The following is a 52,089-nucleotide window of genomic DNA, read 5'->3' on the forward strand; positions in this document are numbered from 1 at the left end:
AACACTGTTCCATTATGGTAATCACTGTGGAGTGTTAGCTCAGTGGTTAACGCCGGTGCCTTTTAATCATAAGGTCCCGAGTTCGAGTCACTCCAAGATTATTGTATGTCGTTCAATTATAGAGTTGTTGACAAATTGACAATTCATAATCATGGACGTTAACTATGAATCTTAGAGACTGACTTCGGTCAGCTTGCGGCTTTGGTAAGCCAATGATGGCTTCTTCGCGAGTTCCTGCTTGCAGAAGGATTTAAAATACATAGAATCATGACCGAATCTCCGAAGAGCTATACGGTGACCAGCAAAATATACAGATAGTCACGAAAATGAAAACTATTGATAGAATGACAAAGTAAATAACAAAATTTGTAATAAATAGATTATGTACATGATGCAAAAAACGGCAACTCAATCAAAAGTGATACCCTAAATAGGTCATGTTTAAACGGCAAATAATAAACTGTGTCGTGACCGAAAACCTACCTATCCAATTCTATTACAAAATTGTCCTGATAAATTCTCTTTCGATTTACGAAAACAAAAAATTGGTTACAAACAAACAATATCACATTACTGAAGAGACATACTTAATTTCAGAACGATAACGAATGGCTTATTTTGTCAGGCGACTAAATGACGCATAGGGCAGTTAGGGGGGGGGGGGGAATGGGCACGGGGGGGGACAAAAATCGGAAATGAAATTGAGTCTTGCGCTTGCGCGTTTGTCAAGACACACTATAGATTGTTTCAGTGTACCCTTCAAAAGATAGGCATTGATCTGATACAAACCTATTTGATTTAACCTAAGTGTTTGTAACGTGTGGGCACACGAGGGGCGTACCGACAAACTGATTTAATCATCGAAAGGGCAGGGAGGGGGAGGGGTAGCACCGAGTTTTCGTACGCACCCCAACATTTTTCGTAGGACGAGTGATCTCTCTTCGCTGCTGAGAACGTTGGCACTAACTGCGTCAAATGTCACAAAACAAGTTATTTATTGCACCATCTTGCATTTTTTAGAAAACTTTCAAGTTTATACAACAAAAGACCCCCCCCCCCCCCCTCTCAGTACAATGTTCAATGGCAAGTCGACTTCTTCAGTAAACCTGCACCATCCCATAAAAAATCGTACGTACAGGCCGGCAGATTAAAACGAAACATTGCGTGTTTATAGGTCAGGATACACGTATATTTCGGAGGTAGGGGACCAGAGTCGTTGCCTTCCAACCCCCCACCCCCACCCCTACTTGACCAAACGGCTGAGCTACTGTATACGTATATACGTTTTTGTATGATACAATGTCATACAATACATCATTACCCGATGTGTGTATTCGTTAGTGTACTTTCACTATACTGTTCCATCACTGCTAGATTCATTGATTAATGGGTAAACAATAGTATTAGTTTAATGTCAAATACAAATGGATGATGATAATAACCTGACAAACACAATGTGTACCAACATCTGTCATTATTTAAGTAGAAGAGGACTTTTTTTTGGCTTAAAATTTAAATTTTGTACAGGATGTATATCTATAAGTATTAAGCGTTTGTTACTGGGTGTATTAAACTCCATTTGAAATCGTCCTCATCTATACTCACCGTGCTAATATCCTATGAATGGTCCAATGCGATATTTGAAATAAAGTGTATAGGTCTATGCTAGACTTGTTGTACGAGTACTCAACGGTATGATTACGAGCAATATATATGTAGAATTCAAGTACACCGATGCTTGGATCAGTACAAGGCGATATAAGGGCGAATTTCGAGTACCCGGGCTTAATTTTGTACTATTAGCATGTTCTATAGCCAGATACGGGAACGGCTGCGAGTACACATCCATAAGTACAAATACAAGTATAAACGATGCCTCTAGTAGTCGAGTACGGACTCACTTCAAAATCTGGTCTATACTCACACATACGCATGCACACCCATACTAGCACGCACACACGTTGCTATATACACGTATACACACCCATTTAAAGGGAGTGAAGACTCGGGCACAAAGAAACGTCTGATGCCAGTAATCTGACCTAGTTTCGAATGAGGTGTAAGAGAAGTGTTAGACACCACCATCGATCCCAAATACACACACAGCTTGCTACCGTTCGGTTATTAGACACTAGTGTACAGTCAATACATGCAGCTACAGTCAATACCCACAACACATTGTACATAGCAGCGATGGATATCTCAGGTCTAGATAAAAGATAACAAGGTATCACGTTTCATTACTGTCTGCATTTTGTAGCGACAAGAAGAAAACTTCACTTGCAAGCAGCGGAAAGTTAACTTTTTCAGAGCTCGGCACGCGGTTTGGGGCGAGTCTTCAATGCCCTTTTAAAGGCACATATAGAATCGACGCGTATGTTATAGTATGTTGATAGTATATTGTATAAATATTTACTTTAATTTACAAAATAATGATGAAAAACAAGTGCTCGATCGTTTCGATCGAAACCAAATCTCTTTTACGTTTCTTATTACGTTGTTTTTTATGTCTCTTTTACGATATTCTCTCTGTTTTTATTTTTTATCTGCTTCTTTTGTTGTTAGTTCAAAATATAATTTAGGCCAGCGTGTACATAAAAGAAATTTTCCGTTGTTCCATAAATCATTCAGAATACGAGGAATACAAAATTAAGAAATTGACATGCATTGAATTGTAGAATATAAACTGTAGATTGGATCAAGCAATCCTCTTTTATTGAAATCATGAAGTAGCATCCACTGGAACTAAAGACTAAAATGTAACATAAGTTACTTCCGCCCGTTTCGCTTATCAACAATACGTGCCCCGAGCAAAATTGTTTTTCTGAAGTTTTGGATTTTTACATAAATTTTCATTAAACTATGTTATTTATTTGGAAATCATGCACTTAACGAATAAAAAATGTAGGTCTTTTACGTCCACAAATAATTTAATAAACTGGGGAAAAGAAACGTTTTTCATTATATATATATATATATATATTATCTGCACACAGAATTGTTTTCCGTTATAGGCCTACGGTTTAAAAAACAAGGTCAAAAACAAAACTAAATCTACATTTTTATATCAATTACATTAATAATAATAATAACAAAATAAAAAATTAATTCCTCCTTAAGGAGAAAATAAGATTACAAATATTTGGAGTAAAACCACCTGTTTCCTAATAGAATCGCTACATCATCCCAATAACTTTAAAATATAAAAGAACGACCCATTTTTTTGTATAATTTTTGTTCTTTCATAGAGCGATTAATTGATAATGAAGGTTACGATATGCCGAGATTCCAAGGTTAGTAATCTTAAAGGAGAAGGCTCGGTATGGATCAAGCGATAACGCAAGGAAGCACACACACAGCATTGGACAGTATGCTATTACAGTATAAACTTAAGTTTATTTTACCAAAAATAAAACAACGTTTTTTTCTGTGTATATACATATTTAGTTACGAAAATGACCTTTAAATGAATTTAAAACGCTAGATAACAATATTGGTTCTTACACTGGATTATACGCATAATGTCGAAATATGTGTCGTGTTCTAAGAAATGGGAATGGAATCCACATTCCTGCTCAGGGCTTCTTATCCACATTATTGAACAAAAATAATATCTTAACCAGCTTAATTGCTGGTGGTCCTTTGTTTGTTTATAACTATGTTGACTGTATTCGATAGATAAACACGGATGTATAGGGTGAGCCACCACAGATAGCCGGCAGGGGAGGGAGGGGGAGGAGGGGAGGGAGGAGTTTAATGGCAGATAACTTTAGAAAAAAATTTGGTCTATAGATATGTCATAGTCCAAGAAAAGAGAAAAAACATTGAGCGCAAGTAAACTGTCTATAGCTGTCACAGTTTTCAAGTAATTCACATTTTACGTACGCTAACCCTCTGGAACGCTCCTTTAAGGCTAACCCGATGATGACGTCATCTCCTCGGTGCACACAGGCCCAGATGTCTATGTAAATCCGTTGTACGGTTGTTTAAATAATTTCTTATAAATATGTTATTTGAAATCCACAGCAGAGTGCCTTAGCTTGGATGAAACTCACAATATATTATGTGGTTATAATCTGCATCTGCCATAATCATAATGTGGGTGCGTGGGTGTGTGTCATATAATTACAGTTTAAACTTCACTATTGGGCCTAGTCTATGCCAAAATCGTACAGACTAAGAATGCATCCGTTACGCATGCGAGAAACATTACTTACGGCTTTCAATCGGTCCCTTGTAAAATCTCTTTGAAACAAACTAATAACTTTTACCAGGTACGTAATATATTTCACTAAAAAAAATTAAAAAATGTAATTGTTAGCAAAACTAGTGTATGTGCTAAAAAAGCTACACAAGTGCCAGCATTTGGCATCTGAGCACCTTCAAATATCGGGAAATTTCACAAAGGGGAGGGGGACACCCCTCCCCTTTAGAACCCTCCCCAGGACGGTGATCAGTATACCCGGCACTCAGGAAATCCTGGGCACATTCCTGTATATATATATACTTCAAAACAAGCCCCCCCAAAATACTCTAGTGACCAACTATTCAGTGACTAGAATCAGTGACTACGACAGAGGGGGTGGGGAGGGGGGATACCCACACTCTCAAACAGTTCACTATTATCCATGCTGTGAGTAATAACACTTAGGAAGATAAGTGTAAGACCAGGGAGTTCCATAACAACTCCCTGGTAAGACAAGTTGACACTTCTGTATATAGAGCTTGGTACAAACTCGGAACTCAATCATGGACAATGAAACTCTATTCATGGGTACAAGGGATTGTTGTTAATTTTATGTTGAGTATTGACCAAAGTTGTCAAACGAAACTGACACTTTTTTTCCGCCAGGACGGTGCCTTATTTGGCCAACTGCGGCTTGTCGTTTCAAATCAATTCATTTATTTATCAAATCAGTGGTGCAGCACAAAATCACGTGATGGGAAAGCCAGAGTATATGAAATATAAATCCATACTATAATATATAGACAAAAATAAAATGAAAAAAGAAAAGAAGGAAATATAACTGATATGAAAGGCAACAATATAGAAGATTTCAGAGAAACTTATGCAAATTCTGACTATATCTTAAGAAAATCTCTTCCCTACAACAACAACAAAACACTAAGATGTAACATGCCTTACAGAAACAAAATATTATTATGATACCATATATAAAGTTAGCCTTGTATATATGCTTATATTTCAATAAACTGTTCAATTTGCTGGAAAATTGTTTTGTTTAAGTTTGTACTTAATCCGCTTTCGCATTTGGTGTAAACACAACCACCATTAACTCGTGTTTTGTATATGTTTGTTATTGTGATTGAAGTGGAAATTGCATGAAACAAGCGAACTATGTTAAGTAAAAAAATATACAATTTAACAATACGAAGTAAGCATAAAATAAATATGAAAAAAGGAACCGAAAGTAAGTTAATGAAACCAAAAATATTTTGTGGTTCCTAAACCTAATGAATTTGTTTAATCTCGTTTTTGCTTTGTTTAATAGTCGGTGACGTATATTTCCTTATAGCTGCTATAACTGGCATATGACAATCGAAATTCGAAATTGCAAGCTGAAAGCACTTACACGGCCTTTCATAGAAGAGATTCTTTTGTTGGATGACCGAAATGGCTCGTTGAACGCATTGTGTTTCACATTTGGTAAATCAACGAACCATATCGAAAATAGTTTTCAACCGAACTGTCGTACAAATTCTCTATTTAAAGTTAAGAGTAAGTTCATATTATGTTCATACCGACAGTTACAGCATGCATGCGCTATATTTAACCCGTTCACACGTTGAGAGTTGTCAGAACCAAACCCGGAGAAAACACCTGTTGGTGTGTAGAACAAACATTTCGAACTATAGCTGAAGTTTCATTTGGGTCATTTTCTTATGATTGGACGTCTTATGCTGGTGGGAAATTCGGACACTTCTCTGCAAGAACATTTTCGTGCCTTCTTTAGACGAAGCAGAAGCAGGGGCAAAAAGAGAGGTCAAAAAATGGTAAGTAGGCTTCCTCTTAGAAATAGGGGTGGGAAGGGGGGGTGGGTTGGGGGTGCTCATTTCTCCCAGGTTACGGTGAAGTTGGTAGACTAAATCTGTTGCTATACGGGTCAAGACTTATTATATTGCACATATTCAAAAATGATATTTATGATATTAATATCATATATATGAGAGGGCGTTGTGGTCAAGTGGAATTAACAAGCGAGCCCACCTTTAAGGCAGTGGACTTGTGATCTAAGGATTACAGGTTCGAGCCCTGGCCAGATCATTGCGTTGTGTCCTTGGGCAAGGCACTTTATCTCCATTGCCTCTCTTCACCCAGGTGTGTAAATGGGGACTTGCGAGGTGACTTGTATATATAGTTTCGTGCGCCGGTTTGTGGCTGCACCCTATGGGAAGTCCGCCGGGGGACACATGGATGTGGTGCACTGTGGTGCCGTAGGAGAGATTGTTTGAATTGTGCACACTTTGGTGTGTAGGTGTGACAAGTTACCAATGACCAGGCTTAAGTACAAGCGCAAGACTTTATTGTAAATTGCGCTATATAAGAACTGTTAATTATCAATTATTATTATATAAATATGATCATATTATAGTTTTAAAAAGGCTTTCTTGTTTAGATTTATAGTATATAGTATAAAAAAATATGGCATAGTATAAGGAAAATTGTTACTGTCAATAACCGACCGTGAAGTTAGTGGTTTTACTTCCTATAGTAACACCTGTAAGATAAAGCAGGCTATAAGAACAAAACACTGTGCAAGATATTGTAGAGGATGGGGAACTTCCGCACTTAAGCATGAATCATAAAATTTGTAATTGAATGGTTCTCTCTTACACATTTAGTGTCTTCACTTTACTATTCAGGTGTCCAGACACGTACATAGGGAGGGGCGGAAAGGTGGGGGGGTCGCACCATTGTTTGTCGATAGGTACCACGCACGCGTGAAAATCATGATGCCAAAATTCTGGTGATGCCGCTGTGCAGAGGTTTAATGTGATGAGTGCTTTGTTTGTATGTGTGTGTGTCATAATTAACAACAGCGTAAGCTACTCGCTCTTGAGATTTACCGGTACTTCATCAAATTTATATAACCATATAGGCTACCTTATCATAGGTCCAGGCCCACGTGACCCACTGTGACCCCGGTTCCGCGGCCGATGATGACGTAATCATGTTGGTTATTAGTTTGAATAAAAATTGTTATGCTATTAATGTCATGAATGAAAAACCACCTGGAATCATTTTTTTCTTCTTTTTTTTCTTTGAAAGTAATTTCGAAATGGAAGATCTTGTCAAGAAAAAAAGAGAAGGAACGAAAAAAAAACAAACAAACGAAACAACAAAAAACAACAAAACAATTCAAAACAAAACAAAACGTAATAGAAGGAACAAACACAGGAACTAAAACAGAAACTAAGAGGAGGGAAAAAAACAAAACCTGTTTACAAATTAACAGAACTTCCCAAGTTTTGACATATTATGCTTTATATTCATGTCAGAGGTACACTGCACTCAGGCTTGTAAAGAAAAACAAAGATTATAATTTAATGAACGATAGTTCAAACTTAAGTAAAAGCTTACAATATGTGGTGTTTTTTTTTAACACTGAAGTGTATATCTTCATGTATACAGACATATACAGAATTACATTGTTTGTTAGTTTGTTTTCTTGCTTGTTTACTTTATTGCTTGTTTGTTTGTGTGACATACTCTCGTAGATAATGTATATCAAGCCTAATAAAACAATGTCTATTACCTTTTAAAGAAACCATGATCAAATATTATAACTAAGGCCCATATTCCAATATAGTCTACCCTACTTTTTGTGTAGATCGATAAAGAAATCGGAGAGGAATTGGTTTATAATTTTGTTGTTATAACATATAGCTGGACCCGGGGAGTTGCTATAAGGCTAGTATATACTACAAATTCACTAGCTGAGTTGAAATATTCTGATCTGTACTTTGCCTTTTCCTATTTCGGCGGGGGTTGGAAGGGAGGGATATGAGGACTTCACAAAGGAATTTAGTGAACAGTAAATGTATTGTTCTTATAATAACAGTTGCTGAATAGTGCTGGAAAAGCGGAACTTGATTAAGCCGTTTTCTTTTCAGGCAACTCAACAATCTATACTTGAAAGTCGATCACAGGATTGTATTTCAGGGTCATATTTCAATTTAGCGGCACTCTTCTTGACTACTTATGAAAGAGAATGGAATCAAGCAAGCATTGAACAATGGGACAGTGCAGTAAGCGTATCAAAAACCAAAACAAAACGTCATTGTCTAAAAATAGAGCATTACGTCGGTATCAAAATAATTTATTTAAATAAAACTCGGCGGATACAGTAAGATCAAGGATCGAGACCACAGGCATGCACAGAGATTCGGGATTCAAAAGAAGAAATTAATTACTTACTGTCCACACAATATATATATATATATATATATATATATATATATATATATATATATATATATATATATATATATATATATATATATTGTTCAACACTCTATGAGATGTTTTCCTCTGAACCATGTTTTATTTCTGCAGGAACAGTATTTCACACTAACACTATCGTAGCCCATCGTCACTGTAAGATACAGCAGTAGAAAGTACCAGTAACAATTTCACTTGAAGACAATTTTGTTTGAATTAATAAGTTAAGTGTAAGAGAACAGTGGCTTGGTTTTCCACTGCCCCCAAAATTAATCTGCTTTGTAAGTGACCAAAATTACCGAATAACATAAATCGATACAATTTTGGCAAACCTCTTGATTCAGGAGCGTTGAAAACTCAATTAGTCGATTTTGTAATGAAGAGCTGTTTTATTGAAAAGAAGCTAGCAGCTCCTACGACAAGACCGAAATATGTATTTTCGTTTCTCTAGTAATTCTGTGAACCCTGTCGGTAACTGTACATTCAAATGTACATTATATGCCAGGAGCGAACTTGGAGAAATGGGGGGGGGGGGGGTAGGTGTAGGGAAGATATTCCACTCTGCTTACCCTCCAAACGCTCCCCCTCCCCTTCAAACACTTTACACTATATAGTACTTCTAAACATACGATTAACTTCAATAGTATACACCGAATATGAAGGTGACAATACACAAATAGTCAATTATATATTGCACAGTGGATATCAGTCTGATAGTATATCGGACAAATGGTGACACTTAAGTTTGATACCACCAAAGAAAAAAATGGTTAAAATCCATTGAAAAGTTTAACTTTGTACATACACAGACACAAAACATTACTGTTCACTATCGTGAAATTACATCTCACGCCATAGTACGATAATCGAGTCCGAATCTTATCATTAAAGGTGCACCATAAAGCTTGGAATTTCTCCATCGAATCCAGCTCGGGGGAGAAGCATTACTCTCATCTTAACATTATTATCATGATAAAAAAGTTGACGATTATGTTAAAAGACTAAACAACATTTACAGCTCTGGTTATTTACGCTAAGTGCATTCACATAATCTTGTCATATTTTCTCTTTATTATTACCTTTTAAAACATAAATTTATATTTCTTGAGCCTATAATTTACGCTCGGATGAGCAAATCACGTTAGGCCATTTTGAATATATTAAGATATTTTCCCATTACCTTTTCAGATCTTAATTGTATAAAGTAAAGTATCATTTTTATTGTCAGACCGGAAACCTGGGATTAGTTAACTATAGTAGGCCTACACACGCAATCCAGTAAAGCTAGTCCATTTTCATTAACGAAACGGCTGTTGTACAAGACTATTCAACTTAATACGAGATGTTCTCTTTTGGAAAATAAAGTTACACCTCAACGAAGAAAAGAACGTTCTAAGGTTAACTTCACAATTTCCGTTGAAATGTTATGTCTTAATGCATGGGAGTTAAAACTGGACCCGTGCAGGTTCTTTTCTCGAAAAAGATTCGAAGAATAAAAATACAGAGAGAATGATGTTGGGTATGAGCGTTGCTTATGTAAAGCTGAAAGAAACCTTGGACAAAACAAAGGGTGAAAAATTGAAACAACATTGTGTAAATTTTGAAAAATTAACTTTTAGTAAACAGTGGCATGTCAGGTTTTTTGAAGTTTGCTTCGCATTTGGAGTTTTCATAAATCGCTATTTGAGGCGATGTCAACATGTGGAGGGCAAACAAGTGCCACGTCATAATTGTGTTACTGTTACATAAACATTATAGTTTAAAAAGGGTTGGACCGTCAAGGTTACTATCGTTTTAGACGTGTTATGTATGAGTGCACACTGTACAATACAGATAATTCAAAACTTAAACAATGCTTGTTTTTTCCAAAGGGGAATGGGAACCGAAGCAAATGATTACACAAACAAATTCATTGATATATCTTGGTAGTTCATTGTTAACTTGTAAATAAAAGGTAAACATTGAATTATATAATTGTGTGCAAAATTTCCCCTTCTTAATACCGCAACCGCTATAAAGTAAGTTACCACTTATTTGCAAGTTTTTACACATGTGATTTGTAGTAATTAGTTGAACGATCCATTCAAGTGATTGGTCCTGTTACGACATGGTAAAAGGGGAAGGGGAAGACAGGGTAATGGGAGGGGTACAGGGTTAAAGGGGGAACAAACAGGGTAAAGTGGGTTGGAAGCGAGGGTGGGAAGCAATCTCGGTTAAGGGGGGAGGGGGTGGGGTAGGGGTAGACAACAGGGTTAAAGGGGAAGCAGGCAGGGTAAAAGGGGGAACAAACCGCCAACCATCAATATTGTCCTATACGTTATAGAGACTCTTGTGATGAACAACTTCCCGAAATAGCCGAGCTAATTTATTGAATTAAGAAGACATCGGGGGTGGGATGAGGGTGCGGATGGGGTCGGGGGGGGGGGTTAATGACAAGAATCGCGACTTAATCAAGTAACACAGTAAGGTTATGACGATGTTACGTCAAAATGTGTTTCACGGGTTTCCCGTTGAATGGGAGTATAGACACTACACATGACCTTAGCCGAGAGGCCAAAGTAGGGCTACAGTACACAATTATCTAACCACCAGCAGTGCGTGCATACGGTACTCTATAGGTTACTAAGTTAGAATGCGAGGCACAAGTAATAAGTAGGCCTACGAGGTTGACAATAGGAGTTATTATTATTGACTGACAATCCAAGTCAAAGAACCGTCGTATTAAATTGGGTAAACTCTGGATCCCTTCAACTGAAATACCTCTTGTATTGAGTACCGACCGTGCGTAAGGAGGGCTTCACTTTGCATTGAATACGTTCCACAACCAAAATGGTATCCATCAACGTTCTGTCTGTTTAGATGTCATGAATTCTCTCGGTTGCTGCTTTCTGAATCAAAACAAAAATACGGATGGAGGTAAGAATGGGTGTCGAGAGAGGGAGAGAGAGAGAGGTGGAGATGGGGGGTAGGTGAAAGGAGGGCGGGATATTTCAATGCTGCATCCACTGTCGGTGTACTTGTATGTTGAACCTATAGTTTTATAGAACCTATACCAAAACCTATAGTTCAACGTTCTTGTTTTGTTACATAATTTCAGCGGTTGCTATCTGACCAAAAATACAGAGAGTAAAGAATCCAGGCCTGGATGCAGAGGTGGCGAAAGATATAGCTGGGCTGAAACATTATTCGAACGGGAAGTAGTTCGTGTGATATGAGGGGATAGGGGACACAAAATAACTTCAAAACCGACAAACAAACTTTAATTTTCTCTTTGTTGACTTTGTTGACTATAGGGTCTAGCAGCTTTGTTGTGACTGTCAAAGAACAGGAAAAACTTGGTTGTATAGGCCTAGGCTACTTCGAAGAAAGGTCTGTTAAGGTTTCCGGATTGTTAAATGGAAAGGTTTCTATGCGGGAAAATACAATGACGTGAATGCTTTCCAGTGGCTTATGATTGTCAATTACGTAATGCGAGATAAAGTTATCTTGACGTCCTAATGCGAAGCTCTTCAACAACCGCTAGAGTCAGGGTAAACGTATGTCCCATTCTCCACAAGGTTGAACAGTAGCTGGGTTTCGTTTACCTATACATTTATTTTATTTTCGGACTGAAAACGTGTATTTTATTTTCGGACTGAAAACGTGTCGGACTGAAAACTCGTTTTTTCGGACTTAAAACGTGTATTTTATTTGCGGACTGAAAACGTGTATTTTATTTTCGGACTGAAAACGTGTCGGACTGAAAACTCGTTTTTTCGGACTAAAAACGTGTATTTTATTTGCGGACTGAAAACGTGTATTTTATTTTCAGACTGAAAACGTGTCGGACTGAGAACTCGTTTTTTCGGACTAAAAACGTGTATTTTATTTTCGGACTGAAAACGTGTAATTTATTTTCGGACTGAAAACGTGTCGGACTGAAAACTCGTTTTTTCGCACTAAAAACGTGTATTTTATTTTCGGACTGAAAACGTGTCGGACTGACAACGTGTACCCAAATTTATACTTCAAGGGCCAATCCCAAACCTAACGTTTGTAAAATGTCGTGTCCTTGCAGCTCGTAAGATCAAAGTAAACTCGTCGGTAAAGGTCTAGTACCACCATTACTTGCTCCCATTGACTTACACATTGAACTCGTCACTTTTTCAAGGCCGCTATATAGAACATAGAATGCTTTCAACTGACATTATCCTACCCCACTAAATGATACGGTACCGCAGTTGATGGATTGGGCTATCACAGCACATTCAACTTTTGCCACAGTGACCGTTTAGATTTTGAACAAGAAGAGCTCAAATTTGTATCATAGTGCTACCCATCCCATCTGTCAGCTGTTGCTGCGGAATCTTCTTGTTTCATCCAAGATTTTTCACCTTTAATCCTCTAGATTTTTAGACCATCAGTAGTTTATTTCATCCTCTTCAACATCCAAACATCAAAAAGTATGGTTATGACTCAGAAAATGCTAAAAAAATATCAATACAGTACTTTAGTACTGTATTGTATTTAGTACAGGTCACTTTAGGGCTATATTTTCCGGCAACGGTTAACCGCTCACAAGGGCGTAGGAACCGGGGGGCTGGGGGGCGCCAGCCCCCCCCATTGAAAAATATGGAGGGGCGGAAGTATCATTCCGCCCCCCCCCCCCGATTCGCAAGTCAGAAAACCCCTTTTTCATTTCCAAATGAGAACAAAATCACATTTGGAGCACCAAATTGCATCTAAGGCCAGGTGAAAATGCAAAATTATATACAAAATGGAGTGGGTGGGTTGAAGTGTGCTATATTGCACCAAATTGCATCTGAGGCCACCTGGAAAAAATTCCAAAGGGGAGGGGGACACCCCCTCCCCTTAGACCCCTCCCCCAGGCCAGCCATCAGTCTTCAGCCCCCCCCCCCCACTCAAAAGTACCTTCCTACGCCACTGACCGCTCAGGTGGACGTGCAATACTCTAATTGTGGTATGATACCCAAAACGCCATAGACACATGATAAACTACAACGGCAAATAAACCATGGCTATATAACAAATGTTTTCCATAGTAAACTTGAAATTGATAGTATTTCAGGTTGACCCAATGGTTTTCAAATACTCCATTAAAATGTAGTTAACTTTAGCTTTCAAATGCACCGACGGATAGCATATACTAAGACATTCATAGAATTGTGAGTATTACCTGAAATCTGCATGCCAATTTTCATTGTTGTTTCATTTTCATTGTTTATTTGCCTAATCCCTAGTCCCCCTCCCTACCAACCCTCCTCCCCCCCCCCCCCCCGCCCATCTCTCTGATGGTTGTCACTTCAGTAAGTTTATATAGTGTTAGCTCTCGTTATTGGATAAGCAAGTATATAATGGTCGGTGTGGTAGGCTTAGTATTTCAGCCGTTTGACTGATACATATAGACGATTAAAATGATTATCCCACACGTGTGAGAGAAAAATCCATCCATCCTATATAGCCTACTGTTTTCTATTAGCTTTTAATCTGCAGAAGTAATGGATCGAACTGTCTGTACCTTGGAGACAAACGTTCGTTTACACAAGCCATAGAAACTGCCAGTAACTCCCAACATAAATTTACGCCTTCATGATAAAATTAAAAAAATTAAAACAAGAATCATGTCAAATGCGCCTGCCTGGATTGATCAGTTATGTATGGCAAAGCACAAAAGTCATTATAAACAGCTAAAATGTAACCAAACTGAAAAGTGAGGTCGTAAATAGTTTTTAACCTTTAAGTTGAAGTTTAATTTCATTTTTAAATTAATAACATTTGCATCAACAATCACGACCCCTTTATGCTATAGTCACGTTTTCGTAATGCATTGTTGGAAGTTTTGAAAGCTGCACCAATTTAATTTAATTTCAAATGGGGTTTGGTTTATTGTAACATAGGTCTTACCGCAAAGTCTAGATGGATCAAATTTAAAAGAAGCTCGATCCATATACTATTTGAGTGGTTCAAAGTAACTGGGATCAAATCCTTATGATTAAGCTACACGGAACCGATCCTTAATGGATCAACTGTTATTTGGAAGAGTCATATTCATATAGTCACATGGATCAAGATCCTTTGATTAAATCAGGATGATATATTGTTCTATAATTTATCACAGACTATCATTACATGGATCAAAGACGATATATGAAAGCAGAGCATATATTATTATCACAAGAGTGTAAATTTATGGTAAAAGAGGATCAAATAAAATAAGCTATCTCTAAACGGGATCAACCATACATTTCCCTCAAAAAAGTCGTACAGATAAACAACCTATACAGTGATAGAAGTGATTTGAACGTTCTACGAAATATCAAAATGAAAAACAAACATATTAAAGTCATCTTTTTATGTTTCTTTTCTTAGGTGTGTATCACTCTAGCAATTAATTACCTATCCATGTGTTTACAACTTTTGAAGGTACTAAAAGGCTTCCGTATATACTTCTTTTCAGTCAATTTAAGTATCACAGTGACAAATAATGCGTACACCTGAGTCAATATTTGCAAAGATAGATCCGCAATAATTCTTGCGTAAACTCATTCCGTTTATTAATTTTTGTGTGTGTGCGTGTGCAACGCGTTGGTTCACACATACTTACAACACATGCATAGTTAACCGAAGATGTCGGGCAGGCAGAGATAAACCCTTTATGTGGACATAATATTCCGAATGCAAGTCCACATAAGTCCATGCATTATATTGGTGTACATAGATTCAAGTAGTAAATGTCAGTAGTATATGCTCGGTACATCATGGATGGGGGGTGGGGGGTGAGGGGTTGGGGTGGGGGGGCATGGTGGTAAAATGACTAAGGCAATAATTTGACTTGCAATCTAGGGATTGTATGTTCGAGGCCTGCAGGCCAAATCGATATAGTGTCCCCGATGGCCTCTCTTCACCAAGGTATTTCAATGGGGACATGGTGATGTAAAATTGAAAATATAGTTGGTTGGCTCGGGTTTTGGCTGCACCTGACGGGAAGTCCCCCCCCCCCCCTGCAGAGAGACTCGTATATGTAGCGCACTGTAGTGCCACACTGTTCAGATTGAGTGCGTGGGGTGTTAGATGTTACCAATGAAGAGGGGTTAACATTTGCAAAGTCGTGTGAAAGGCCTTGGCCTAGATAGAAGATTGTAAACTTTCAACAGTATTGGCGAGATGAGGAAGCGACAACAAAAAATCCTTGAAGCAGAACTTTGCTCCCAAGAGGAAAAGGGCTTAAATTGTAGTATATGTAAAAGGTGATTCACAAAATAAAATATTTGTAAGTATTAGTTTGTAAACTATAACGCGTTTGTCTGGAGATATCTTGGACAAACGTTACAAAACGATCGTAAATGCCATACAACTTTATAAAAAGCCACAAATCTACATGACATTTTTGACCTCCCTTCCCACTCCTAATTGCCAGCAAATTATAAAACAATTATTGTGAACCCATTTCATTGTTTCTTAAATTAAGCTACTACAGATATCATACCGTAACCCGATCCGCTGAATTTTAATACCGACCAGCCTGAGTTATTCGAGATTATAGTACCGATTAAAGAATAATTGATCTGCAAAACGTCTTGTCAACAGATGACATTAGAACTCTCCCACATCTATCTCGCCTTCCCTGCATCTCGTTATACAAATCAAAGTCAACATCTCTCCCCCCCCCCCCCTCAACTTGCAGCTTCAAAACAAGATAATTTACCCGTTAATATCATTTTACGAGGTATCAGCCCATACACAGAGCGCAGAGCGCAAGGCTTATATACGTCCTCGCACTGAAAGTAATATCAAAGTTCCGGCGGCTTTAGAAAGCTCATTTAAAATTGTTAACAGGTAAATCAGCAGACGATGAAAATGAGTTTTTGGAGTGACGAAAACGACAGGCTTTCTACATATTCTCGACGGACGATATATACGAAGAGAGGACACCGCGTGATTACATAGGCCACTCGTCCTGAAGCAAGTTGTAGGATAACGAGGCATCGAATAAGGTTTGCATGTAATATATAGTCGCTTATTAAACGATATTGGCTGGTAGTATATAAATCACTCGAAGACTTCATATACAGTCACTTCTGTCGCATTTGACGCAAGCCATTGCTCAGTTTGAAGTTGTCCAGTTAGTTGCATTTATGTTTACCGCTGCGGATTATTCTGTTATCTTGTCTTCTCGTCGATCAACATAGACAGTTGTTTTTATATTCAGGTAAGCATGACTATCATATAGACTTATGCAGCTATTTCCATTCTCGATGAAAAAAAAAAACAGTTCATAAATGTATATAATAGGCTATATCTAGTTCGTATGGAATATATAATAAGCTTATCCGTGATATAGATTTTTGATATGCCTTTATAGAATCATTTTAAGATTTGAATATTTGGCTGGACGGTTGCGTCCGCAAATCCTTATAGCCTTAGTCATAACCTTGAACCGTTTGTTGAAATACGCTGCTTTGCTTCAGATCATTTAAATTACAGGCCCAGAGTTGCGGTGGGTGGGTGGGTGGGTGGGTGGGTGGGTGGGGAGGGGGGGGGGTCTGTGGATCTATCACCACCCACTCACACCCACTCACTGTGTAACAATAAACATTTTGTAGAAGAAACATTTACCATGCTGTTAATTCTCAGTGTGCGCATTATAATCAATGTGGCATTATTAACACTGCTGACATATCAATTTGAAACATTCCTGACTAAACACTCCTGTACATGTCTCATGAAACCAATCATGGCACTCTCTATACACTGCCACCTGTCCTCCTCATCATCATCACCATCCTCATGAAACCCCTCTCAGTGGCCACAATATAGTTCCACTGCATGTGGTCAAATTGTTTCTGGTTTGTTTTGGGGGAAAGCATTTTTACTCTTAGCATTTTCTTTATAGCAGAATTCGTTATTTTTCTTTTCTGTTCCTTTTCATTCTGCTTCAGGAACTTCTGAACTTGTTTTTGTCTTTGATGTTCCTCATCTCTTTCCTGCCCCTTCCGCTCTCTGTCTACTTTTCCCGCTTTTTTGGCGGCAGCTTCTTCGTACTTTTCTTTTGTTATACTTGCTCTGCTTCCGATGTTGAGCACTTCATCAGCAGTAAGACACCTAGCGTGAGTAACCTCGGCACTTTTCTTTACCAACTTTTACAACTTCTTCACTATGGGCATCTTCAATCAGGGAGTTCAATGCAGCGGAGAACAAATTTCTGGAGGAATTCACAGTCAGTGGGGCTAACCCTTCAGTGCTGCAGCTTGGACAGGGGTCCATCATTCTGACCACTTGGATCGTCTGGTAATTGTTTAAAGGCATTGAAGACTCGCCCAAACCGCGTGCGGCCATCTGAAAAAGTTAACTTTCCGTTGCTTGCAAGTGACGTTTTGTTCGTGCAGGGAGTTGTTATGGTTCGTGTCGCTACAAAATGCAGACAGTACAGTAATGAAACATGATACCTTGTTATCTTTAGCTGGACCTGAGATGTCCGTCGCTGTACACTGTGCTGTGGGTATTGACCGCAGCTGTATGTACTGACTGTACACTAGTGTCTAATTACCGATGGTAGCAAACTGTGTGTGTGTTTTTTTCTGGGATCGATGGTGGTGTCTAACACTTCTGTTACACCTCATTCGAAACTAGGTCAGATTACCGGCATGAGACGTTTCTTTTTGCGCGATTCTTCTCACCCTTTAAAAGTACTTCTCCTCACTCTGCAGCTCAGCCATAACTGCTGCTGGAATAGTCACAGGCATAGTGCAGAGTGATCATATTTCCAACATCATTTCCTATGTTTACTTAGCTAGGCCTTTCATCAACAACGTTTTAGATCAGTCTCCACTGACGAAAACTGCATCTACTCAGCAATGAATATGCATGTCGGTTGTGAATGGATAAATGGCAGTGGGTTTGAATCCACTTACGATGTTGGACAGAGTAAATACTTTGTAATAAACATTAGAAAACGGCATACAGTATAGTCATACGGAGTAATAACGTTATTTGGGGTATTCCTTCGTGAATGTTTCACATCGTCGATTATAGGCCATCTTCAAGGATCTAAAGACTGACGTTTTCGCCGATATTGTTGCTCGAAAAAAATAGATTTTTTTCGAGTGAAAAACAGAGTTTTTGAAGGGGAAAAAACAGTTGTTTTTTCAAGTTGATAAACTGAGTTTATTAACCATGTATATCGAAAACTGTATTTATCGAAATACCTCGTTTTTGCTCGATAAACCGAGTTTTATCGTAAACCCCTTTTTTCGTCCGAGAAACGGTGTTTTTTAATCGACAGACTCGTGTTTCGCTCGATAAACTGAGTTTATCGAAAAACCCTGTTTTTCGCTCGATAAACTAGGTTCAAACTGAACTATTATCAGACATCAGGCGTTGTATAGTGTATATGCTAATACCATATATACAGTCAAGGAAAGGATTGTTCCATTGCGTTGTACGAGACAAGGATTTTTTCGTTTGTATATGATTCCATCAAGTATGTATTTACCTGCCTGTATAGTTTACATACATGCATGCATTGTGTCCAAGCACTAAACGTAATACCTCTCTCTATAAACCATTGACATTACCAAACAAACACTTTAAAACACTCTTCTCTTCAAATGATGGAGCAAGCAAATATTCAAAATTATTTTCTTAACGATGTAGTATCTGTAAGTGTCCTAAGTGACATACTCTGAACTATGACAGAAGTGCTTAAATTTACACTCAAATGCTGTTGACTGCCACGAACTGCATTTATATGGGCATACCTTTATATATATATACGAGCCTCAAGCCATTGCCATATACTGCCGCACACTAATAGCATGAGTCAACAACGTAACGGTCAGTAAAATACAATCATTAACAGAGGAATAGTATTAGGCAGACAAATGCAATAAACCGAATGATCATAAAAAAAAATTTTTTTTAAATGTTAAAGGAAATTTGACAGGATGCGTTCCAAATTCAGGAAAATGTATTTATTACCTTGAATTGAAATTTGTTAAATGGCGTATATTAATTGCACAAATTTTGAGATTGCCTATACATGTTTTATCCACTGTAATCGGTGTCATCATCATCCAACTGTCATCACAATGTGAACAAAAATTGATAAATGTCGTCAAAATAATACAAAATACAAATCGAGTTAAGTAACCATACTAAAGATATGGATATAGCGGGTGAGGGTAGTTAGAATGTGTTCGCGCGCGTGTGTGTGTGGGGGGGGGGGGGGAGGATTGCTGATATGGAATTATTCATGCATGAGTGAAGGCCATTTGTAGTTGTTTTATATAATTCCCTTACGTTCTTGTAATTGCTTGCCATCTTGTGGTGTCAGAAGTGGGATCTAGCGTATAGATATTGGTATACAGTGAAATGGTTTCAGAAAGTCATATTGAAACATCTCGCGAGCATTTTGAATATTATCGTGTACTGTTGTTATATCATCAAAGCATTCCAGTTACGACAGAAGAATATGTTTTGATTTTGCACGCTTGAGGTAACAACTCCAGTATAGATAAGATCTCGTAAATTTTTATGTAGATATTTGCTTTTCATCAGAGTAGCTTACAGCATCTTCAATATCGGTTAGTCACGGTTGTTTCTTTCGAAATTAGTTAATCTTGTAAATTATTTCTCTAAAGATATATACACTTTGTCGCCATCATTCTTTGTCACCATGGGAACGGTAGTATATACTATAGATTAAAATTTTTAATTTTGAAGTAACCATAAGTGTTAAGATTTGTGTTTCAATTTATTAAGGACATTTATATAATTCAAGCGAACTTAATAAGCGCCAATTTTCGCCCTGTCTTTTCCATTCAATTAAGCAAGATCAATTAACTGCTCTGATCTCAACTCATCCGGCGGTATTCCATCAAAATGTCAAACCGAACGACAACGAAAAGATTGCCTTACGTATACTTTGAGCGACATATCCATTTGCTTATTATTTAACGCTAGAGTGACAACTTTCACTCACACTACTATAGCTAATATAACAAAATACAACAGATAAGAATTTTAGCTTCAACTGCGAAGCAACTGGTCAGTATAATTGTCGCCATTAGTCCAGCAGCTGGTCAAATGATAGATAAATATATATATTTATCATTGATTGAAACAAATCAGAACTGCATGACAGAGCATGCACCGTTCGATCAAAATCACCACATTTTCCCGCGCATTTCTGTTTTTGGAGTTTTAGTGTCGTCTGTTCATTGATTACAATACTGTTAAACACAGCGATAACCTGTCTAATGTCGCATGCCACTAACTCCTGCAGTATTTGCATTCGCAAACAGTTACGACGAGCTGATTAATAGTAATCGCTCTATTATGTCTTCTGCGCTTGTAACAACTTGCCTCAGTTTTTTTAGAAACAACAAAACAACAATCATGATAAGAAATTCAAGGCAGTTGAAGTTTTGAAATACCTACAGAATACCTCCCACTTTTTCTTAAGTCAAAAACATGAGTGTGAATACATCTTGATCTCAGCGATCTTAAACCGAGGGAGAAATATATTTCTTAGTTAAGTTGACTATAGCCTAGCTACTTCAGCATAGTGCTACAGCAATATATGGCAGTTATAAGAGCTCTCCGATGGTGAGGAATGGCAAACAAGTAGCTGTTATTATTTCTATTATTTCCAGTTCTTGACTTATGACATGCACGCAGCCCCCCCCCCCTCCCCCCTCCCGAGAAGTAAATTGCAATGTATCCAAGTTTTAACATGTTTTGTTTCACAAAAGTGTAAAAATAGTGCACCAAGAGTGCTATACATGTGGGTTTTCATGTTTGAAAAATCTCCAGGCTCTGAGGGGGGGGGGGGGATGTTCCATCCTCAGAACCCCCTTACACCACGTACACGAGACATGTTGCGTTAACACGCGGAGGTACACATTCAAACATTCCCAAAGGAAATCATGCGTAACCCCATAGAGAAGAGTGTTCCAACAATCTCATTATAGTATGTATTCAATTTTGATAAGGAACATTAAAGGTCTCTTTGAGGAACTATGCCATCAGGATATCAGTACAAGAGATCTAAGAAAATTGGCAGTCGACCATATTGGGGGACAATGCAGAATAAATCGTTTTGCAATACAAGGTTTGGAAGCAGTCTACTTATTCTGGCTGGAGTTGCTTCTAGAGTGCAGTGTTTTGGCTCACCCCTGTGGTGTCGGAGTATAAGATCACACTGATAATAAAGAAATATATTCCTTATTGCCAAGTAACTTTGCACTCACATAAGGATATGATAAGGAAGATTATAAGAGTCTCTTTGAGGAACTATGCCATCAGGGTGTCAGTACAAGAGATCTAAGAAAATTGGCAGTAGACAATATTTGGGGCATAGTTTATGCAGAATATGTCGTATGCACAACAAGGTTTTGAAGCAGTCTACTTATTTTGGCTGGAGTTCCTTCTAGAGTGCTGTTTTTGGCTCACCCCTGTGGTGTCGGAGTATAAGATCACATTGATAACATGGAAATATCCCTTACTGCCAAGTAACTTTGAACTCACATGTTGGCTAGGATAGCTGACATTAAGGCCCAGCATGAACTGCCATGCACTTTCTAGTGACCAGAAATGAAAATATTTATCTTATGAAAATCAAAACAACATAACTTTTCTTTTACGTACGCCAGTGTTTTAATAAATACTCTGTCACATAACCTATACAAATCCGAGTCGCACATATAACATATAAATCTTGCCAGCCTAACTAGCTCTTTAAATTAGTCAATGTGCGCGCACGATTATTGTTTTCCATCGCATGTCCATTTACGACCGTTACTCTGTAGTGATCACTCCATCAATTTTAATAACACTGAGTCCATATTTTATGCCAAAAGATAATTTTTTGAAAGCTTTAACAAGCTCCAATCATAATCATCATAATTTCTCCGATGAAATACTCCCAACCTCTCCAATCTATATACACAAAGCAATATAATAGAAAATATTTTGAGTCATTGATGGTTTAAAACAACGAAATTGTATATTAATAATGGTTTATGTCGGAGATTGGGAACGGCAATTTAAAGCAAAAATTCGAAGTTGACACTGCTACAAGAATTACTCGTATACACAGAATGAGGAAAGTCTTGAACAATAATATATATATATATATATATATATATATATATATATATATATATATATATATATATATATATATATATACATGCATTTTTAACAAGCAGTGAATGATCCCAAATTGTTTTAACACATGGCAGAACCACACAATGTCTAAAAGTGTTAACATGACTTCATTTGCATTTGAGAAACCGGCTATTACATAGTGTACGTATACTGCATGTGGCATTTAAGCCTTTTAATTAAGCATTTCTCCGTTTTTGTAATTAAGGCATTTAAGACTTTTCCATGACACCTTTGAACTCGGTATATCATGATAAGTACCGTACGTTAGCAGTTTTATTACGTGCAAATATAAGAATATTATAATATATATCGTGTGGGTTATTCCTATTGCTATCTTATCGTTAAATGTTTGGAAAAAGTACTTTACTGCAGACAAATTCCTCGAATTATTCAACGACATTGAGAACTAGGTTAAAGTAGACCATTACTAATCTAAGCTATATAAGGAAAGATGCTTGGAAGTTGGCGGTCAAATGCACGTGGAAGTCTGAAAAAGGGTGACCTTCTAAGCATATTTCCGAGGTCAATATACCAATGACGTAATCTACAATTTTAAACGTGTTGACTACAGAAGAAGAAAAAAACTGGAAAACAATAAGAAAACTCATATTTCACTGACTGCTCGCTGAACTTTATATTGCCGATATATTTCGTTACTGAGGGGAACAGTTTGCATTATTGTGAGCTGTTATATGAAGGAACTCCATTTCACAGCGAGTGAGATGATATTAAGATGGCCTCAAAATATTGTAGCTTGTGAATTTAAGATATTGAACCCTCGGGCTTAAATGTTTAGTTACACCTTATGTTTAAACATTACCAATAATATGAACCTTCGTTGTATCCACGACTCGTACGTAGGCGTCGCTTAGGAAAGGGTATGTGTGTTGTAAGGTAAACAATTTCTTTGTACGTATATGTCATCAACGGGCAAAATGAATATTTGGACAAAATAAAAAAGATTTTAAAAACGGATGGAGAAAAGATATGGCAATATCCAAAGGAATTGAGAAACAATCAGGATTTACCTATTTTAATTTCGGTAACTTTTGACTAAAGTTTTTTATCGATGATACTAGGCATATCCAACAAAACTAAACAGAGTGGAATATATAAGGTCATTTCAATATTTTCAAATTTCTATTTCTTTCAAGATATATGTCCTTAAAATGACTTAAAATTCTATGTTATAGTTTTAAAGCATGTCAGGTTGCGATTCTAGCAATTTTACAAACATTTTTGGATTTTAATTCTCAAACAATGAGATTGCATTTGGGAAAACTGAAACACACTCATCAAAAAGATTTAGTAATTAATTACTTACCTAAACATTTTTTTTTCGAACAGAAAGTTTAAATCTGATGTCAGAATTATTCACCTGCTTTACACGTATGCAAATCTCAAGCTTGATTTTTTTTATCTATTTCTGCTTTATTTGAAAATAATGTAATTTAAATTTTACTTAGACTTAAGTACGCTGATAAACTGCACATAAGCGACTGCACATAAGCGATTTCTTTAATCAAAAATATTTTCGAATGATTGCTTTAAGATCACTTGAAAACCGTTTTTATGATGATGCTTAAAACGTGAAGTATATACTTCATCAGTTCTAATTACTAATGTATTGTTCTAGTCACTCAAGACAAATGTTTGTTCGATCTGTGACTTTACGTTTAAACTTGACAGACCAGCCACTTCATTAAACACCATCATTTTCTCCCAGTTTCTCCAAAAAGACTATACCAATAGGCTATAAAATACACTCCACTCTTTCACTTATAAAATATTTCTTTCCATTATCGTTTGCATATCAAAGGTTCAGAAGCTCTTTTATAGGTCTTCCTTGAAGCAAATTTCGTTGAAGTCAGATCTGGCGCTATTTTCTAGAAACATCATGAAAATATATGCATTGAGTTATAAAGCCCCCCCCCCCCCTCCAGGGTGTATATATAGTTTGATTAACCATTCAAATTATACACTATAATGGATACCCTATAGAGGCATAGTCGCCATTTTGTTTTACGCAGCAGGTGACGTAATTACTAATTACCCTTGTGTAACCATGACAATACCTACCGATTGTCCTCTTTGAGGAAGGTCAAGGTCATGAAAGGCCAAAAGACTTAAAACTATGCGATATTGTTGAATCATGATCGTGGGAGTTTATATCATCATTGTATAGTTTTATCATCATCTTAAGTTTTGATATCATCATCGTATTCGTTAGCATTATAATAGTATATATTTACATCATCATCTTATGTTACTATATCACCATCGTATACTACTTAAACATATTCAGTACGTGTTTGCATCATCACTTCATTTTATTACATCATCATCATATGTTTTGATATCATCATCGTATTTGTTTACATCATCATAGTATATATTTACATCATCATCTTATGTTACTATATCGCCATCGTATATACTACTTAAACATATTCAGTACGTGTTTGCATCATCACTTCATTTTATTACATCATCATCATATGTTTTGATATCATCATCGCATTTGTTTACATCATAATAGTATATATTTACACCATCATCTTATGTTACTATATCTCCATCGTATACTACTTAAACATATTCAGTACGTGTTTGCATCATCACTTCATTTTATTACATCATCACCATATGTTTTGATATCATCATCGCATTTGTTTACATCATAATAGTATATTTACATCATCATCTTATGTTTCTATATCACATTCGTATACTACTTTAACATATTCAGTATGTGTTTACATCATCACTTCATTTTTAAATCATCATCTTATGTTTGGATATCATCATCGCAAATTTTTGCATCAAAATCTTATATTTTTTTTAAACTGCACCCCTCCCTGCAATTTCAAAATATGCATATCTTTGCTATACCAAATGCTGTGAGGATGTGGTGTTGACCTAAATACGTAGAACTTTTCAGTAATTTAGCTAAGGCAATCAACATCGGCCAGCAGAAACTTCTCATAGGGATTGCTTGAAAACGTAATAAGCTCCCGAAGAGCAGTTAAAAACACGTACATTTTGCTTGGGACAATTTAGTATGAGGATCGATTACTTGTTGACGCTTTGTATTCTTTTGTCTTAGATTGATAACTTGATCAAACTAATGAGGCGTTAGCTTCATTAAGTTTTAATTAACACAAGAAACAAATGACATCTTCGACCTCCGCACTGGTGATTAAACAAAGCAAAGAGTAAAAAGGTAAAGGAAAATGGAAAAAAAATGGGAAAAAAATAGATACGGATTTTTTTATGGCCGATATTTCTTCCACAAAGCTTTGTATTTTTTTGTGTTAGAGTGATAACTTGATCAAACTAATGAGGCGTTAGCTTCATTAAGTTTTAATTAACCCAAGAAACAAATGACATCTTCGACCTTCTCACTCGTGATTAAAAAAAGCAAAGAGGAAAAGGGAAAAAGAAAAAAAATGTAAAAAAAAAATAGATAAGGATTTTTTATGGCCGATATTTCTTCCACAAAGTGTTATTAAAGTCTCAATACGTGTTTGCTGATGAATTTTGGAAAACAAACTTCCGAAGCAGATTTAATGTTTCTTATTCTAAATGCACTCTGACCAGGTGGCTTTAATGGAGAAAAGCTGTCGCAATCGAAAGAAAGAAATTTATTTTCTGTTTTCATTATGGTGCGAACGATTTACCGTAAAATCACCGCGACAGCCCATATCAGCATGTTCATTACACAAAATATAACATATATTTACTCGTATCGTCCACTCGGAAGTCCTATGCCTAACGGTCGCAAAAAACCCAGAGAGATTTGATTGGCGCATGATCTGCTGGGCGGGGCTTGCAAATTTTGAGTGAAGTTTGTAGAATTTACGGACTCGTTAAAAAATCTGACGAATTTTATTCAGCTTAAAATGTTTAACGAGAGATAACTCAACAAAAATAATGATTATTAAAATGGAAATTGCATAGAACTGTGTTACTTTTACTGAGCTTTCAGGGCAGTATAAACTGGAAAGGTCGAAGTTAACATTTGGCAAACACACATTGAGACTTTAAGGGTTTGATGATTTCCTGAAAGTATTGGCAGTATCATTAATCTTTACTGACAGAGATGTGTATATGATAAAGCTATGATAAAAAAATGTGTATCTAAACTTGAAGATATTAGCTCGTGTCAAATACATTACTTCATGTTATACTGGTATAGCGGCCCGACATGTTGCTTTAAGTATAGATGCTTGTGTTGGCCGGAGACAGCTTCTGGCAATCGTGTATACCAAATTTTGTCGGGCACCACTATGAAAATTAGATTAGCACTGTACAATTCTTGTAGTACGGGTAGAACTACTCGGGTAAAAGTGGAATTCCCCTTTGGTACGAGTACAGGACTATTAGGGGTTGACAGCGAATACCCTGAATATAGTACAGTCAACTATACCAGAAAACGAGTACAGGATATGTACCCCATACATGTTTGTTATTATACTGTACTCTACGAATGCAGATGGAACGAGGAGTCATTTTCCATTATGTACTAACGCTATGATAATATCGATTTACTTGTTGGGGGATATATATATATATATATATATATATATATATATATATATATATATATATATATATATATATATATTTATATATATATATATATATATATATATATATATATATATATATATATATATATATATATATATATATATACAAAAACAAAATCTGCCTCAACTAAAACCATAAACATCGGACAGACTAAGCCCGAAATTCTTGAACATAAAGTTACTTCAAGTTGCAAAATATAGCACCAGATTGCATCTAAGGACTCTTAATTAATCAAAAATTTCCCCTCCCCCAGGACGGCATCCACGAAGAAATACTGTGCCCCCCTAAATAAGTGATGTGCCCCGCGAGTACCCCCCAAGATTGAAATGTCTGGCGACGCCACTAGGCGTAGTACACCCTATACCTTCTACGTCAAATATACATTGACAACACTAGTAAAAATATCCATAGCAACTAGAATACAACTTCTTTAAAAAAAAAATACAAATAAGATAACTCAGAAATATGTAAAAGTATCCAAATAGTTTGCTATATATCAGTGCATGGTGAGTCAAAGTTTCAAATGTTGTACCTATGCAGAAAATTATTGCCAGTGTATGTATGGATATGATTATCCACACACAGTATGATGTACCTATAAATTATCTCTGCGTGTCGGCATCGATGTATAATTATGTAAATGAGTAATTTGATGCCTGGTGTTTAAACCGAGACTTGCATTATCCTGGTTGATGCAAAAAAAGTCGTTAATATCATCCCACATATATATATATAAACCTCACACGAACGGTTAAAAGCAGTTGCGTGTTATTGTATCATGATACTCCGTGACGACGGGACTGCACAAAATGAAAATTACGGAAGTCGTTATAGGCCTGTATCGTACTTCATTTACATAGAAAACGAATATATATATATATATATATATATATATTTATGATTAAATGCTCAGCATATCGTAATACACTTAATTGATGAAGGATGTACCTAGTTGTAAATTTAAAGGAACACTCTGGGTAGAAATATAGTTTTGACGTTTTGATACCGCGAATAGCAAAATGTGCTGATCTTCCTTTTTTCTCTCTCCCCCCCCCCCCCCCTCCTCCGCCCTTCTTCTCGAAAGTTTAAAGTAGAAACGAAAGGTCCGAATCGCGTTAAATAACATACTTATAACATAAGTAATTAACAGTAGATATTCTGTAATCCAAGGTAAAAATAAGTGTAAATTTTCAGAAAGTATAAGAGTTCTCTTTTCAGCTGTAATTTTAAGGGAAATGATATTTCTAAGAAGGTAAACACGAGTTTAATCCGGCGCAAGTGCTGTTTTGCTTGGAGCGATCTCACTTATGAAACCCCGGTGTCGAAATACGGTGATCAGATTATCTGGAACAACAGCTTAATCAAGATGAATAATAAAGTAGTTTGGTACAAGAAGTGTTTTAATTCAAATGTGCTGTATGTCAGGGATTTGTATGACATGTCTGGCAGGCCTCTGTCGTATACTGCTTTTATTGCTAAATTTAATTGTCCAATCTTTGCTTTTACAAAGCTGAATGGGATGATACATTCTATCCCACGTAAATGGGTACCATCCTAGGTATTCATTGCAGTTGCCTAGGCAACTGTCTAGTCAACAGACTATGTTAGCGCAATTGTCTCTTACTACTATAAGATTTGCTAATATGCTTATAATAAGGTTAACAGCCGTTGTATTGAGCAACCACGTGGTTGACAATGATTTTAAAGGCACCTCTTTAAACTGGAGAAGGATGTTTGTTTCTCGTAGCAAGATTAAAGATACTAAAATAAGAAACTTTCAGTACACAAGTTTATCCATCGTATCATTGCTACAAATAGTTTCCTTAGTAAAATTAACATTATTGATAACCCAAGTTGCACTTTACATGGCTAGTCTACTGAAACTTAAGACCACCATTTCTGGCGTTGTTATAACGCAGTTTGAGATATTTGGAATATAATACATCTTGAAATCTTTAATTCAAAAGTTGCGGTTGAGTACGAACATGTGTGGTTAGTTATGATTATGAGAACAATATGAAATGGTATAGCCTTACAATGTATTATGCCAAATATTATAGTTACCTTTTGTAGAATTAACAAAATCGTTCCAAGTTATGATATTTTCAAACATATAGCTTTCATTTTTCTTGAGTGTTGAAATTTATATATACTTACTAATAACCATAAAGCATAAAGAAATTGAAACTGCTAAAAGGTTCTTTGCACTATTGATAAAGGGAAAAAAAGGAAGTGTTTGGTGTCATGAAGCAAACTTTTCTTTCTTTTTAACATAATTATGTGCATGGAGCAGATGAGATGAATGAAAAGAGAGAATAAAAAAAGTTGCACATGCATATTGAATCAACGATATATCAACAGTATTCGGTAATATTTACAAGTATTGATAAATCACACTTACAATTCAGTATTGCCTATCATCGAATTGATGAAACGGGGTTTCAATATGATTAATGACGTCATTATATTACACCAACTATGTAGACTAGAACACTGGCATTGAGATACTTCATGTTGTTATGACCATGAATCATGAAAATGTGATAAATCTGGTTAATATACGCTCTATTTAGGCTTATATATAGCATTAGCTCAATATCTCCAACAATGGCGGCGGTCAATATACTTTCACGATAGTGTTGTATAGCAAGTCTTCCGTATATAAAACGTTAAGTAGAACTGCTGTGAAACCAGGCCACGTGAAACTTCTTGTTCAAACCGGATGTTTTTTTCTTCTTTAATTTTCAAACTATGACTTCTCCTAGACCAGTCGTATTTTACGGGAAACAGGAGTGGCAATAAAGGGTCGCCAAGCTCATTCCGTAGCCATTGATTTGGATCTTCCTCGCGTTGGCTGTTTCATAAACAAAAATCGACTCTTATTGAGTTGAGGTGTACAGAGGAGTCATAACTTTCAACAGTAGAAAATGCTAAAGCAATAAGGACAATTAGATATCTCTTACGGGTGATATAAGGCGATATGAGCGATCGATATTCAATTTAAGCTAGCTCGTTCAAACTAGATCAATCATGAGTCTGTTACCAGTTGATATTAATCGATATCTAATTTAGAGTTTTATGGTGATAAAGTCGTCTCGACAAATGACGTCATACCTCACGAAGCTTGGCTTATATTAGTTGCACTTTATCGGTGTTATGAATGAACAGGTGCAATGTATTGTTTTAGCCTGATTGTTCGGTAATGATAAAGAAGTGCAAGAGTAATAGTACGGTAATGTTATAGAATGGTACAGTAATGATCAGTGGCATTACAGTAATTATACAGTAATAATAACAGTGACATTATAGTAATGATACAATAATAATAGTAATATCCCAGTGATACAGTAATGATAACGGTAACATGACGGTAAATACACAGTAATAAGGACTGTAAATGATGCAGATATAATAGCATTAATATCACAGGAATAACACAGGAATAACACAGTAATAATAACAGCAATATTACAGTAAACGATACAGTAATGATACAGTAACATTAAAGTAATGATACAGTTATAATTTACAGTAACATTATAGAAATGGTACAGTAATGATACGTGACATTACAGTAATTGCATAGTAATAATAACAGTAACATTACAATAACGATACAGTAATAATACAGTAATATTATAGAAATGGTACAGTATCGATAAGTGACATTACAGTATTTGCACAGTAATAATAACAGTAACATTCCAGTAATAATAACAGTAACATTTCAGTAATAATAACAGTAACAATAAACGTAAAATTCAGTTATAACACAGTAGTGATACACTAATAATAGTAGTAATATGAACAGTAATGAAAACTTAATAATGACAGTAACACTACAGTAATGCTATACAGATATGGTAAAGTTATACTACGATAATGCTACGTTAGTTAGGCCTATATTACTATCATTCACAAAATAATACATAGAGTAATTACAATAACAGTACAGTAATAATACTGTTATAGTACAATTATTATGGTATGGAATACTGTCGTACAGTCCTACCACTATAGTATGACTAGTAAATTTACAGATAGGCATATTCTGTACTATGAACAGTTTCATAGTTACACAATAACAGGCCAATGCAGGTTTGCTATACATTAATAATACAGTTATAGTACAATTGTGGTATAGAGTAATACTGTCGTACGGTTCTACCACTTAGAGATACTCTGTAATATGAAACAGTTTTATAGTTACACAATAACAGGCTAATGTGGGTTTGCTATATACAGTAATAAAACAGTCTTCCTATACAGTACCATGTCATGCACGTCCAATGTCTCATGTATGCGTGCGCATGCGTGTCATTTAATCCTCCGCACTTAAATAATGTAAACTCATTTTAATTCTACGGGGCTTTACAAATTCTCATAAAGCTTGCTTCATCCATATTCATGTGTAGCAACCAAAAAAACCACCCATTATACTTGGAAAACACTGACACGTTTGTTTTTATTTTGAACGAATTACCATTACCCCTCGAAGAGACAATGACGCTTGATATGCATCCCCCCCCCTCCCTCATCCCCCTCTCCCCTCGCACCGCCCCCTCCTCATACGACCCCTACCCAGGCAATTTGATGTAATTTCGACTTACAATAAAAGCAGACAGACATACTGTAGGTCTAATTCTAGACGAATCGAACTGATATTCCAGGTAGTATCACAACAGCTATGTATACTGCAAAAGAAATAAACTGTTTATCTTAAAAGCTGCTCGTTTCACGGGAACCGTTTGACGAAAACTTGACTTTTGAAATGAAAAGCAACTGAAATAAACCTTACATGCACTTTAAGTTAATAATATTAGATACCCACGCCACTTACGAAAACACAGGACTCAGGTTGAAAACTATTGTAATAGTCAATGTGGTTTTATATGCGCATAGGTAAGAAAGAAAAGTGCATTGTTATGTGGGCTCGTGTCCTAAAATGTTATCGGATATGACAATTCGTTGCCATGGAAACGTTGAAAATTGAATGTTTATGACTGCTTGAGGGGAATTTGCATCGTGTTAAAACATTGCGTCTGTGATGAAATATGATATATTTGCACATACTTTGATAACGTTTCCCAACATTTGATCAAAACCATAATTTTTTCTTTGTTGGATCCTATCTTTAGAAAAGGAATTTTTACCAAAGTTTATTCCAACAAAGGCATTTTTTGTCTACGACAAATTTTACACAAAGTTGTGTTTTTTTTTATATATATCTGAAGAACACCATCTTTGTGCATTATCTCGGCCGCTTAAAATTAATGGTGGAATTAAGTGAAAAAGTATGTTTTAGAATTTCAATTTTTCTTTCTTCATAAAATGAGAAACTGATTTATCAACAGGTCGTGAGATATTCAACAAAACATACAGTTGTTGTTGATGCGAAATAACGTTGTTGCATAGAAATTGCACCAAAATGTATTTTATGCGTGTGAAACAGCGGAAGAATATGATTTAACTCATTTACATAATAATGAATATGCACTAGTTTAGCTGAATGTGAAATGTGCTCCATCAGTCTCATTATACAGGAAGTTGTCGTTTCTGAATTTTTAAATGCTCAGTAAAATCTGTATAATATGACCTATCAAGGTACATCTGCACAACATTCTTTGTGTGAAATAATTACCCTTTCCGCAATTCCCCCCCGCCCCCCAAAAAAAACACTCTCGTAACCACATAAAGTGTGACGTAATAAAAAGACAGCTACCGCCTTTAACACTTTCACGATAAGGTTGACTTTTTCAAACATCCATATTAATAACAGCGTAGGAGAATCAGTCCAAATTGGCGTCCTAACAGAGGTCTTCACATGTGCGCAAATTTCAACAACCATTTAAGTTTTGATCTCCAATGCATTTTTGGTGCCCCAAAAGGGAAAAACTATAGAATCACTCTTACTGACCTTGCAAAATTGTGAGGAGGACCGCGGATTGCAAGGCGGCAATGACTGTATCGCGGATCGCAATGTCGGTAATGACTATACTACGGTTAGATTCGTCCAACACTGCAGCATACACAGAAACGTTGTACTCAAAGCCGAAGCCAAAGTGAATTAATCAAGTCACACATCAGGAATCTATGCATGCTACATTAAGTACTACCTTTCAGGAAACATTTCATACTATACTTTTGATTCTTTTACAGAGACATTTCTCTATAATGTAACGCTGCTTTAAGTCTGTGAATATTTTGAAATTTCAAAAACGCCAGAATTCTTTTGAAATATTAGGTCAGTTGAAAATTTAAGGTCAAAACTGATGACTTTTGGTGTTCTGAATAAAGTACTCAAAAGATATCGTCTTGATGCCATAGAGCGAACACGCTAAGTCTCTTTGATAAGTTTTCAGGTTGACCGCATTTATAGAATTTATCAAATCAACCTTCTTTTTTTGGGGGTATTATGATTGATCAAGCTTATAACATGAAGGCATTGTTTACCCTCTTAATGATTTACGACAGAAACGTTGAAGAACAGTTTGCTAGTAAAATGACAATATGAAAATGGTCCAAATTTACCCTACTTGAGGTTCTTCTTAGTAGTATACAAGCGAATGATGAATTATGGAGTTGTATACATGGTAAAGCGTAACACTGTCCGTTTTCCGCGTGTTGAGTTACATTAACTTCTGTTTAATGAGCTAACATTCAACGTTTGATTGGTTCTCAATATATAAACATTGTATATGATCCATTATTCTTTCACCATTAATTTTTAAAGGGGTGTTCATTTCCAGACACCATTTTCAGCATATGGTCTATACTAATGGCTTTGATCTTTTAAACTAAAATTGCAAACTTGGCGCAATTGTCACTCAAACAATGTGGTCATTGTCGTATTTGTGGAGCTGGCCGTATTGTCTTGTTTTCTGTCGAGGTTAAAGGTCAATTTTTTGAAAATCTACTAAAAATCGAAGATGGTGGAAAAACTTCACACTTTGTTATGTGTATCCACCCGAGTACATGAACACTCCCCGCTGTGGATGTCAAAGGTCAAAATATAGGTCAGCTTTACTTTATATTGACTGGGCTTATATTACTCGGTATTTTAGTTTGGTAAAACTTCCTATCAAAATCAGAAATCTGATTTCAAAAGATGGAGTAAGGTTTTAACTCTTCTTCTGATTATTATTATTTTGGTTTTATTTGTTGTTTTTGACTTCATGTGTTTTTATGTTATGAAAGCAAAAACTTACGCGTTATTGTGTGTTTCATATCGGTGGATGAACTATTGAAATTCAGCATTTTTACCTCCAAAATATAATACAATGTCAAATAATGAAAAAAAACTTGGATTAACTCCTCCTTTGAAAGAGTTTTTTTTTTCTTCTTTTTACCTCATCGAACCACATATGTGTCGAATATGAACGCTGCTTTAATGTCTGAGAATAACTAATAAAGTCAGAAGCTTTTCCTGGAAAGAACATTTGACATGTTGCAGCAATTCGTAGCAGTTTTTAGCATATTTATCGATAATCATGAACATTAAAGTACTTCAGGGCGAAGGGTGAATGAAATTGATAACTGTTTGTATAAAAGTGCTTTATTGAAGCTCTATAATTAAAGTCTTTGCTATGACTTCCGCCGACGTATTTGTATGGCGAAGTGTGTATTGCAAAGTGTAAACCACAGAAGAGCTCAATTAAACTACAAACACCCACACCCACTCACACATTTTTGTCTTTATTTGTATGATAAAACAACAATTTTGTCATTTTTTTACTTAGACATATGTTCTTTTGTGAAGAAAATACAAAGTAAAGATAGAACATATTTTATTAATATGAGCAGGGATCCTAGTTCCTAGAATAAACTTAACAGGAAGCCTAATAGTAACATATGGATAGTTTTAAACAATTTGCATAATATCTCTTATTTTTTTATATAGATTATAGTCTTGTTTGATACAGTCATCGTTGTTTCCTTCTTATAGTATGATTCAAGAAGATGGAGAAGGGGTTGTTAGGATATCTGTTTATATGTCAAGTCTATAGATTCTCATTCAATTTCCATTTTTTTTCCCCAAGCAAATCCCGCCAAATTTCAGGAAAGCTAATATACCTGACCTGCTTTTTTTAATTCAGCTTGCTAACCTGTCTCCACTGCACTCTGAATACTAGTACAACTATACACATCTTCTCAACCAATTTTAAGCAAAGCATATCCCTACAGGAAGTGACGTAATAAGTATTTTTGCAGCATGGGGCGAAACGAGCATCTTATAAATTGCTATTTTTATCCGCGAATAGTTACATGTTTATAAGTTAGGACGCAACATGTACCGCTTAAATCTGTTATCTTTGCATGCTTCACCAGATTAACAAACAAAAACGCATTTTTCTTTCCGTTTGGTCTCTCTTGACAATTGTGATATTTGGTGCGTTGACGACAGCTATATACTACAACAATATTATATTAATAGTTAATATAAATTATGTATAACTTACTTCAATTGTCCAAACAAAACCCACAACAAAGAATTTTATTTTATCCAATTAAAGACAAAATGACTTTTTAAGTTTTTTGGTAACTAGGCAAGGTAGCAATGTACTTAACGTACTTTTCAAAATTAAATGGACAAAGTACAGTTAATGACGTAAGTGATTATTGATTAATCATATTAATGTATTTACATATATTGATCATATTAAAATATTTAATATGTTCGTGATAGTGGAAGTGCTTAGTTATTTACTTTCTTTTCCTGGATATTTTCGAGTTAGTTAAGTTTTCTTTCAAAAATCTTGCTAGGCAAATTCTCTGTTTGGTGTCAGCACACCAGAAGGTATTGACTAATAATAGTAATAATAGTGATGATGATGATGATGATGATGATGATGATGATGATGATGATGATGATGATGATGATGATGATGATGATGATGATGATGATGATGATGATGATGATGATGATGATGATGATGATGATGATGATGATGATGATGATGATGATGATGATGATGATGATGATAATAATCAGTAGCAGTTAATGTTACGACGCTTAAGCGACCACAAATGTGAGAAAACCCCGCAAGGGCTTATGGATTACAACTTACACGTCGGGTGGCTTCCAATTCACCATTTTAGCTCACATTTGGAATCTTTCCAAATTTAGGAAGTCATTTCAGATGGGAAAAACTGTATATTGCTCCTGGATGCAAAACTCACCTTACTATGACCCGGCCGGGTATCGAAACCGGACCCTCCCGATTGCTAAACTTAATTGCTTCAAATGCCACCGCCTTTGTCCACTCGGCCACAGCACCGGTTTGATAATCCGATTATCCATCATTATCATAATTTATGGAAGAAAAACTGTGACAAGTTTACATATCGCGGTCTTATTTCAATAATTTAAATCTTTTCTACCATAAGTTTGTAGCTTTGACGTTTGCGCAATCTTGACAAGGCGCCTCGACCTAGGTTTGAGAATATTTACTGGCGTTAGACTTGTCCCTTGTGGGAGGGGGTCATTACCTCGTAAAGTCATTTATTGTGGAAAATATCGGGACACCCTACCCCCATCCCCTTCCTTCCCGGCTACCCCTGGTCATCAGATTAACATTGATTAATTATTCTATTTTCGTTTCCTTCATTTATTCTTCAGACGATGTTTTCCTTGAAGACGTTCCTTGCTTTTGTAGTCTCTGTTTCAACCATTTGTCAAGCTAACGTGAAAGTTTATAGACAGCCAGGAGACTTAATAATAGGCGGGTTGGTTCCCATACATTTCTTCAACGACACCATACGGAAGTGTGGCGAGACGAGGGACTTGGGAGCACTGCGACGTGTCGAAGGAATAGCGTATGCTGTATCTAAGATTAACAACGACAGTGGCATTCTCGACGGGATAACCCTTGGGTATGAGATCTATGATACATGCTCGTCAACCTCAGAGACTTTGAAGAACGCCCTCAATTTTATTCCGTCATTGCGTGAACGTGATGACGTCATCGGAGTGGTGGGCCCGCAGCGAAGTTCATCGAGTTTACAAGCCACGACCCTGCTGGGTATTTACAACATCTCCCTGATTAGTTTTCTTTCGACAAGTGACGAACTAAGTAACAGCAACAGATATCCGTACTTTCTGAGGACTGTACCACCGGATAAATTCCAGGTAAGCAAGGATGTGCCCACGCTGGGCGGCACTGGGCGGCCCCGCCCAGGACTAAAAATTACCGCCCAGCACTGTATTAAAAATCGTGAATCCCGCCCAGCACTCTTGTTATCTAAAATCCCGACATTCCTAACAATATATTCAACATAAATTGGGCCTATGCCAATATCATACAGACCAATAATGCACCAGTTACGCATGCGAGAAACATTACTTACGGCTCTCAATCGGTCCCTTGTAAAATCTCTTTGAAACAAACTAATAACTTTTACCAGGTACGTAATATATTTCACTAAAATAAAATTACAAAATGTAAATTGTTAGCAAAAGTAGTACTTGCTTATGTGCTTAAAAAGCTACACAAGTGCCAGAATTCTGAGGGACACCCCTCCCCCTTAGACCCTCCCCAGGACGGCGATCAGTATACCCGGCAATCAGGAAATCCTGGGCACATCCCTGGGTAAAGGTTTACTTGAATGAAATACTTGGGTGAAATATTAGAGTCAAAACTCGAGGGGGAAAAAACCGTCAATAACTCGAAATTATACAGTCACAATGTCTATATGACAGAGCCAAATTGACAAGATTATGAAGCGACAATTATTTCCAGATAGCCGGCACAGAAAGTCAATAATTGAAGACTTCAAAACAGTGACGTGCGCAAAGGAGGGTTAGGGTCATGACGCTACAACCCACCTTCACCGTCACTCGGAGGGGAGGGGGTGGGGGGTGGGCGGTCAATCGTGAGTTTGTTTTAAAACTTCAGAAGTATTTATTTGCACGACCTTGCGATTAGACCTAATTACAGATCTAGATAATAGGCTAGATATGCCGCAGAATACAATATTTGGCCTTAAATTTGGATTTTGTGTTTGGAGGAGAAACTCCATTCCCCCCCCCCCACCCCTTTACAGTGGATTCGAATTCATACACTCCACATCCACAACCCTGGCACTATTCAAAGTTGTAATTCTCGTCCAACCCGTCCATAAAGATTGGTAGGGATGCACCGGATCCAAATTTTTGGATCCGGCCGGAACCGGATTTTTCCGGATAGTACATGAAATCCGGCCGGACCGGATTTTTTCATTACACAAAAGAACATAAGAAGTAGAAGTATGAAACAAGGAGCAAATGTTAGGTGAGGTATACGCATATTATAAAGAAGGGGAAATTAAGACCCCATTTAGTGGGTCAGACCATTGAGAAAATTAAATTAAACATGTTAAACCTAATTTTTCCTTACTTTGAATGTTTTTATTAATTTTTGGAAATAGTTTACATTGATTTAAGTTAATACCAACACCTTTTTAAGGAATAATTCAGGCTAGATTTTGAAAAAGATCCGGCCAGATTTTGAAAAAGATTCGGCCGGATTTTGAAAAATATCCGGCCGGAACCGGAACCGGATAATTGCTCACTATCCGGCCGGATAGTCCGGCCGGACCGGATATCCGGTGCATCCCTACAGATTGGTATGCCCTACCTACCTCAGTAGCGAGGTGGTTGGGATTGGTCCGTAAAATTCGAATTACTTGTGTTTTTTTCTCCCCTTAATTTTACAATAACGGCACTTTTACATTACATTTTTTTTTAGTTCTGCCATCGCAATGGTACTGTAACAAAAAATCCTTTTCTCATTACAGAATAGAAAGAGGGTTTATCTTATTACTAAATGGGGCTTCTCTGGCGCCGCCCTCGGACAGGGCTTGACCAAAGCATGCAACAAAAGGCTTAATATGCGTGAGGCAGAGGCGTGCAAGGTCTAAAAGGGGAGTGGAGGGTGTGAGGGGGGGGGAGGTGCAACAGGTGTAGTTTTCATGGCGGTGGGGTCCTTTCCTCCCCGGGTGAAGGAATTGATATATTTTCGGTTTTACAAAGTAGAAAGAAGTCGATACATGTATGGAGTTGTAAAATATTTTAAAAAATCATTGTCTCTTCTGCACTCTTGGTCATTTAAGAAATATTTATTCCGTTTGATCACCAGGTGTCAGTGATAACAGATATGCTCATCGAGTACGACTGGAAGTATGTCGCATTTCTGTATTCAGACGATACGTACGGAAAAACAGCCGAAGCCGAATTCAGTATGCAAGCCGACGCCAACGACATCTGTATCGGGTACACGCGGAGTATTGTAGCTGGCGCTACCGACTACGGCGATGTTATGAAAGACCTCTTATCTTTGAAAAAAAAATCCCTCGTTTCCGTGGTGATCATATTCACACAATTCGAACAGGCGGCTGGCATTTTCGAGGCGGCAGGGGAAGCAGATGTGGCAGGGGATTTCATTTGGATCGGGAGTGACGGGTGGGGAAACTACGGTTTGCAACCTGTTGGCGACAACCACGAATCGGTGCTCGGTAGGATATAACACATACCCACATTTCTAAGAATTGGTCGACCTACAAAAATGTTTACATACTGTTTTGTGGAGTAGCAACCAACTGTTGTTGCTTTTTTTATGTCCCCCCCCCCACCATTATTTCTTAAGTCGCAAGTTTATGTCATAGCAATTCAATATTCCTGTTAGCTATTTCCTCATCGTTGTATACCCGCTAGTTTAGCAGAAGCGTCCGTAGAGAGTTCAATCTGCGGGGATAGTGACACAAACAGGCTACCCTGCAGTGGAAAATGTGACGACGATTTGAAGGGGTGGGGCGGGGGGGGGGCCTTATAAATGAATAGTCGGTTCCTTGTATCCTCCCTACCCACTCCCCTACCTTGATCCACTCTTTAAAGGCATTGAAGACTCGCCCCAAACAGGGTGCCGCCATCGTTAAAAAGTTAACTTTCCGTTGCTTGCAAGTGAAGTTTTTCTCTTGTCGCTACAAAATGCAGACAGTAATGAAACGTGATACCTTGTTATCTTTAGCTGGACCTGAGATGTCCATCGCTGTATCGTTTGTACACTGTGCTGTGGGTATTGACCCCAGCTGTATATACTGACTGTACACTAGTGTCTAATTACCGACGGTAGCAAGCTGTGTGTGTATTTTCTGGAATCGATGGTGGTGTCTAACACTTCTGTTACACCTCATTCGAAACTAGGTCAGATTACCGGCATCAGACGTTTCTTTTTGCGCTAGTCTTCACACCCTTTAACACATGTTTCTATGTATTCCACAAACAGGTGCGTTTACGATCGTCCCCCAAGCTGGCACTCACCCTCTGTTTAATCAATACTTTGAAGAGATCCAACGCAACAGTACCAATCCATGGCTACCAGAGTATTACGCCCGCTGTAACTGTGAATTCGTCGACGAGCGACCAGAACCGCCGTATGAGTCGATCGTGATCGATTCGGTGGAAGTATTCGCCCGCGGGTTAGATAACATGATCACACATGAATGTGGACAAGACGTTAACAAAACCCAATGCCTAAACTTTCTTTTGAAGAACCGACGGCTGCTGAGAGACTACCTCCTTGAGGTCACATTTACGAGTGAAAGTAACGGACAAGTATCTTTCACGACGGATGGTGATTCCAAGGGGAGATATGTCATTCGGAATTTAGGCTTGATGGGGGATGGTACAGAATTTCGATTTGAAAATGTTGGTACATGGTCCGAATCTGAAGATGAAAGCATTCAACCTCTGGATATTGGTCATATCGATTGGTATGTAACGAATACCACAGATCCTAGTACATACACAGATAGAGCTATTCCTAAATCCGTCTGTAGCGACCCTTGTAAGCCATTGGAGGTCATGAGAGTCGATTTGCTGAGTTCCTGTTGCTGGAGTTGTGAAGTATGTGCTGATGACGAAATCATCGTTGACGATCGATGTGTCTCCTGCTTCCACAGAGAGAATCAAACTTACAATTGGCCAAATGAAGAACTGACGCAGTGCCAACCATTAGATTTTGTGCAATTAATCGATAAGGTCGAAAATGCGCTGCTCCTCGTGATAGCTATCTTGGGAATCATCGTGGAATTGGTCATAGCATTCCTCTACGTGAAAAACAGAGAAAAGCGTTTGATTAAAGCCTCCAGTAGAGAACTTGGGTATATTATTCTGGTAGGAATCTTTTTGACCTATCTGTCTGCCGTTTTGTACTGTTCGCCACCTAATCACGTGGTTTGTGTCTTACGGAGAATATTGCCTAGTATCGGATCCTCTTTCATATACGTCTCTCTCCTAACCATGACTGTACGGCTGTATCGGATATTTTCAGCTGGGAAAAAGACCCGCAAGAGGCCAAGCTTCATTAGTCCAAAGTCACAAGTTATACTCACCATGACCATATCCTTAGCGCCGGTACGTATATACAAGTTTCTTTCAATCCGATGGCGCTATTTCTGATTTCATACTAAAAACTATCTATGATTCACTTAAAGTTAGGACACTTGCCTATTAGGAAAGGGAATGTTCAGAATGGAAGTGGGTATATGTGGGAGGGGATGGGAGGGGGGCGTATGACAGAAAATGTCTCTTAGCACTGTATGAATCAGAAAATACATATGGGGTTGGGTTTGGATGTTCGACAAAATGACACACAAGGTAAAGGAATCACTAAGCCTGCTGGCAATCTGGTCTCTGTTTTTTACTTGTTATTTTTTTTTCTACATATTTATTTTTCGTTTTGCAGCTCATATGGGGAATCGTTTGGATAATAATTGACCCGCCCGCTGTGAACGTCATTGAACCAACCAGTACTCGCCAATACATCGAATTAATGTGTGAAGTCTCGACCGAACATAGGGTTGGCCAACTATGCTGGGACGTATTTATCGTGCTCCAATGTTGTTATTTTGCTATCAAGACCAGAAACCTTCCGGCCAATTACAATCAGACTCGTTTCATCGCCTTCAGCGTCTTCAGCACACTTATCGTGTACATCGCCTTTGCTCCTGCATTTTTCACCTCCCAAGAGTCCACTCAACAAGACCTGTATAGCGCCCTCGGTAATATTATTCAACCTTCGGTAGTGTTAGTACTCATATTCGCGGTCAGAATTTACGCCATTTATCGCGTGAAGGAGGAAGATCAGAAGATCATCACCACGAGACCCAGCATGAAGAGGTCGGAGGAGAGTGACTCGGGCGGCCGCGGTTCGTCAAATCAACCGCACTCTCCGGTTAGAACAATCTCGACCCACGTCCTCAGCAACGGGAGCAGTAAAAGTTTCAACGACTTGTGCACACAAACAATCGAGGCTGAATTCGACAGTGACCGTATATACAAATATACGAACGGTAGTTCTAAGGCTATTCTTTCCTCCAGTGCCAGTATTGAATTGGAAGTTGAAGAAGATGGATATGAAGTCCATGAAAATGAGCGAAACGGAGAGAATGGGGCAAAAGATGAAAACCACAACAATTCTGCTCCTTTAAGCGCTTATGTGTGACAGATTATGTAATTCAGTCGTTTATACATTTGCAGCTGAAATATTAGTTATATAACTGTGAGAGCCAGTCCTTTTGAGAAAAAGAAAGAAAGATGAAACAGTAAATACATAAATAATAACGATTACAACTGTAGTGGAGGATGATGTCAATTTCCCACCCACCTGTCAAATTGTTACCCCCCATCCAACCCCCCAAATAATAATTGTGTAACATATGAAGATTTTTATCTTTAGATCGTACGGATAACATGCACTGTTTACATTCCTTCTCCTTCACAAAATGAAACTACGCGCATGTATTTGTATATCTGTCATCTTCGTTGATGTCGAGAACTAAAATTAACTCAATGGTGAGATCAACCATTTCAATTACAACCGGAAACAAACCCATATGAAAATACCGGAAGTGGGTGGGGGGGGGGGGTAAGGGAGCGAGGAGGGTCAGTCAGCTTGTGTTACTCCACCGGAAGGAACAAAAATGATGTCGAACCCATTGGTACATATGCTGACGGTTGTGAAGAGGATCATCAAAAATGGGAATATTCTTGCACGAATAAAAAAAAAGGTCGCTGTACATTTTGTTTCTATTACCGCTGTACGGTCAGCGCTCACGAACGAGTAAAATGTTGGCATGCAAGTTGTGAAGCAATGAATTACGAAAATCTATCATATACAACAAAAAATGATTTTGATATTCAAAAGACAATGAAAACAGGTTGTCATGAATGTTGAAGGCAAAGTACTCCATGCACAAGATAAAGGGTTTCATGTACCAATTATCACAGAATCATAGGCAAGGTAAGGTGCCATATAGTTTGATTAAACTGCATGTACAACACTTTAAACCCTTTTTGTAACGCAATTCGATTATATCAGGAGATACCGCGCTAACGTTATTGCAGCGACTCAATTTTCCTGCCATAGGCATTGACCATTCTATCAAGTAGATTTTATTGTATACTCCATGTACAAACGAAATAGGCTATATATATATATATATATATATATATATATATATATATATATATATATATATATATATACATATATTTATATATATATATATATATATATATATATATATATACATATACATATATATATATATATATATATATATATATATATATATATAAATATATATATATATATATATATATATATATATATATATATATATATATATTACGTTATCATTCGAGGTAACCCTGTCATTCGAAGTAACCATGGTAATAGCAGTAATGCAAATTATCTATAGGCTATAGTCGACGTTTTTGTACAGCATATTTTAAGAGACGTTAGTTTTAAAAGAATGACCAAATCATCGCAAAAGCTGATAAATAGCGGTTATTCATAATAATATCAATCGCTTTTATCGAAACGAATAATAGTGATTTTCATAGCGATGATCACTAACCGCAAACTAGTTTAATTTTTACTTTATAAAGAAAATATGGAAGAAAGCTCGACTTCAATCTCATTGGTTAAAATTCCTTTTCGTGATCAGATTGTCGTAATTACTTCTTTCTTCAACAACTAAATTAAAATACAATTTTTTATGAATGATCAAATCTATATCTGTAAATATTTCTTGCCAAACTTACGATATATATATATAGTATGTTTTTAACTATTAAGGATTCCCAGGTAAACTTTTCTTTTCATATGTTTTTTCCCCGCACAAAATTCAATGCAAATAAGATCTCTCAGGTATACTTACGCATAACTTTTCATTCAATATAAGCTATACAGAACTACTTCAAGAATCAACATACAGAGTTTATATACGAAAACTGTGTGGATAGGATAGGATATGTGAACGTATATATACTTAAAATGACTCACACATTAAATTAGGATGTAGTTTAATAATTAAAGTCTTAAATATGTTACCCTCAAAAAAATCTCGATAACCAAAAATTAAAGAAGAGTTGAGAAGGATATTCAAGAACCATGAAAGCTTCGTTTGTATCATTTTAAGATATATGTCATAAAAATTCTTGTATAGACGAAAAAAATGTTTTAATAATTTTAATTTAAACTTTATTATAAGAAATATTTTGCGAATATGTGATTTTACAATCATTTAAATTGAACAAATCGAAAGGTTTTAAGAGGTTCGGCACAGTTGTTATACTCGAGAGACTTTTATCGTATTTCATGTATGAGAATACAGCCTATACTTGGAGATATTTAAAATATTTAGAAATATTTGGAAATATTTAGTTTCAATTTTAAAACAAGGACTAACATAAATGCTACCTGGTTTGAGCAACATTTTTTTTTTGGTTTTTGGTTTGTTTCACGAATTGATTTACGTAAGGAACAATTGTTTCCAAATATGCAACACATGAAGCTCAAAAATGTCACCTTTCGTGTAGGTTTTTAGAGCCTTCCGTGCAATGAGACATATATCTTGTTTGCGCAGTCGCAGTGTCTGCCAGTTATTCCAAAAAAAAATTGTCATCCATGTGAGTGGATTGTTATACTTCGGTGATAAATCTAGGAGCAAGACAGATGACATCATCATTGATAAAATTTGATTTTTTTTTGTTGTTGATAGTAACAAAATGTTGTAAATAGTTTATTAAGTGTGGGTTATAATTTTGTAAAATTTATGATAACATATTAAAGACAATTTTTTTTTTAAATTTTACGCCGAAATATTGCGCAAATATCCAATGCAGCTTTCTAAGCAGTTGACCTTTTTTTTCCCTTTTTTATGTTTTACTTTTTCAGTCATCAATTAACCTTGGTACAGCAAAAAAATGTTGTTTTGTTGTCTAATTCTGTAATGCCATGAGCTAAAACAAACTTATAGTTAGATAATTGGAAAACTCTACCGAAAAGTAGAGGATACGTGTCTGTGAGCAAAAGGTTCGTTGTGATGTAGGCTTAGAGGTACAGTGGGCCATACTATACTGTTTCTACTATTATACAATCCTCAATACACTGACCATGTTTGTCACGTGATAACCACACGAGCGGTGTAGGGGAAGCGAGCTGGTGAGAGGGGGGGGGGGAGATGGGATGAAGGGAACTTCCACTGACCCCAAAAGTTTCTCAGCAAATTTGAGGTCATATTTTTAGGATGTTAGAAATAATGCTTCAAATTTCTTTTCTGCTGAATTTCTGACGCGTCAAGTAAATTCAGAGGCAAGTATATCCCATGATTCAGAATGAGTGACCATTTTTTTTATTAATCTAGCATATCAGGGAGTGATGAATGGTTTCATATGAGATAGTTTATACAGGGTTTTAGTACATGCCTCAATGGCCGAATAACAAGTTTTACCTCTGAAATATCTTAAAAAAGCGCGCACAGTTAAAAGTTTACGGCGGGTACTACATATACAACTCTTAGCAGGTATTATAACATACAAAGTGTTCGTGGGTGACTTGTTTCTTTTATTAGATTTTCTGTTAATAATTTTTACTTTCCTTCAAGATCTTACAAGTCTTTTATTTTTCAAACTTATACTCTTTTAAACTAGACTATAGATATACCATATTCATGTTACATTCTACCCGTACAAACATTTTAACTGATATATTTAACTGAGATAAATAGATATATATATATATATATATATATATATATAAATATTGTCAACAAAATGAGTAACATCAGTGCAAACTGTTCAGTCTCTTCTATTGTTCCGATGCATCTCTAGTTATGATATATATCGATGGGCCTTAATAAGTTAATGCGCGTGGATTTCACGTTGTTAACGTTAATGTCATGTAAGCCCGGGTCACATCTGCGCGATTCAACACGCGATTCAACTCGCAATACAATTGAAGGTTGAATCGCGTAGTTAGACACGGGTATCAACTTGTTGCGCAATAAAAGTTGCGCTGTCGATTTGGGTTGAATTGCAATAGGGCAATGTCCTAATCAGCGCAACTTCTCAGAAGCAACTTTTCTGATTCGCGTGATTTTAGTTGCGAGTTGAATCGCGTGTTGAATCGCGCAGATGTGACCCGGCCTTTAGTGTACACTGCTTGACATCAGTTAACAATAATGATTAAGGTATACGGATGGAACTTTTTTTTTCTTTTTCTTTATTAAGTTCCAAAATCGATGAAAATTCAGTTTTAGGCTCAATATTTTTGTCGTTGTAGGTTTATTATATAGCGCGGTTAATACCAAACTGTTCACGGCCGTTTTGAAATAGATGAGCAAGTGCTTAGGTGTGTATAGATGAAGCACACAATGTAATACACTGTTGTACCTAAGTCCGGACTCCGAACTCCGAGGACCCGACATTATCACGGACCCTTGATCCAAAGAGCTTTTAAAACGACTCTGTTGTTAAAGAATATAACAACATTGTTCTAATGTCATCTTGTAGATGACATGCCCGAAGTCATTACATGTTCTTTCCTTACAGTGGTCACTTGGGAATTGAAAAGCCACCCGCCATCCACCCAGTGACAATCCCCCCTCCTCCTCCCCTTCTCCTCTTCTCCCCTCCTCCCCATCTCCCCTTCTCCCCTTCTCCCCTTCTCCCCTTCTCCCCTTCTCCCCTTCTCCCCTTCTCCCCTTCTCCCCTTCTCCCCTTCTCCCATTCTCCCATTCTCCCCTTCTCCCCTTCTCCCCTTCTCCCATTCTCCCCTTCTCCCCTTCTCCCCTTCTCCCCTTCTCCCCTTCTCCCCTTCTCCCCTTCTCCCCTTCTCCCCTTCTCCCCTTCTCCCCTTCTCCCCTTCTCCCCTTCTCCCCTTCTCCCCTTCTCCCCTTCTCCCCTTCTCCCCTTCTCCCCTTCTCCCCTTCTCCCCTTCTCCCCTTCTCCCCTTCTCCCCTTCTCCCCTTCTCCCCTTCTCCCCTTCTCCCCTTCTCCCCTTCTCCCCTTCTCCCCTTCTCCCCTTCTCCCCTTCTCCCCTTCTCCCCTTCTCCCCTTCTCCCCTTCTCCCCTTTTCCCCTTCTCCCCTTCTCCCCTTCTCCCCTTCTCCCCTTCTCCCCTTCTCCCCTTCTCCCCTTCTCCCCTTCTCCCCTTCTCTCCTTCTCCCCTTCTCCCCTTCTCCCCTTCTCCCCTTCTCCCCTTCTCCCCTTCTCCCCTTATCCCCTCACATAGTAGGTTTATTCTATGAAAATATATACCGTGTCACAAAAACATGAGCCACAGGTGACCACTTTGGGTTGTTTCTAGCATCTCTGATACTACATTTTAGCTGTTTTCGTATTCATCTAGCCAGCATGTGTCAATACAGTATACCTGTTATAAAAATATGTATATATATACCAGGATATTCAGCATAAACATCCTACATCCTGACGTTAGCTAAATAGAAAATAAATTGATGTTTATGTTACATATATAGTTACTAAATAAACTAATGAAGTTCTTTAATTATCTAATAATCTTATGTTATTTTTGGCCTGTGCAAGGGACCTATTTGTTCAAGCTAAAGTTCACTCTTTTAAATAGGAAAAAAAAAAGAGGAAAGTCAGAGCCTATTCAGAACCAGTATATAAAATGACAACATAAATTCAGCGCAGGCAGTGAAACATTAGTTGTTTCATGTATGAATGGCCTGGCCACTAGAAAAATTAAAAAATTTAAGCTAGCCATCTTTTCCTATTTAAAAATGTTGATATATCTGGGAAGCTCATTAAATATTTGCAAACTGTGATGTGGAGTGTTGCGCTCATCAACATTTTAATTAATGATTTAATTAATAAGTTAACTACTTATAACACGCCCACATGTATCATTTGAATCTTTTCAAAGAACACAATGAAAATACTTTAAAAAAAATCGTCTTAGGCCACAAACCTGTGTTCAGTGTCTTTGAAACTAAGGTTGTAAATACAAAGGACTCACATAACATAAAATTAGCCGTCACTTCCTTGACATCATAATTAGGTAATGTTTATTCATAAATATAACCAGAATTAAAGAAGGGGGGGGGGAGCTGTAAACTGGTCCATTTTTGATGGAGTTCGATGGGAGTTGCAGCTATTTTCATGGTTTCTATTTCTATATTAGGACAATGTTGATCATATAGGTGTCCCTATAGGCCTTTAGTTTAACTGCGTTTGTCTAACCAGTTAAATGAATCATAGGAACAACTTATAGTTAATGTATGAAGCACAAGGGCAATTACATGCGTAGGACTAACAAGCAGAATTTTACTTGGGAAGGAGTAACAGTAGGAGGGCCAGTCTCTAAGCGAGAGTACGGGGGTACTTCATCTGTCAAATATCGTTCACTTCTCGGCCTTTTGGCTAAGATCATGTGTAGTATATCTGTTCCCTTTCGAGTGGAATTGTGATGCACACCCGACGATGATCACACAGTCACAGTCCCGATGCAAGGGGACTGGGCTGAGAGCGTATCAGTCGTTTGGTAGTTTGGTTTTCGTGCCCAGGTTCTTTCCTGGGCGACTTTTTCTTAAAAAGGTATATCGTTCACTAGAAACAATGGTTCGAGAATGACCAGAATATGAGTATACGAGTTCAACCTCCAAAAGGGTCAGTACGAGCAGGCGCAGAGGGGGGGGGGGGGGGGGGGGGCTAAGAGGTTAAGTCGTAGAGTAGAGTTGTGTAAGGAAAGGGGTGTCCGCTTTGAGCAATTTTTGTCAAAATGGAGAGTTCTTAGATGCACGATAAATTGTGCTATATTTTGCAAGATTTGAAAGAATTGTGCTGAATTTTCGACTGTTTAGGTTGTACCGCATATTCGTGTTACATATTTATGTACTGTACACTGGGTTTTTCTTGTTGTTGTTGTTGTTGTAATAATCTATTGTCTGCCGGTGTAGGATACAGTCCCTCCTGCTTTTTCTAAAGTCCACCCCTCCCCCTCCCCGAGTCTACGAGGTTGCGTCTCAGGCTAGAATACGTGTACTTCAGACTCACAACATGTCGTGTATGACATAGGCCACTGCCATAATTAGCATATCATTGATGACGTCATTTTCATGTTATATACACTATAGCAACGACTGATTTAGGCAGGGGCATGTTCTTTTATGGAAGGACAATATGCTATATTGGGGTCGTTGAAGGTGACGTCCATGTGCATTTATGCACTTCTGAGGCATATATAAACTACACAATGTAGTTGTGAATAATTTTGAATCTTTCAAAACTCCTTCGAATGAAGATTTTTCTCCCGAAACACGATGGAGGAGAGTGGAAGCCCACCCAATCACCATCCGCCCCCAATCACCACCCGCCCCCACCCGCCCCTTTACGCACGCCACTGTTATAGTCTGTACAGACTTAATCGCATTTAAAAAATGATAGTACGTGTTTGACAATCTTGCGGTTTCACAAACTTCGATAGAATATATAAATTTCATTATTATATTACTATTTGTTAGGTAAGGATGATTGTAATTTTTTTCTGACGTTTTATATTAAAGTTCTGAACTGTTTGTCAATGTTAGAAAGAAAAAAAAACATCCAGCCGGTAGAGAACACTTTAAATTGTACTTGGTACTATTAAATTAGAAAATATTGATAATTATAACATAGATAATATGTTTTTAAATGTTCAAACATGTTGTGTTTGATACGGAATTTGGTAACTGCTTTACTATAGTCAATGTACCTGAATCTTTGGTTAGTACCATAATGTTGATATGGGTATCGTAATGTTGCTTGCTTTAAATAAAAGCAAATGGAAAAATATCTATAACGAAAACAACTGCTTGCACGGAAGAAGACGTATAAGGAACACACTTATTTGTTTTTTATACATATATATATATATATATATATATATATATATATATATATATATATATATATATATATATATATTTATATATATATATATATATGTATATTCTGAAATACAGTTCTTATCTGTCTTAACAAAATTGTATATTACATGACACCCTTACGCATTACGACTAGAAACCCCTGTGACAAATATTACGCGGTACAGGTAGGACCCTTGTAATGTCATCTGCGAATTAATCATGTCACACATCAAGAGTCTATGCACGCTAAGTAATTCAATACCGCCTTCTTTTCATTTCGGGAAACATTTCATACTCTAGGTTTGATTGGTTTCTTGTAGAAAGAAAGGTCAAGAAAGGTCAAGCAAGATAGAGCATGTGCACGAAAAAAAGCAAACCAAACAACTTGATCCACTCTCGATACTCCCTAGATCGCCGGAAATTACCCTTTCCGGCCTTGCTAATTTGCAGATAAACGAAGAATAAATAGCTGTTAGAATATTTTGTCAGAAAATTACACCAACAAAATGTGACAAATGTCAATAGGTAGATGAGAGCGCAATAAAAATGTCAATAATCGCGAATAAGTAAAAAGTAGTAAAAAGCTGAAAAGGGCGCCAGCAGTCCATTTGAGCCCGTCAGGGGGGTGGGGGCATCCGCCCCCTGACTGTATGGACGCTCCTCCACTGCACGATGGTGCTACGTCAGATCAAGTATCATGAGCCCCTTGTGATGGGAATAATAAGTATTCTTCACACGATCCTGGTTTAACATAAATGAGCGACGTACATTGTGCCCTGCGTATCAGAACTGACACTCTAAACAAGCATGGCCATTGCCCAAAAGGTCGCGAGAAGCTGTTATGAGTAGTACGCCTTACTGGTTTGTCATACAAACATTTCAAGTTGAGCTTGGGATAAAATCTTCCATGACAACTTTCTTGCCAGACCAATCCCTTCACCACACCCCACCGGGTACCCCCTTCCCCTACCCCTGGCCACCCTACCGGTCATGGACTGTCTACAACATTCCAATTGCGGGTATACGAGAACTTAATGATATATATAAGCTAAGACTTTAGTACCACACGGGTAGAATAACAGCATACAACCATGAGTACACCTATACGAGTAGCCTTCATATTTCCGATGATGAGTAACTATACTAGAATACAGAGTACGGACGGACTCACTAAAATTATGGTTTACTATATCAGCCAACTCTGCTAAGATACTTTTTACTTTTTAAGCACGAAAAAAACAAACAACCGAACGACTGATCCGCTCTCCGTCAACCCCAGCCTGTCCCCTTGCATCGAGACTGTGACTGTGTGATCATCATCAGGTGTATATCACGATTCCCCTATAAAAGGAGAACATATACTTTTTAAGAAAAAGTCGCTCAGGAAAGAACCTGGGCATGAAAACCAAACTACAGAACGACTGATCCGCTCTCAACCCCAGTCGACTGGGGGATCCCCTTGCATCGGAACTGTGACTGTGTGATCATCGTCGAGTGTGTATCACCATTCCCATCGAAAGGGAACAGATACTACACATGATCTTAGCCAAAATGCCAAGAACATGATCAGTTGTTGATAAAGTACTAATTGTACACTAATTACGCCAATTAGAGATCAGTTTATTGTCAATGGAAGGTCTTTATTGCCTTATACTACATCTATATATG

General features: G+C 37.2%; 1 protein-coding gene across 2 annotated transcripts; it reads left to right on the top strand.

Moving 5' to 3' along the window:
- The first annotated feature begins 5,722 nt into the window (after window positions 1–5,722).
- LOC139962502 (metabotropic glutamate receptor 3-like) lies at window positions 5,723–43,737 on the top strand. Of its 2 annotated transcripts, none has more exons than XM_071962523.1 (5): window positions 5,723–6,015; window positions 36,846–37,355; window positions 39,343–39,718; window positions 40,489–41,618; window positions 41,950–43,736. In XM_071962523.1, the coding sequence occupies exons 1-5, from the start codon at window positions 5,905–5,907 to the stop codon at window positions 42,706–42,708; spliced, it is 2,886 nt and encodes a 961-aa protein (XP_071818624.1). In that variant the 5' UTR covers window positions 5,723–5,904; the 3' UTR covers window positions 42,709–43,736. The 2 variants fall into 2 exon arrangements, with proteins under 2 accessions (XP_071818624.1, XP_071818625.1); XM_071962524.1 differs by lacking the exon at window positions 5,723–6,015 and adding an exon at window positions 11,017–11,380 and having other exon boundaries at window positions 41,950–43,737.
- The last annotated feature ends 8,352 nt before the right edge of the window (window positions 43,738–52,089 follow it).

The sequence above is a fragment of the Apostichopus japonicus genome, chromosome 21, assembly GCF_037975245.1.
Source record: "Apostichopus japonicus isolate 1M-3 chromosome 21, ASM3797524v1, whole genome shotgun sequence".
NCBI classification, from domain to species: Eukaryota; Metazoa; Echinodermata; class Holothuroidea; order Aspidochirotida; family Stichopodidae; genus Apostichopus; species Apostichopus japonicus.

Bases quoted from the DNA above. Each gene is read 5' to 3' on its own strand.
- LOC139962502 (XM_071962523.1), top strand. From the start codon at position 5,905: ATGATTGGACGTCTTATGCTGGTGGGAAATTCGGACACTTCTCTGCAA. The intron at 6,016-36,845 runs GTAAGTAGGCTT...TTTATTCTTCAG, and splicing joins AAAAGAGAGGTCAAAAAATG to ACGATGTTTTCCTTGAAGAC. The intron at 41,619-41,949 runs GTACGTATATAC...TTCGTTTTGCAG, and splicing joins TGACCATATCCTTAGCGCCG to CTCATATGGGGAATCGTTTG.